Below are 72,089 nucleotides of genomic sequence, written 5' to 3'. Positions count from 1 at the left end.
ATTTCAGAGAGCTTTTTCTCAATTTCTCTTTCATACCTAAACTTAATTTAAAATTTTTGCTATTTATGTTTTCAACTCCTGCCCACCACCTCAAATACTCTTTCTTACAGTTGTATATTCATGCTTTATAAATAGTTTTTTATGTCTCAGAGGATATTAATTATGGGTTTTGATTTTTACCAATATTTTGTTAACATCTATTTTTTCCACGTTTTACTTTTCTCTTGTTTTTGTCTCTGTTGTGTGAGACCTCCCCTAAGTATTTGGTGATTTTTAGATAGCCTATTTTTATGTATTTAAGATGCAGTAAAGTAGCAGATTTCAGCAACAGGCTTTGTTGATCTGTGTGCCTCACTGTAGGGTTAATAGGTTGTAACTGAACTTTTTTTTTTGCAGATACCACCAAAATCTAATGTTTTTTGTTTTTACCCATTGACTATTCAATTTCTCCAAGAATGATTTTCTCACTGAACAGCCTCAGGCTAGGTTGGTCCCTGTTCATGTTCAAAGTGTTTGCAGCCAGCTCAATTATTTTGGGGATGTCTGCATTTGACTTTGTGCAAACTGTTAATATCAAATTGAAAAAAAGATGCCAAAAGTGACATGACTCTCTTCACTGAGGATAACGAAGATAACCAACATAAGATATGCAATATATAGTTGGACTTTAATTCCTTTCTTCCCTCTTTCTACTACTTACCTGGCAAAACAGGGCTATGGTCATACTACCAGTTTTGGTTTTTCCTGTCCTGTGGAATTATTATCAGATTAGTGAGTACATATCTTTTAGTCCTCCTGTATGACAGTGAACCAATAACTTACCTGTTTGATTAGAAACAAAATTGGGCAGTTAAAATATGTTTTTTAAGCTGCTTTATTGAGGTATAATTGGCATATAAAAAACTGTACATATTTAATGTTTCCAACTGTTTAAGTTCATACGTAAGTATACATTTGTGAAAGGACCACCCAAACCAATATCATAAACATATTCATTACCTGAAATATCTCACCTAAATTCCCTGGAGGAGGGCATGGCAACCCTCTCCAGTATTCTTACCTAGAGAATCCCATGGGCAGAGGCGCCTAGCAGCTGCAGTCCTTGGGCTCACAGAAGAGGAGGACACGACTGGAGCACCTTAGCACACAACCATACATTTGTGAAAGAACCACCAAAATCAACATCGCAAACATATTCATTGCCTACAACAGCTCACTCTGCCCTCTATATTCATCATTATTAATTTTATAAGAACACAATATAGTACTACTTTCAGTGAATTTTTAAATATACTCTACAGTATTGTTTACTGTAGGCATTATATATATATATTTTTTTTTTCTTTTTTTTACTGTAGGCATTATAGTTTACAGTGGACCTCTAGGACTTAGTTCATCTTACATAACTGAAACTTGTACTCCTTGAATAATACCTCCCTATTTCCCCCTCTACCCAGCACCTCCTCTGCATTTATTGGTTTGACTATTTAGATTTCTCATGTAAGTGGGATCACCTAGTATTTATCCACCTGTGCCTGGCTAATTTCACTTAGCATATGTCTTCTAGGTTCATCCATATTGTTGCAAATGGCAAAAATTCCTTCTTTTTTAAAGGTGAATAATATTCCTTAAGTTTATATGCCACATTTTCTTCATCATCTTGTTCATCAAGAAACATTTAGGCTGCATCCATTTCTTGGCCCTTGGGAGGAATGCTGCAGTGAACATGGAGGTGCAGATATCTTTTAGAGATCCTGATTTCACTCCTTTTGGTATAAACCCGGGAATGGAATTGCTGGACCACATGACACGTCTATTTTTAATTTTTCTGAGGAGTCTTCATAATGTTTTTCATAGTGGTTGCGTTAATTTACATCTCAACTGACAGTGTACAAGCGTCCCTTTCCTTCACAACCTGCCAAACTTGTTCTCTTTTGTCTTTTTCCTATTGGCCATTCGAATGGCCAGGCGAGAGAGCTCGCTGCATTTCCCTGATGTTAGTAACACTGGGCATCTTTTTCGTATGCCTGTTAATTGTATACTTTCTTTGTGGAAATAACTGTTCATCTCCTGTGCCAATTTTTAAACTGGATTGTTTTTTAATTGAGTTGTATAGTTTAAGAATTATTTTTAATACTAACCCATTATAAGATATATATTTTGCAAATATTTTCTCCCATTCTGTAGGTTGCCATTTCATTTTGTTGCTCCTTTGCTTTGCAGAAGTTTTTAGTGTGATACAAGTCCCGCTTTTTAATTTTTGCTGCTGTTTCCTATGCTTTTGGTGACATAGCCAAGAAATGAATTCCAAGACCAACCTCAAGAAGCTTGCCTTTATGTTTTTTTTTCTAGTAGTTTTCTGATTACAGATCTTCTGTTCATCTCTTTAGTCCATTTTGTATTGATTTTTGTGTACAATACCAGTTTCATCCTTTCACATGTGGAGATCCAATTTTTCTAGCATCATTTATTGAAGAGATTATACCTTCCTTTGATGCCAAAATCCATGACTATGCCTAAAATATCTTACGATCTTTGAAAGTCATACATTAACGTTCATATTTTAATATTTTTGAAACCCACTTATGTTCTATATGCTATATTTGTTTATATTTTTAAAAATTCTAAGATGGTTATATACATTTCTCTTCTGCTAAAGTTAAATTTTCTTTGAAAAAAATCAGAAGTGTTGTTTGAGTATTAAAAATTCCCAGCCCCTGACATTTTTAAAGCCAAGTGAGAAAAATAATTTTTACTGATTTTTAAAAAAATATTAAAAATCAATGCTTTCTTGAAAAATCAAAGGTAATCTACATAATATTCTTTCCAGCAGGTTTCAAAAATGTTACTCTAGATAGATCATCTTAAGTCCATAATTTTTAATAGGCGTAATATCTGATATCTTCTCACAGATGTTCCTCAATAAATGCTGAACCATTTGTCTTTTTCAGAATAATCATTGGATAACAAGAAATTTAACAGACAAATTTTCTCTGTGGAACTCTGGAAAACTTGAGACTGTTCAAGGATATTTGAATACTGATTCTAGTCATCTCTACCATCCCAGACATGGCCTTGTTAGTATTGAATTTGGTTCCTAAATTAGGGGAGCCTGATGTAGAATTTTTTATGTATAAACAACCTAACTGATTAAAGTGAGTTCTTTCTCAATGGCAATGTAATCCCAATTGTAAAAGGGTTTGATATCATCCTTAACTCTACCGTGACCCTCTGTAAATGGAAAGCCTTAGAAAGGAATGCAGGGAACCAGAACTGGGGAAAAGACATCAAATGACATGTGTCTGTATTACTTAGAAGTGTCATTTTTTTAAACATTTTTTTAGCTTTTGCATAGAGTGTTTTTTCTTTAATTTTCAGTATGAAATTAGTGTTTAAAATATTTGTGGATCTTTGTTTCACAAGTTGGTGAATATTGCATGTATGTATCAAAATAATATGTATTCTTTATCCATCGCACGCAAGACAGCAGTTCTTAAAGTGTGGTGAAAATTGTTTCCTGTATCATTAAGATGTTACCTGCACTTTTCACTCTTTTTCATATGAATGCACAGTGAACATTTCCAGAAGCTTGTGATATGTGGTGATGACATAATTAATCTGATAGCTATGGAATATTAGCTATATTCCATAGTTCTGATGGAATATAACTTTTGTTTTAACAATTTCTTAGTTTTAATTTCTAATATAATAAGTATCAGGAGATAAAAACCTGCATAAATGAAAGCTCTTTGGGGTCTTCACTTAATCTGCAACGTACTATTAAATTTTTGGAGTCCTTAAGTAGCAGCTCTCTGGCCAACCCAGGCTTTATAGCTATGTTATGTGGGAGGGACAGGGAGCAGTGTGCTTACCCCAACTCATCTGGATCTAGAATTGTTGAATAGTTTTTGAATTCTCTTATTCTTTTGTGTTATAGTGCATATTGCGTATATATGTTTATATATGTATGAACATTTTGAACTGTGCATCATGTGAGATATTTAATCAAGATTACAATTACAGCTATATTAAATGTTTGACATTTGTGTGGGATTTAATAATAATTTTTGGTATGCAAATTACACATGAAGAGAGAAGAGATATAGGGAACCTACTGGATTAATTTTACAATCTTTCGAATTTGTTTCCCAATAGGCAGTATTTCTGAGGAGCTCTTTGATGTAAATACCTATTAAAATTCACAGATGAAGATATCCTTTCTATAAGCCCCCAAATGGAAAAAAATGCAATACAATTATATTAGTAAAAACTAAATTGTAGATATATGATATTCAATCTTAGATATCAACTAGATATCAAATTATATAAATTCAATTTCTCTTTTAAGATGAAACTTTAATTACTTCAGGATATACTTGAAATGTTAATAACAAACACAAATAGAAATAATATGCCACTTCAGGTTTTTCTACTAATGTTTTACTCTTGTCAGTCTCCAGATATGAAGTAGGTGATTGGATCTGGAACAGTTAGAGCCCTCACAAGGGTTAAGAGATTAAAAATGTCATAAATGGACAAATCTACATATTTTTATAAATAAAACAGCAATGAGCACTTATTATGTAGCAGGCTTTGGTTTGAGTACTATGTTGTGAATTAAGTATAATATATATACTTATTTAATTCTCTATATTTAAGGTTAAACATATATACTTATTTAATTCTCTATATTTAAGGTTAAACATATATACTTATTTAATTCTCTATAATTAAGATTTAATTCTATATACTTAAGGTTAAATTTTCCCCAAGTTTACAGATGATGGATATTTGTAGAGAGTTAAGAAATGTGACCACAGTTGGTAGGATTGAAGTCAGGCACTCTACCTCCAGTGTCAGTATATTAAACATGCTATGTTGCTTCTTCATTCTAATGACATCAAATATATCTATTTACGAGACTTAGCAGTTGAACTTTCCCCTTCTTTTATTAAGGACTGTAGTCATGATTGCACATATACATTTTTGGATTTAACTGGGTTCAGGATGTGTTCCTTTGAAAGGCTCATTCTGAAACAAAATAGAAGTCCTTTTCCATCATGCCACTTAGAGAAAATGATTTCTACATGAGATAAATGTGCACCACCTCCGCACAGCTGCTTCTCCCTTTCTTCCAGCACATGGGGCATGTGACAGAGGCCAAGGAAAGGAAGAGAGGAGAGCACATCAGCCAGTGGGTGCCTTAATCTTTCTTGTGGCCCCAGCAACTAGATGACATCACTAGTGCTCCTCATTTTCTAAAAGAAAAACCTAAGTTGACAACCTTATGTGTATATAGATACACACACACACATATATACACACACACGTAAAGTATATGTGAGGGTGTATGTATATTTGCAACTACATTCACTGAGCTAATTAGCCTATGGGCCATGACAAAATTTCAAAAAAAATTCAAACTTTCCTTAACGTTCATTGCTAGTCGTTCATTGTGTTGTTGTCATTTAGGTGCTAAGCCATGCCCAACTCTTAGAATCCTGCAGATTGCCTCTTTACATTCAGTTGAGTTCTGGAGAATTAGTTAGATATATGTCCACAGTGTTTAATAGGTGCAACTTTGTTAAATCATGATATCAGAATTTATAAAGATTCAGAAGCAGATGAAGACTGAGCTTGCTTGAAAGTATGCAGAATTTAGTGGCAGGGACACACAGGTTGCATACTTCTGCTGATAATCTGTATATTAACATTTTTAACTTTTAGTAACTTAAAAACTGTGAATAAGTTAATTCATTTTGTTTCTTGTGTTTTTAAACATAAGAAATTTAGTTATATCTTTAGAGGTTTAAAATTGTGTAAAGGTATTGTCACTTAATTGAGTTTTTCAGTTCAGTTCAGTCACTCAGTCGTGTCCGACTCTTTGCGACCCCATTAACCGCAGCACACCAGGCCTCCCTGTCCATCACCAGCTCCCGGAGTCCACCCAAACCCATGTCCGTTGAGTCGGTGATGCCATCCAACCATCTCATCCTCTGTTGTCCCCTTCTCCTTCTGCCCTCAATCTTTCCCAGCATCAGGGTCTTTTCAAATGAGTCAGCTCTTCGCATCAGGTGGCCAAAGTTTTAAGGTTATCTAATTTTTTTTCAAAGATGATTGTATTTTTGCATAAGTGGAGAGTTGAGACTCTTGAATAAGTATATAAAACTTTCATTTCTGAAACTTCTAAAGAAATAACCCCTTTTAACACATCGTTTGAGATAATGAATATGCATGAATGTTGACTTCAAGGTGACAGAATTCATAATCCATATGATTTTGATTGCTATTGAGAACAAATGTTATTTATAGAAACCTTGGATGCTCATATTGTATATAATTCTTGTTCTTTTCCATCAATTTATGGAATTTAATTTTTATATATTTCTAGAAACCTATAGCCCACTGATATTAATATTTTCTTTGAGACTTTTAATTTTCAAGACTTTTACCACCAACAATATGAGGATTTTAAATTTTGAGCTGGTTAAAATTTGAAAATATTTTCCTGATTTTTTCCTCTGAAACACCTTCCTCAAACAGTAATTTTGAAAGTAATCTCTTCTGGTTATTCTAATCTTTTTATATTTTTGTTTTTTGTGTTTTATTTTTCATTTTATCTGATAATGACTTTTGTATATGACATATAAACTGATCCCTTTTCCCCTAAATATTCTCAAATTATTCTAATGCCATTTTAAAAATAGCTAATTCTTCTCCACTGCTTTAGGGTGCTATTGACTAAAAAAGATTCACAGTGTGAGGGTTGCAAGTTGTTTTATTTTGGGCAAAATGAGGACTACAGCCCTGGAGACAGCACCTCAGATAGCTGTGAGAAACTGTTCCAAAGAGGTAGTTGAAGTGAAAGTCGCTCATTCATATCCCACTCTTTGCAACCCCATGGACTATGCAGTCCATGGAATTCTCCAGGCCCAGAATACTGGAGTGGGTAGCCGTTCCTTCTCCAGGGGATCTTCCCAGCCCAGGATTTGAACCCAGGCCTCCTGCCATGCGGGTGGATTCTTTACCAACTGAGCTAGTAGGGACTCAAAGAGGCGGTGTGGGGGGAAGGTCACGTGTGTGGTTCTGGTGAAGGGGAGCCCATTGCAGTCAAGCACTCATTTCGCAAAAGGTTTTCTGTTAATCTCGAGGAGCTGATGTCACCATGAAGGGGTTTAGTGATTTTCTAGATATGAGGAGATACAAGGGATGGGATCATGAAGTCAGTTCCTGAAAATAGCTATCTGAGACCATTCCACCAGTTTCCCTGGAGCACAAAGTGCCTCATTCCCGACCCTGACCTCCCTTCAGGGTGTGGCGAAGGGCAGCAGCTCCGGGTTCAGTTCCGACAGAGCCAGACGGCAAAGGCCCTTGGCAAGCGCCAGTTTGCATCTGAGCGTGCCAGTTTCGTCGTACGTGTCACTTCACATGTACGTGGCTTCTCTCGTTGGATCCACTGATTTTTTATTTACCTCTTTCCTCGAGTACCATGTGCGGCACTACTCTGTTTTAAGACTTAACTTACAGTGTATTGTGCTATCTAGAATAGTCTTCCCTCACTATTCTTTCTTTTTTTAATTAATTATTTTAATTGGAGACTAATTACTTTACAATATTGTAGTGGTTTTGCCATACATTGACATGAATCAGCCATGGGTGTACATGTGTTCCCCATCCTGAACCCCGCTCCCACCTCCCTCCTCATCCCATCCCCCAGGGTCATCCCAGTGCACCAGCCCCGAGCACCTTGCATCATGCAACCAACCTGTGATGGCGATCTGTTTCACATGTGATAATGTACATGTTTCAGTGCTATTCTCTCAAATCATCCCACCCTCGCCTTCTCCCAGAGTCCAAAAGTCTGTTCTGTACATCTGTGTCTCTTTTGCTGTCTTGCATGTAGGGTCAATTATTACCATCTTTCTAAATTCCATATATATGCATTAATATACTGTATTTGTGTTTTTCTTTCTGACTTACTTCACTCTGCATAATAGGCTCCAGTTTCATCCACCTCATTGGAACTGATTCAAATGCATTCTTTTTAATGGCTGAGTAATATTCCATTATGTATATGTACCACAGCTTTCTCATCCATTCATCTGCTGATGGACATCTAGGTTGCATCCATGTCCTAGCTATTATATTTTATATATGTATGTGTATACATTTATATCCACATTGTATATATGAATATGTATTTCATATATATATGTGTATACATATGTATACCTATATATAAACTTTAGAATGAACGTATCAAATAGACAATACATCACGTGGAGGGAGGGACTACGTCGTGACTTGTTTCAAAGCTGCACTGCCAGACACGCACCCTGCTTTCCTTCACAGCAGCTTAGTTATGGGAGATGAGGGTGCTGCTACTCTTTAAGGCAGTGGTCCCCAGCCTTTTAGGCACCAAGGACTGGTTTCACGGAAAACCATTTTTTTTCACAGACTGGGAGTTGGGGGATGGTTTCAGGATGATTACTGCACGTTAAATTTATGTGCACTTTATTTCTATTGTTATTACATTGTGATATATAAAGAATTTACACAACTCACCATAATGCAGAATCAGTGGGAGCCCTTAGCTTGTTTTCCTGCAACTAGAATGGCCCATCTGGGGAGCAGCTATAAAGACAGCTGAAGTTTTGTTCACCTGCCAATCTACCGCTCACTTCCTGCTGCACTGCCGGCTTCCCAGGTCCCTAGCAAGCACAGACTGGTACTGGTCCCTGATGGCCTGGGTGGGGGCGGGGCTGGGGGCTTGAGGACGCCTGCTTTAAGGGATACACAGTCCTGGAAGTTGAGGCTTGGGCTGGGCCGTAAAAGGGTGGTAGATACTCCTTTCTGCTTACTAATGAAGAAATACACTCAGCAGTCAAGATGGATGAGTGGAGCTGTGCCCGTGTTGCCTGCCGTTAACAGTAGCTGCCACAGCCCATTCCTCATCAACAAAAATCCTCTCAGCACTTCCGATTCCACCGAGATATTGCCACTCCAGAGGGCTTGGCCCACTTCTTCCTCGGCCTGACCGAGGAGAAGCTCAGGGCGCCCAGTATCTCCTGAAGATGCAAAACCAATGCAAAGGCCACCCCTACTTTTTAGGACAGGCAGAAGCCACCCCCCAGTAAGTGAGGTAAAGCCCTGGACATGATGGAAGCCACAGTGGCCCTGGAAGAACATGAACCAGGCAGTTTGGGACGTGCATGCCCTGGGCTCCTCCTGCATAGACCCCGTTTCTGTGACTTATTGGACAGCCCTGTCCTAGATGAGCAGGTGAAACTCACCAAGAAGATGGTGATCCCGTGACTGCCCTGCGCAGGCTAGCGGCCCCAATTGGGGTGGGGCGAGGATCTCTTCCAAAGGCTCACCCTCAAGCAAGGCTAGAGCCTCCGGAGCCTAAGCAGCTTTGCGGGGCTGCTCCGCATCCCTTATAACCAGGGGTTTCTGCCTGGGCCTCTCTGCAGGCTCTAGGCAGCTTTTCTAACACCCAGGAGCCCTGCCTAAGCTGTGGACCAAAGGGAAGCAATGAAGCTTTTTGCAAAAAAAAGAAAAAGGTAAGAATAGGGCTCTCTGCAATCTGTGTGCTTCACAGGTGAGGCTCATCAAAAGAGCTCCAGAGTATGGTTATTATAATATTCTCCTATTTGGGTTCTTTGAGGTTAGGATAAACCACAGAGTCAATAACTTAGTGTTTTGGAGGGTGTTGAGTGGACATAAGGACAGAGACTTATTTTGGGACATTAAAAAGTGTATTTGGCATTTCCAGCTTTCTTCCAAATTAAAGTGCAAATCATGTTCTGATTTATTCTTTCTCCCTCTCAATCTCTGCCTAATCTCCTCAAGGTTTTGAGAGTCAGTGCTGTTTTTTGAAAGATGTTTTCTTCTCTCTATAAAAAGGAATTTATCCCTATTTTCAGCAAATATCACATGGCTAATAAGGTTTCTGGTGGAAAAATACAGAAAGCTAGGATTTTAAATTTACCCTCAAATTGATTTATCTTTAAAACAAATTTTGGAGAAAACTGGAAAACTGATAATGAAAGGTAATCATGATATAATTTACCTTATCTTTGTTGTTATGTGACAGTGTCTATATTATTTATCATCTGTATCACTAAGGCATTTACTCAGCCTGGTTCTCAGCGTCTCAAACACCATGCCCTTGTTCTCAGCAGGCTGTTCAGTCTCTCAGTCAGAATGACAGCAATTCTCCAGTCTCTGTGTAACTCGGATCATTTGAACTCTTATAACAAGCATAATTTGTTTCATAGACCCTGTGTTCACAGCCATTTCTAATTAACTTTATTGAATTAAAACTTGAAGTCTTCAGATACTCTCACAGTTTAGCTGTATCTGCATTATTGGAGCTGTGACTTCTCTTTACATTTTGCTTTAACTGTTGAATGCTCACATTTTATTTTCAAATTTCTGATTCTCCAGAGTTCCAGCCCTGGTGGTTGAGGCTTATGAATGAAAAATACGGAAGATGAAAGCATTGTAAGAGTTTGCATTCTCCACATGTTGACGCTGTAGTGTCCTCTCTAACAAATCTGCTGCACTTTTTCATCTTCTTCGTGAATTTCTAATTTCTTCATTCCTGATTTTCTTCTACAATTCCACGCAAGACCTGCATTCTGGAGAATTCCTTGAAGGATTAGGGCATTGTTTCTTTCTGGGTGCCAGACACACTAGCCATCCCCAGACCCTGCAAACTAATACCCTTTAATATATTTATTTCATGCTTTAACTATCCAGAGTGGGTTTTGTTTTTTTGCTCTCAAGAATTCTACTACATCATTGAATATATGGTAGATATTGTTTAATTAGGTGAAAATTTAAACCTAATTAGGTGAAAGTTTAGGTGTTACACATAGAGACTAAAATTGGGTTAAGTATGATGTTGGCCAAATGTAGGATGGGAAATAACTTATTTGACATCTTTCACCTGTAAGTGATTTATTTGTTTGAGACAGAATTTATGAAAACTTAAGCTCAAATTAATAGTTTTAGTGTAATGACTGAGCCTGTGACGTGGGCTTTACCTTTATTAAGAATTATTTGAGTTCACTTTCTTTCTGCTGTGTAGAATCCTGCTGTCTCTGATGTCATTTCTTTTGTGATGTGCTCAGTCATGTTCAATTCTTTGCAACCCCAAAGACTATATTCCACCAGGTTCCCCTCTCCATAGAATTTTCTAGGCAAGAATACGGGAGTGGGTTGCCATTTCCTACTCAAGCGGATCTTCCTGACCCAGGGATCGAACCTGCATCTCTTGCATCTCCTGAATTGGCAGACAGATTTTTTTTTACCACTAGCACCACCTGGGAAGCCCTGCTTCTTTCAATATAATTATTTTAATATAAAAATTGACTTATTCTCTGCATAGTTCTTCTTACTAACCAAATATATAAGCACACAAAGTAGTGCAGCACATAGCCAGTCCTGTATAAGCCTTTGTCGATTTTCTAGGTGGAAATAGCACATCATTAGGTTAAGTTTATGGGCTTCCAAGGAGGCTCAGTTGTAAAGCATCTGCCTGCTAGTGTAGCTGGCAAAATAATGCTCAAAATTCTCCAAGCCAGGCTTCAGCAGTATGTGAACCGTGAACTTCCAGATGTTCAAGCTGGTTTTAGAAAAGGCAGAGGAACCAGAGATCAAATTGCCAACATCCACTGGATCATCAAAAAAGCACAAGAGTTCCAGAAAAACATCTATTTCTGCTTTATTGACTATGCCAAAACCTTTGACTGTGTGGATCACAATAAACTGTGGAAAATTCTGAAGGAGATGGGAATACCAGACCACCTGAACTGCCTCTTGAGAAATCTGTGTGCAGGTCAGGAAGCAACAGTTAGAACTGGACATGGAACAATAGACTGGTTCCAGATAGAACAAGGAGTACCTCAAGGCTGTATATTGTCACCCTGCTTATTTAACTTCTATGCAGAACACATCATGAGAAAAGCTGGGCTGGAAGAAGCACAAGCTGGAATCAAGATTGCTGGGAGGAAAAAAACAGAAAAGATTGCTGGGAGAAACATCAGTACCCTCAGGTATGCAGATGACACCACCGTTATGGCAGAAAGGAAAGAAGAACCAAAGAGCCTCTTGATGAAAGTGAAAGAGGAGAGTGAAAAAGTTGGCTTAAAGCTCAACATTCAGAAGACTAAGATCATGGCATCCGATCCCATCACTTCATGGCAAATAAGATGGGGAAACAGTGGAAACAGTGTCAGACTTTATTTTTTTGGGCTCCAAAATCACTGCAGATGGTGATTGCAGCCATGAAATTAAAAGACACTTATTCCTTGGAAGGAAAGTTATGACCAACCTAGACAGCATATTAAAAAGCAGAGACATTACTTTGTCAGCAAAGGTACATCTAGTAAAGGCTATGGTTTTTTCGGTAGTCATGTATGGATGTGAGAGTTGCACTATAAAGAAAGCTGAGCACTGAAGGATTCATGTTTTTGAACTGTGGTGTTAGAGAAGACTCTTGAGAGTCCCTTGGACTGCAAGGAGATCCAACCAGTCCATCCTAAAGGAAATTGGTCCTGAATATTCACTGGAAGGACTGATGTTGAAGCTGAAACTCCAATACTTTGCCACCTGATGCAAAGAGCTGACTCATTTGAAAAGACCCTGGTGCTGGGAAAGATTGAGGACAGGAGGAGAAGGAGACGACAGAGGATAAGATGGTTGAATGGCATCACAGACTCAATGTACGTGAGTTTGAGTGAACTCCAGGAGTTGGTGATGGACAGGGAGGCCTGGCGTGCTGCAGTTATGGGATTGCAAAGACTTGGACATGACTGAGCGACTGAACTGAACTGAACTGATACAATTTTTTGGCATATATGTGTTCATAGTATTTTCTTATGAGTTCTGGTTTTATTTGAGACCTGTTTTGCTTTTTTGGTGAGTCTAGACAAAGGTTTGTTTCCCTTGTATTTTTTTTTTCCAAAAATCAGCTGTTCAATTGGTCATTTTGATTTTTTTAAGTCCCTATCATTTATTTCCACGCTGATCTTTCTGATTTTCCTCCTTTTAGCTTTTTGCTTAGTTTGTGCTGCTTCTTATAGTTTCTCCAGGTGTACAGTTGTGGTATTTATTGCAGATCTTTCTCGTTTCTTAATGTAGGTTAAACTTTCCTTTTAGAGCTGCTTTTGCTGAATCCAGTAAGTTTTGGAATGCTGTATTTCCTTTTTCATTTGTCTCAAGATATTTTTTTATTTCTCACTTGATTTCGTTAACACATTGGTTGTTTAGTAGCATGTTGTTTAATCTTCACATAGTTGTGAACTTTCTTCTTGTAATTTATTTCTAGCTTCATAACACTGGATAATTGGTCTCTGAAGAGTCTTGCAGTCAGCTTGTTTATATGTGCTAAAATAAAAGCCTGTTCCTTGGGATACAAATATTAGCATATGAAAATAGCCTCTTGCCGGGGTCCAGCCCCGGCGGAGTCCAGGGGTTCCCTTTGGATGAGCGGCGTTGGCGAAGAAAAGGAAGTGAGTCGGGTCTTGGTTAAGTGCAGAATCAAGACTACTTTATTCTTTCACATCAGTGCTTATATACCCTAAAACCAATAATCCTTCAAAGAGGTTTAAGGAGGGGGGAATGATAAGATTGTACCAGATGCATAATCATGGGTTACATCATAAATAACTTTCCAGAACAATCAATACCTACACAAAACTTTTAAACAATTCAACAGCAGCAGCTAATCAACTATGAAAAGCCATCTACAAACCTTATCTTGGGAAGCTCAGCCCCGGGCAGACTTTGTGGCTTCATCAGTTCAGTTCAGTTCAGTTCAGTCACGTCACTCAGTCATGTCCAACTCTTTGCGACCCCATGAAACGCAGCACGCCAGGCCTCCCTGTCCATCACAAACTCCCGGAGTTTACTCAAACTCATGCCCATCGAGTCATTGATGCCATACAGCCATCTCATCTTCTGTCATCCCCTTCTCCTGCCCCCAATCTCTCCAGCATCAGGGTCTTCTCCAATGAGTCAACTGTTCGCATGAGGTGGCCAAAGTATTGGAGTTTCAGCTTCAGCATCAGTCCTTCCAATGAACACCCAGGACTGATCTCCTTTAGGATGGACTGGTCAGATCTCCTTGCAGTCCAAGGGACTCTCAAGAGTCTTCTCTAACACCACAGTTCAAAAGCATCAATTTTTCAGCACTCAGCTTTCTTCACAGTCCAACTCTCACATCCATACGTGACCACTGGAAAAACCATAGCCTTGACCAGACGGACCTTTGTTGGCAAAGTAACGTCTCTGTTTTTTAATATGCAATCTAGGTTGGTCATAACTTTCCTTCCAAGGAGTGAGCATCTTTTAATTTCATGGCTGCAGTCACCATCTGCAGTGATTTTGGAGCCCCCAAAAATAGTCTGACACTGTTTCCACTGTCTTCCCATCTATTTCCCATGAGGTGATGGGACCAGATGCCATGATCTTAGTTTTCTGAATGTGGAGCTTTAAGCCAACTTTTTCACTCTCCTCTTTCACTTTCATCAAGAGGTTTTTTAGTTCCTCTTCGCTTTCTGCTATAAGGGTGGTGTCGTCTGCATATCTGAGGGTATTGATATTTCTCCCGGCGATCTTAATTCCAACTTGTGCTTCTTCCAGCCCAGCGTTTCTCATGATGTACTCTGCATAGAAGTTAAATAAGCAGGTTGACAATATACAGCCTTGACATACTCCTTTTCCTATTTGGGACCAGTCTGTTGTTCCATGTCCAGTTCTAACTGTTGCTTCCTGACCTGCATACAGGTTTCTCAAGAGGTAGGTCAGATGGTCTGGTATTCCCATCTCCTTCAGAATTTTCCACAGTTTATTGTGATCCACACAGTCAACAGCTTTGGCCTAGTCAATAAAGCAGAAATAGATGTTTTTCTGGAACTCTCTTGCTTTTTCTATGATCCAGCGGATGTGGCTTCATAGGTAGCATGATATTTGATTTTTGACCTCTCCCCCCTACATCAGCAAAGGTAAAATTTACATTATGATTATTTTGTTATCCAGCTAAATCCCTCCTTATACTTCTTCTGTTATTTACTCTTATCTCTGTGTCTTCTTCTAGTAAGCTCCCAGGCACATTATGACAGGGGCCAGGGAGGCATGACAGCAAGCTCTGGTATGTAATCCTAGGGGTCAGAGGTCTCATGAATTCCCTCCTGACCACACCCTAAGGAATCTTCTCAATCTCCTTTTGCTTATGGGATAGATAGGCCTTTTGTGCTAGAAGGGTTTTTGTGCAATCATGAGCATTCCAGATTCTAAATTCCCAATCATAATTCCAAAAGATCCAGAAGAGTCAGGATGTTCTGTGTAATATTTTCCTTACCTCTGGCTGGTTTACTGGGGCCCATGTGCCCCCAGGGACTGTGTTGCTGCCATGCAAAGATTTCAAGGAGGGATTTTAGGTAAGAGTCAGACTAGTTTTTAGGGAACATAGAAGAACGCCAAGCATCAGAAGATGAAAGGACGAAGGCCTGGGAGTGGATGGTGGGGCGGTCCCGAGAAACCCCCGGAGGTCCGGACGCCTTTGCGTGCCAGCTCCTTGGACCCAGACCTTGTCACAGGCGGGGTTTCTCTCAGTGGCTCCCGACAGCCTCTTTTTTTAAAAGAGTCATTGTGTTTTAGTTGCTGCCTCTGCTCTAAAGGTATAACCACTGTGCGTCCACACTAACTTTTTAAGATCTTCCTCTGAGTTTGCAATAGCCTTGTGGATATTAGGCATGCAAACCCCACTGGTTTTCTAAGCTGGATGTTTTGGGAGTCCATCTCTTAGGTGAAAATGTTAAAAGGTGGGGTGTCAAATATGGGGTCAAACCCTTTGGTGCTCAAGAAGATCCAGGGAGTTTTGAATGTCCCCCCTGTTAAATAAATCCCTGGTGGGATTTATTGAGAGATTGTGTCTCAGCCTCTCTTCCCTATTTTGATGTGGATATTTTCTTGTTTGGCTGATATGTAGGAGCCACTCAGCTAGTTTTTGTTTTTCTTTCAGAATGAACTTTCCTATTTCTAGCTGGAGATTTGATGTCTGTATAGAAGGACATATGTTCATTGTCACCTTGAACTGGAAGCACCCCCCCATATTCATCTTTTTAATCATACTATTTCAAATATCCTCTAGTTTACCAGTGTTCTTGAAATTTTAAATCTATTAGTATAGTAAACTCCAGGAGTTGGTGATGGACAGGGAGGCCTGGCGTGCTGCAGTCCATGGGGTTGCAAAGAGTTGGACATGACTGAGCGATTGCACTGAACTGAACTGATAGTGTTTATAAAACCTGTGATAGAGAATTATTGACACATACAGTACTATAGCTACCATCTTTGTTGTAGACATTATACTTCTGTCAAACCCTCTTGGTAAAATTCTGACTTTTTAGTAGTTACTGGAGCTTGTAGTTAAATAAAACTCTTGTTTTTCATTTACATGAAATGTTGACAGACTCCCCATTCTGAAATTTTGAAGATGATTTGTAGTCAGGTCTGAGAAATTAGATGTATCTGTTTCAAATTTTCATTTATTCTACCACCTGAAAATACTTACTAAAATTAACTATATGCAAGGCAGTGTTCTTGGCATCATTGAGGATAAATAGAAAAATGGTTCAGAGGCAGACCCTGCCAAGAAAGACCTTGTAGTCTTGGAAAGAAGACGAACCACAGAGTATCCTCTACCAGCCTGCCCAGCCCTGACTGGTCCCTCCAACTGGCTCCTTTCCTGCCCCACCAGACAGCTCCGGGCAGCAGCAGGGCATTCCCAGAGTGGCTTTCATTCCAGGGAAGTATTCTCACCAATTCTATAGCTGACCTTGGCACCCCACTAAAGAGTCTTCTGCTCTGGGGAGCCAGTCCTACACACCAACATGCCCACAACAGTCACTGTTCTCACAGACAGCTGGGTGGGGAATCAGACCTGCCTGCTAGATCATTAATAGTAGTCATGTCTGAACCACACAGCCAGCTGGGCCAGGGGTGAACTCTGTCTACCAGGGTGTCTGCAGCAGCTGTGTCTCAACCCCAAGAGGCCCGACAGCCTATATAAGGGGATACCACTGGGGCGCCTGGGTCTGATGACCAGGGGAAGTGTAATACTGGGTCCCATGGAACTCCTATATAAGAACACTCTTCTAAGATGTAGCTGATATACCTAATATATAGAAACAAACACAGAGAGACAAAATGTGACAAAAGAATACCTTCCAAACAAAATAAAACCTTAGAAAAAAAACTAAGTGAAATGGAGATAAGCAATTTGCTAGATAAAGGGTTCAAATAGTCATAAAAATACCACCAATCTCAGGGGAAAAATGGATAAACTCAGTGAAAACATCAACAAAGAGATAGAAAATATAGAAAAAAGCCAGTCAGAATGGGATAATACAATAACTGAAAAAAACAATACACTAAAGATAATAAAAAGCAGATTAGAGAATACAGGAAAATGGATCAGTGACCTGGATGACAAGGAGAGGAAATCAAATAGTGAAAAGAAAAGAAAAAAAAAAAAAAGAGTTAAACAAATAAGGATAGTTGAAGGGGCCTGTGGAACAACATCAAAGGTACTGACATTTGCATTATAGAGCTCTCAGAAGGAGAAACAAGAGAGAAAATAACAGGTAAACTACTTGAAGAAATAATTGTTCTAAACTTCCCTAATCTGGTGGAGGAAGTGGACATCCAAGCTGAGGAAGTATAGACCATCTCAAACAAGAGGAACCCAAGATCCACACCAAGGTGTGTTGTGATTAAATATTCAAAGTTAAAAGCACCAGGAGGATGTCATGCATAGGGGACCCGCATAGGACCGTCAGCTGACTCTTAGCAGAAACTTTCAGGTCAGAAGGGAGTGACGTGATATATTCAAAGTACTGAAAGGAAAAACCTACAACCAAGAACATTCCACCCCGCAAGGCTATTGTGTGCATGCTAAATCGCTCAGTCGTGTCCAGCTCTTTGCGACCCCATGGACTGTAGCCTGCCATGATCTCTGTCTACGGGGATTCTCCAGGCAAGAATACTGGAGTGGGTTGTCATGCGCTCCTCCAGGGGGTCTTTCTGACTCAGGGATTGAACCCGTGTCTCTTATGTCTCCTGCATTGGCAAACATCTTCTTTACCACTAGTACCACCTTGGACGCCTCAAAGGAGAAATGAAGTGTTTCCCAGACAAGCAAAGGCTAAAGGAGTTGATCATCACTAAACTGGCCTTAAAATAAATCTTAAAGGGATTTATTTAGATGGGAAACAAAAAGCTATAAGTAGAAATGAGAAAGCTATTAAAAAAAAACCTCCCTATTAAAAGCAAACATATAGTAAAGATACCCTAATGCCCAAACCAGATAAAGACACTATTAAAAAAAAAAAGAAGAAGAAATTTACAGGCCAGTATCTCTGATGAAAATAGATGCAAAGATCTCCAACAAAATATTAGCAAACAGAATTCAACATTACATTAAAAGGATCATACACCATCATCAAGTGGGATTATTTCAGGGGTGCAAAAATGGTTCAACATCCACAAATCAGTGTGATATACAACATTAACAAAATTAAGAATATTTCAGTAGATGTAGGAAAAGTTTTTGACAGAATTCAACATCCACTTATGATAAAAACTCTCAATAAAGTGGATATAGAGGGAACATATCTCAGTGAATAAGGCCATGTATAATAAACTCACAGCCAATATTTTACTCAGTGGTGAAAAGCTGAAAGCAGCTTCTCTAAAATCAGGAGCAAAACAAGGATGTTTACTCTTGCCACTTTTAGTCAACATAGTATTGGAAGTCCTAGCAAGAGCAATCAGACAGGAAAAAGAAAAATTACAAAATGAAAAGAAGCAAAACTGTCACTGTTTGCAAATGATGATACTACATATAGAAAATCCTGAAGATGCTACAAAAAATTGCTAGAACTAATAAATGATTTAGTGAAGTTTCTATTAGATAGAAATCTAGTTAGATAGTTAGATAGAAATCTGGTCAGTTTCTATAGGCTAATAATAAACTATAAGAAAGAGAAATTAAGAAAAAATCCCATTCACAATTTCATCCAGAAGAACAAAATACTAGAAATAAATTTAACCAAGGAGATAGAAGACCTCCTACACTCTAAAATATACAAGAAATTGATGAACAAAACTGATGATGATACAAAAAATGTTAATGACATATTATGCTTATGAATGGAACAATTAATATTGCTAACATGTCCATACTACCCAAAGCATTTTACTGATTCAACGTGATTTATATCAAATACCAATAACATTTTTCACAGAACTGGATCAAATAATACCAGGCTTTGTATGAAACTGCAAAAGACCCCAAACAACCAAAGCAGTCTTAAGAAAGAACAAAGCTAGAGTTACCATGCTACTAATTTCACAAATATACTACAAAGCTGTAGTAATCAAGACCATAAAGAAAGATGAGTGCTGAAGGATTGATGTCTTCAAATGGTGCTGGCAAAGACTCTTGAGAGTTCCTTAGATTGCAAGGAGATCAAACCAGTCAATCCTAAAGGAAATCAACCCTGAACATTCTTTGGAAGGACTGATGTTGAAGCTGAAGCTACAATACTTTGGCCAGCTGATGCAAAGAACCAAAGCTTTGGAAAAGACCCTGATGCTCAGGATGAGATGGTTAGATAGCATCACTGATGTATTGGGCATGCATTTGAGCAAACTCGGGGAGATCATGAAGGACAGGGAAGACTGGCATGCTGCAGTCCATGGGGTCACAGAGTCAGACACAACTGAGCGCCTGAACAGCATGGCAACCAGAACTGGTTCTGGCACAGTAGACACACACACGGATCATAAGGAGCCCAGAAACAAACCCATATTTACATTTTCAGTTAATTTATGACAAAGCACTGAAGGGGATATGCCGGGGTCCAGCCTCGGCAGGATCCAGGGGTACCCTTGGGATGAACGGCGTCGGCAAGAGGAGACACTTGAGGCCAGCCTCTGTGAAGCCAAGTCTGTCGTTTACTTTTTGAGGACAGTTTATATCCCCTCACTCAGAATGTGTCCCAGGTAGGAGATGCTTACTCATGCTCACAAGGGTTAGTTTAACGTTACATCAGTTTGTCCTTTAGGAAGAGCAAGATGTTTTCTACATTTTATTTCTGTAATAGGTCTTTGCACATTATCTTCTGGCCTTGGGGCCTATTAACATTTTATGCAAGTCAGGTGAATGAAAACCTATTTTCCGTTTCTGTTGCAGAAAAGGTGCAGTCTCGTAGGGCAACAGTACAGCATGTCACATCGTAGCAGGAGCATAACCTTGTTAACACAAAGGTTAATCCTTCTGCAAGTTGTCAGTTGAATTTACCTAAGAAGTTTACCCCACGCAGACCCCACTGGCTTCCGTGAGGCAGCCCCTGCATATCACTCCTGGCTAACAATTAACAACCGTCTCATTGTTACCACACGAGGGCTAAGCTCTTATTTTTCTAGATCTTTAACTATATTAACAACGGTCTCCATAACACAACCTTGGCACATTAAGAGCAAAAACACAGCAAGCAAACATTAACCCAGTGACCACTTTCAGAATAATTTTTCTTGTGTTCTCTAGCAGGGCTTCCTCACCCCCTGAAGGGCTCTGTATCTGTTAGGGCCTTTATATGATCAGGTTTTTTATGCTGTTTTATGATTAGGGTATTATGAGCAGTCATGCATATTAGTACCAAGGGCATGGACGCATTTGCTAAACAAACTAGAATGCCAGCAAAGGAGTTCAAATTGAAACCCTCCTTTCACCCTGGATAACCTCATAAGATACCACCCGGGAGACATACTGATCAAACTTCTCTGAGTTGATTCTTATTTGGAAAGAGATCGGGGAAGGCCTTCTGCCTGTGTCACAGAAATTAGGGAGTAGTCTGTTAAAGCAAGCATCAGAAAGACAGATATCATCTTTAAGGTGAGTGCCTGGGACAGCTTTTTGAAATCCCTGGAATCCTGACCGACTTTGCTTGTCAGGTTTTCTCCTCATGACCTTGTCATGGGTGGGATCTCGTGTGCTGGCTCCCGGCAAGTATGTAGTGGGGAAAAGACAATCTCTTTAATAAACAATGTTGGGAAAACTGGCTAGTCCATGCAAAAGAATGAAAATGGACTACTTTTGTGTACCATATACAAAAAATAAATTCAAAATGTATTAGAGTCAACTGTAAGCCCTGAAATCATAAAAGTCCTGGAAGAAAACAGAGGCAGTGTGCTCTTTGACATCAAACTTCACAGTAACTTTTGATCTGTCTCCTTGAACTGGGAAAACAAAAGGAAAAATAAGTGGGACTTCATCAAACTAGAAAGTCTTTGCCAGAGGAGGAAATCTTCAATAAAATGGAAGTCAACCTACTAAATGGAGAATATATTTACAAATGATATATCTGATCAGGGGTTAATATCCAAAATATATAAAGAACTCATATATTTTAATATAAAAAAACCCCAATCTGATTTTAAAAATGAGCAGAAGACCTGAATAGCCTTTTTTCTGAGGAAGGCATACAGATGACCAACAGATACATGAAAAGAAGTTCAGCATTGCTAATCATCAAGGAAATGTCAATTTAAACTGCAATGAGATATCACCTCACACCTGTTAGAATGGTTATTTTCAAAAATATAGGACAAAACTTATTGGTGAGGAGGTGGAGAAAAGAAGTCCCTCAGGCACTATTGGTGGAATTGTAAATTGGTATAGCTGTTATGGAAAGCATATGGAGATTCTTCAGAAAATGAAAGATAGAACTTTGTTCAATCTAGCAATTCTACTTCTGGATATTTGAATAAAATGAAAACACTAAATCAAAAAACATGCACTCTATGATCATTGCAACATTTTTATAATAGCCAAGACATGGAAGCAACTTAAATGTCCACTGATGGATGAATTGGGCATATTTATACGATGAAACATTAACCATAAAAAAAGAAATCTTGTCATTTGTGACAACACTGATGGACCTAGAAGCTATTATACTAAGTGAAATAAGTGAGACTAGAAATATAAGGACCATGTGGTTTCACTTATATGTAGAATCTGAAAACAAAAGCAGAAATGAGCACACAGATATAGAGGACAAGCTGGTAGCTGTGAGAAAGGAGGGCCAGAGAGGGTCAGGAGGTAAGTAGGCACAGCTTCCAGCTATAAACAAGTCATAGGGGCAGAATGTAAAGCAGAGGGAATGTAGTCAGTAACATTCCAGTGACTTTGTAAGGTGAGTGATGGGTACTAGATCATCTTGGTGATAAACTGGCAATGTGTATGAGGAACAAACTAATATGTAACACACCTGAAACTAACATAATCTTCTATGTCACTATACATCCAATGAAGAGAAATTAAAAAATGAAAAATTTAAAAATAAAAATGTGACTTGTAAATAGAAGACAAATAGCTGTCATGTCCAATAGAACATGCTGACTTCCATGGTTGTTGTTCAGTCACTCACTCGTGTCCGACTCCTTGCGACCCCATGGATGGCAGCACGCCAGGCCTCCCTGTCCATCACCATCTCCCGGAGCTTGCTCAAACTCATGTCCATTGAGTCGGTGATGCCATCAACCATCTCGTCCTCTGCCATCCCCTTCTTTTCCTGCCTTCAGTCTTTCCCAGCACCAGGGTCTTCTCCAATGAATGAGCTCTACACATCAGGTGGCCAAAGTATTGGAGCTTCAGCATTAGTTTTTCCAATGAATATTAGGATCGATTTCCTTTAAGATTGACTAGTTTGATCTCCTTCAAGTCCAAGGGACTCTCAGGAGTCTTCAACACCACAGTCCAAAAGCATCAATTCTTCAGGGCTCAGCCTTCTTTATGGTCCAACTCTCACAAGCTTTGACTATATGGACCTTTGTTGGCAAAATAATGTCTCAGCTTTTTAATATGATGTCTAGGTTTGTCATAGTTTTTCTTCCAAGCAGTAAATGTCTTTTAATTTTATGGCTGAAGTCACCATCTACAGTGATTTTGGAACCCCCAAAAATAAAACCTGTCACTGTTTCCATTGTTTCCCCATCTATTTGCCATGAAGTGATGAGACTGGATGCCATGAGCTTCATTTTTTGAATGTTGTGTTTTAAGCCGACTTTTCCACTCTCCTCTTTCACTTTCATCAAGAGGCTCTTTAGTTCCTCTTTGCTTTCTGCCATAAGTGTGGTGTCATCTGCATATCTGAGGTTGTTGTTATTTCTCCTGGCAGTCTTGATTCCAGCTTGTGCATCATCCAGCCTGGCATTTCACATGATATACTCTGCATTGAGGTTAAATATGCATGATGGCAATATACAGCCTTGACATACTCATTTCCCAATTTGGAACTGGTCCATTGTTCCATGTCTAACAGTTGCTTCTTGGCCTGCATACAGGTTTTGCAGGAGGCAGGTAAAGTGGTCTGGTAGTCCCATCTCTTAAAGAGATTTTCCACAGTTTGTTGTGATCCACACAGTTAAAGGCTTTGTTGTAGTCAGTGAAACAGAAATAGATGTGGGTTTTTGTTTTTTGGGTTTTTTTGCTTGTTCTCTTGCTCTTTCTATGATCCAACAGGTCAGGGGCACTGACTACAACAGTCCTGAGCTGTGGCTTGCTGGCATAAGTCCTTTTGGAGGAGGGTGCCACTGTGGCCATTAACCCACCGTAGCTTGGTCTCAGGCCAAACTACAGGAAGGGAGCACAGCCCCACCCGTCAACAGAAAAGTGGATTAAAGATTTACTGAGCATGGCCTTGTCAATCAGAGCAGTACTCAGTATTCCACATAGCTAGTCTCTTCCATCAGGAATCTTCCACAAACCTCTTATTCTTATCCGTCAAAGGGCAGACAGAATGAAAACCACAATCCAGAGAACCAGACTGATCGTATGGACGGCAGCCTTGCCTAACTCAGTGACACTATGAGCCATGCCATGGAGGACCACCCGGGAAGGACAGGTCAGGTGGGAGCTCTGACGAAACGTGGCCCACTGAGGAGAGAAAGGCAGACCACCTTAGCATTCTTGCCTTGAGACTCCCATGAATAGTATGAAAAGGCTAACTTCTCTAATAGTGTTTTATTTTGACACTGAGAGAATGGAGAAAATAACATCGACTGAATAAAAATTGGAAAAGACTTTTGAGGCAAATGCAGTTTTGGCATTAAAAGATGACAGGCCTGTTTGGATGGGCAGAAAAATATGAAAATGTGCTAGAGTGGAGACAAATATATAAATAACTGTGGGAAAACAGATGTGCTTAGATCATAACTGAATAAAGGGTGATGCTTGAGATTATGTAAAGTCTAAATATTTTTAGTTTTTTGCTTCAACATTCAGCTTGAAAAGTTTCATTATGATGTTTTAACTTCTTAACAGTGAGATTTCACTGCTTCCTGCCCTGTGAGGCTAATAGATATGCAGGTCTGTTTGTTTGTTTGTTTAATTGCCCACAAATTTATGAATGGCAGGAACTGAAATCTGCCATTAATGTAATGATATTTGGTGCCTCCGCATCCCTCACCCAGTGTCCCATTTGCTGTTCACTACATTGAAAGATTGCATCCTGCAAAATAATTTATATTTTACATTCTCTGGAAGCTACAACTGGCAAAAGGCATTGAGTGATAAATCCATGTAAAATTTTTTTACATTCACAAATGTACATTGCTGTTTTTCAGTCACTAAGTTGTGTCCAACTCTTTGTGACCCCATGAACTGCAGAACGCCAGGGTCTCCTGTCCTTCACTATCTCCCAGAGTTTGCTCAAACTCAAGTGCATTGAGTCAGTGATGCCATCCAACCACTTCATCCTCTGTCACCTCCTTCTCATCCTGCCATCAGTCTTCCCCAGCATCAAGGTCTGTTCCAATTAGTTGGCTCTTCTCATCAGGTGGCCAAAATATTGGAGCTTTAGCACAGTTATTCCAATGAATATTCAGGGTTGATTTCCTTTAGGATTGACTGGTTTGATCTCCTTGCTGTCTAGGGACTCTCAAGAGTCTTCTCCTGCACCACAATTCAAAAGCATCAATTCTTTGGCACTCAGCTTTCTTTATAGTCCAACTCTCACATCCATACATGACCACTGGAAAAACCATAGCCTTGACTAGACAGACCCTTGTTGACAAAGTAATATCTCTGCTTTTTAATATGCTATCTAGGTTGGTCATAACTTTCCTTCCAAGGAGTAAGTGTCTTTTAATTTCATGGCTGCAATCACCATCTGCAGTGATTTTGGAGCCCAAGGAAATAAAATCTATCCCTGTCTCCACTTTTCCCCATCTATTTTCCATTGAGTGTTTGGACCAGATGCCATGATCTTCATTATTTGAACGTTGAGTTTTAAGCCAGTTTTTCACTCTCCTCTTTCACCCTCATCAAGAAGCTGTTTAGTTCCTCTTCACTTTCTTCCATTAGAGTGTATCATCTGCATATCTGAGGTTGTTGATATTTCCTCCAGCAATTTTGATTCCAGTTGTGAGTCATCAGCCTAGCCTCTTGTGTGATGTAGTCTACATATAAGTTAAATAAGCAGGTTGACAATATCCAGCCTTTAAGTACTCCTTTCCCAATTTGGAGCCAGTCTGTTTTACCATGTCTGGTTCTAGCTATTGCTTAGGCAGGTCAGGTGGTCTGGTATTCCCATCTCTTTAATAATTTTCCACAGTTTTTTAGTGATCCATACAGTCAAAAGCTGTAGAGTAGTCAATGAAGCAGATGTTTTTTTGGAGTTCCATTGCTTTTTCTATGATTCAACAGGTGTTGGCAATTTAATCTTTGATTCCTCTGCCTTTTCTGAATCCCGCTGTGTATCTGGAATTTCTCAGTTCACGTACTGTTGAAGCCTAGCTTAAAGGATTTTGAGCATGACCTTGCTAGCACGTGAAATGAGCACAGTTGTACAGTAGTTTGATCATTCTTTGTCATTACCTTTCTTTGGGATTGGAATGAATACTGAGCTTTTCCAGTCCTGTGCCCATTGCTGAGTTTTCCACATTTGCTGGCATATTGAGTGCAGCACTTTAACAGCATCATCTTTTAGGATTTGAAATAGCTCAGCTGGAACTCCATCACCTCCACTAGCTTTGTTTGGAATACCTAGTGAATGTACAAGTAAACCCTATTTTATTGGGATAAATGATTCTCTAACCCATTTATAATGGGTACTTCAATGTACATATCAAGAATAAAATTGTTTTACTTCCCACAATAGTCATAAGACATTGTAGTATTGTATTTATTTGAGAGTCAATCACCATATGTCTTCTTTTTCCCTTCAGTTTTTTTCTTTCCTTTTCTTTTATCTTATTTTTTTTCCCCCTGCCATTATAAATACATTACAGGTACAGTCTCATTATGTCATCCCAGGCTCACTTGATAGATCCAAGAGATATTTCAGCTTATAAAATAACAGTGTTTAAGTAATATTCTAAGTGGCTGTACTCTGACAACTCCCAAGTTCTTTTTTTTTTTTGGAGTGTAGTTGTTTACATTGCTGTATTAGCTACTTCCGTACAACAGCATAAGTCAGCAATATGTACGCACACATCACACCCCTTCTTATCATTAATGCATGGTTTTTATCTGTTATATTTTATTCCTAGTATTCATTTTTGAAAATGTACATTAACTATAATATAAAGAAGTACAGTAATGCTTTTATACATTTGACTCATGTAATAGATGCATAGTTCATTAACAATGGCTATTAAAATGACTGTAGGGTAAGGAGAGAATATACTCATTTCCTGTAGGCTGAAAACATTTTTATACTTATTTGTTGGATTTGACATTTGTTTCAGAAATAATAACATTAAAATCTAAGAGAAAAACTAGCAGTTTGTCAGTTGCTTATGTGGGTTATTTATATGGATTATGCATTTATTATTTTATTCTTTTATGATCTATGAAATAGCACAGAACAAAACTGAACCTTTTTTTTTTTTGCAAATATGTCTCATAATTTTTTCCAAAGTGTGTCAGACAAGAATGTGTCTGATTCTTTGTGACCCCAAGGATTGTAGTCCACCAGGCTCCTCTGTCCATAGAATTTTCCAGGCAGAAATACTGGAGTGGCTTGCTATTTCCAACTCCAGTGGATCTTCCTGACCCAGGGATCGAACCTGTGGATCTTAGGTCTTCTGCATTGGCAGGCAGATTCTTTACCTCTGTGCCACCTGGAAAGCTCCTCACATTCATTTAGTACATATAAACAAAATTTTCAGAAGTGATGGTACATTTTGGTTATGTATAATCTGCATGTCTTTGCATGTTTTTTTTTTCTTTTTTTTTGGTTAATGGCACCTTTATTGCTATTATTTTCCTTCATCTGAGATGGAAAAGATTTGCTCTTTAAAATTCGTTAATTATGCTCCTTAGTAGTAATTCCAATAAATATTTGCTGGGATAGGAGCTCAAACTCTTAAGTGGAAAATTCATATTTTTTTCAGATTATGATACTAAATCACAGGGGTCCCAGGAATGTAGTAATATGCTATTTTCCAAGAGATCTTTTGTTTGTAAGAGCCTGTTCTTCTTCAATGGATATATTAATTTTTCAAATTCCTCAATATATACTGGAGTTTTGTTTTTAAGAGTTCTCTGTTCTTTACTTCCATTTGTTTCTTTTTGGTCAGTAATTTATTTATTTGATTTTCTGTTTCCCATATATTTGGTGGCCCTTAGTTCATTCATATTAAAGAATAGAAGACGGGTGACTGTTACCATTTCCCTCTGCTCTTTTACAGCTGATTCTCTGCTAGCTCTCTCCCAGCGATAGGACTTGGTATGAGCTCAGGTATGAACAGTGCTTGTTATCTTTAGGATGAGTAGATGGGGAAACCACTCTTTGGATGCTAAAAAGGGGAGATCTTGAGATCTTTACTCTGTAGCAGTGAAGGCAATTCCAGCATCATTAGAAACCTTATGCTCATACTGTTAATTAAATTCTTTAAGAGCTATTTGGATGCCTGGGAGTATAATGTTGGGCTTCCGTGCTCAGTGTGTGGGGAGAAAAGGAAGAGGTTAGGGTGAGTTGGTGTGGAGTCCTAGACCACATTAATATCTCAGTAGACAGACTTTCAATTAGCTTTCTTTAAACATTCTTCCTACTCGCGCCTGGCATCACAGACACCGCTGTCTGTGATCCAGGTACATCCCTTTTCTCCATTATAAACTATTCATATATACTGGGCTGCCTTTTGCTGGATTTTTTTGTTTGTTTGTTTCTTCATTTCCTATAATTTTCTTAGAGATTTAGGAGAAAGGAGAGATAAGTTTTTACTTTTAGTTGTTTTGAACTGAAAGACACCCTTTGAATCACTTGCTTTAAGAAATCAGTCTCAGTTATATAGAGAATAGATTGTAGGGAGGAGAGCTTTGTGCCAGGAATATAAGTGAGCAGGTTCAGAAATAAGATAGTGCCAGTAGAAAGGAGATGGAGAGAGAGAAGTAAGAGGTAAAAAGAAGACAGAATTCATAACATTTGGTGACTAGTTCATCATTGGTAGTTGTGAATACACAAGAAGAAATAATTTCTTCCTTTTTCATGACCAATAAGCATAATTTTAATATAAAAGCAATATGTAGAACTCCAGGCCACATGTCTTTTCAGAATTGCTATCTAATTGTATAATTAGGTTCTAGTAATTAAAATTTGATCTACTGACTTTAATTGATGTGTTTTTTAAAACTCTAATATGGAACCACAAGGTCTGGATTTACATGTGAACGATACATGTAATTGTTCACTGAGCAATTCACTGAAGAGTTGGAAACCATAATTCTTCATTATTCCTTGTCTTTTACTGTCACTCCCTAAAATAATATTTGAGCTCAGCCTTTTAGCTCTGATTAACCAAATGTTTATGCTCTTGATTCTGGAAGAACTACCTCACTCTTATAAGAATAATAGATTTATTCACCTGTTTTTGGTGTATTATTTTTGATGTATTATTCTCTGGGCCTTGCTTATATAATTTTTATAATATTTCTGCAGCATAATAAAATACTTCCTGGCCACTGAAGACCTGACATTGCCATCTTCTTATAGATCTTTGTGATTGCTATTATTTGCTCTATGAATTCCAAGTCATTTTTATTACATTGAATTTTTTTAAATTTTAATTTCACTTTCTCTATATCTTTTTTTCATCATGTTCAAATGCACTAAATTAGGACCCTTAACAAATTTCACATAATACTATTTCTCTAAGGCCTAATAATATTTGAAAGCCTAAATCCAAAGAAAATAACTAAATTCACTGTAACATTTTAACTCACTGTAGCATTGAGCATGGTTAAATACTACACACCTCATAGAAATGTCCTCTCTCTTAATTTCTTTATCATCATACCCTGTTGTCTGTCCTGCTAGTGTCTAGGCAGTTCTATTCTGTCCTTTGCGGAGTATAGCATCTGAAGGCTTCCTTCCATTTTTGACACTTTTCTCTTTTCATACAGTATATTTTTAGTGGGTTAAATCATGCACTCATGGCTTCAATTCCTGAATGAAAACCTGTGAGCTAAAGCTGTCTCCTGATAGCACCTCCCAAACGTCTTCACTCTGATGCATCATTAGCACCTCAAAACCAGTCTGGTAAGGGATGGACTTCCTTTCTCAGTTTATCTTCTGACTGCATTTTTGTATGGGCAAAAAATAAGCTGGTATTAAAAAGACTATAGTGTGTATTAATTATAAATTAGATACCAACTGATTTCAGAGTGTGAATTTTGTCCTATTAAGTATTTTGACAGAAGGATATTTATTCTTTCCCATGCTGAATATTCATGTCCATTGATGCTATGTCAAATCTGATTGCTACTGAATTATGGTAAGGGAAATATTAACAGAGTGGAATTTTAAAATGTTGGGTAGTATCGTAAAGCACAAAAACCTGGTACATGTGTATAAGCTGACAAAAAAAAAATCAATGGAATAAATAGGAATGCATAACAGATGGACTCGTTTGGAACACAGTTGAAAAGATTGGAAGTAGTCATAAAGAAAAAAGTCATTACTTTCCTTAATTTTATTTAAAAAAAAAAAAGTCACACATGTTCCCTTATGGGCAGATCTGGATAATTGTTTTTCAAGCTAGTTTCATTTTAACCATTTTATATGAGGGTGCTGTGTGTGTAGATATGGAAGATGTTTGTTGTTCAAGCATTTCAAAAATTTATAAAATAATAATTTATTCCATTCTTATGCCTAACCCAACTCTAAACTAATCACTTTAAAATTTTGGAATATATTCTTCTAGATTTTTAAATTTAAGAATATCCTTTATAGTGTATATGCAATATTTTTTTTTACCAAAAGATCAATCATAGTTTTGCATACTTTTGCAAAGTAACTTTTCCTCTACTTTCTATATTAAAGATATTTTCCATCCTCCCTCCCTATCTCCTGCTTCAATCTCCTGTCTTATATGTAAATGGCTATCAATCTTTGTAATTTTGAGAAAACTCCATTTTACTTGTGAACAAATATTTATTAGCCAATATATCATTGATGAATGGTTAGAATGTCTCCATTTATTTTATTGTGAATATTAAGGCAGTTTTGCAGTTAGCACCATGGTACATATATCTTTGAAATCTTTTGCAGTTATTTAGAACATCTATAGAATAAATTCCAAGAAAACAAAACTGCTTGCTTAACTAATACCTACATTTAAATTTTTTTTCACTTGGTACCAAATTTTCCTCCTGATTAATATTAATTTGCTGTTTCACTGAGAGTATATGAAAAGTGCTACTTTCTGGAGCATTTGATAACAATGGATAATTTAAACTTTTGAATCTTCTATAATCTGATTCTGTTCTTTAATAGACTGAATATGATTGTTTTTACTCCCACTAATATTTTCTTTTAAATGAATTGTATGTTCATTGTTTTGCCTGTGTGTTTTTTTAATTGACTCATATATTGGCAGAAGATCTTTCCTTACTGTAAATAAGTACTATCTGTGTCTTCTTTTATGTTGCAACTTATTTCCCCTTTGTCTTAATTTGTGTTCTATTTGTGTTTTGTAAAACAGAAATTTTTACTCTTCCAAAATTTCTTGTTTTTTTTGTGTGTGTCTAAAGGTCTGTTTGTGAGTGACTTCAAATTATATTTTAATTTTTCTAAATGGACATATCATATAGCAATATTTTCAATTTCCTGTTATAGTCTACCTAAATATTTGTGCCTTAAGCAATAAATGATCTCATAAGCCCAATAATGATCTCACTGAAGAATTTTAGAGATAGATAGTATAAGAGTTACATCATATCATTAAAGACCTATTTTCTTTCTAGTATCTGAGTTGCCATCCTTAGACTATTGACTTGTTGACTCATTAAGATTGCTGCAATATTTCTAGGCATCGTATCTTATTCCAAAAAGGAAGAAGTAAGCTGAAAAATAGTCAGTCACATTTGCCCTTGTTAACAGAACAGCAGATAATTTACCAGAAGCCCTAAAAGACTTCTAGCTATGCTTCATTGACAAGATCTGATTTACAGGGGGACTCCTAGATACAAAAAAGTCGAGAAAACAATTCATTTTAGAATTGACATAGGTCTATAATATAGAATAATATTCTGCTTGTTGTGCTTTTAAAGATATATCCAAAAGCGTTTTATATTACTTTTATAATTGCATGCTCCTGCTTCTGCTAGAGCAAATAGAAAATTTAACATTTTGTATTTTTCTCTCTTCTCTTTCTTTTTTATACACAATCCACATGTAATTATTTTCAATTTTACCAAAAGTGATCGTAATTCTGCATACTGCTGCCAAGTAACTTGATTTCCCTTTACCTCCTACGATGCACTTATTTTCTTTCTTGTCTATCCATTTGTTGTTGCTGCTCAGTGGCTCACTCATGTCTGACTCTTTGCGACCCCATGAACCGCAGCACACCAAGCTTCCCTGCCCTTCACCAACTCCTGGAGCTTGCTCAAATTCATGTCCGTTGAGTCGGTGATGCCATCCAACCATCTCATCCTCTGTCATCCCCTTCTCCTCCTGCCTGCAGTCTTCCCAGCATCAGGGTCTTTTCCAATGAGTCAGCTCTTTTCAACACATGGCCAAAGTATTGGAACTTCAGCATCAGGCCTTCTAGTGAATATTCAGGATTGATCTCCTTTAAGATTGACTGGTTTGATCTCCTTGTAGTCCAAGGGATTCTCTATTGTCTTCTCCAACACCACATTTCAAAAACATCACTTCTTTAGCACTCAACCTTCTTTATGGTCCAACTCTTACATCCATACATGACTACTGCTAAAACCATATAGCTTTGACTATATGGACCTTTGTTGGCAAAGTAATGTATGCTTTTTAATATCCTGTCTAGGTTGGTCATAGCTTTTCTTCCAAGGAGCAAGTGTCTTTTAATTTTGTGGCTGCAGTTGCTGTCTGCAGTGATTTTGGAGTCCAGGAAAATAAAATCTGTCACTGTTTTCATTGTTTTCCCATCTATTTGCCATGAACTGATGGGACCAAATGCCATGCTCTTAGTTTTTTGGATTGTTGAGTTTTAAACCAGCTTTTTCACTCTCCTCTTTCACTTTCATCAAGAGGCTCTTTAGTTCCTCTCTGCTTTTTGCCATCAGGGTGGTGTCATCTGCATATCTGAGGTTGTTGATATTCTCCTGGCAATCTTGATTCCAGCTGTGCTTCCTCCAGCCTAGCCTAGTTTCTCATGATATACTCTGCATGTAAGTTAAATAAGCAGGGTGACAATATATAGCCTTGACGTACTCCTTTCCCAATTTGGAACCTGTCCATTGTCCCATTTGTGGTTCTGTTGGTCCTTGATCTGCATAAAGGTATCTCAGAAGCCAGGTCAGGTGGTCTGGTATTCTCATCTCTTTAAGAATTTTCCAAAGGAAAAAAAAACAAAAAAAAAAAAAAAGAATTTTCCACAGTTTTTTGTGATCCACACAGTCAAAGGCTTTAGTGTAGTCAGTGAACCAGAAGTAGATATTTTTCTGGAACTCTCTTGCTTTTTCTGTGATCCAACGGATGTTGGCAATTTGATCTCTGTTTCCTCTGCCTTTTCTAAATCCAGCTTGCACATCTGGAAGGTCTTGGTTTACATACTGTTGAAGCCTGTCTTGCAGGATTTTGAGCATTACCTTGCTAGCATGTGAAATGAGTACAATTGTGTGGTCATTTGAACATTCTTTGGCATTGCCTTTCTTTGGGACTGGAATAAAAACTGACATTTTCCAGTCCTGTGTCTAACCACATATCTATGTATTCTATTTTAATCTAAATTACAATCTAATTTTAAGAAAAGAGAATACTATGTGATGTGTGAAACATAATTTATTAATTTATTCATCATCATTGAGCATTTCACATATTTATTAATAGTCTTTTATGTCAACTATGATGAAATTGGAAAATACCCTGATGCTGGGATGGATTGGGGGCAGGAGGAGAAGGGGACGACAGAGGATGAGATGGCTGGATGGCATCACTGACTCAATGGACATGAGTTTGAGTAAACTCCGGGAGTTGGTGATGGGCAGGGAGGCCTGGCATGCTGCAATTGATGGGGTCACAAAGAGTCGGACACGACTGACCGACTGAACTGAACTGAACTGATGATGAAAAGACTTGTAGACATGAAGTAGAAAAAAAGTCGTTTTTCTACTTCTCACTTTCTATAACTTCAATGTATGGAGATTGTACCTGGTCATGTACAAATTACACAATTGAAACTCTTGGTTTTCTATTGAGGCTTTCTGTGGAAGTTCTTTAAAATGCTCTAAAGAATTCTACAACTGTATAGGTGTTACTGTTGTTTAGTCACCAAATTGTGTCTAACTATTTGTGACCCCATGGACTATAGCCCGCCAGGCTTCTCTGTCCATGGGATTTCTCAGGCAAGAATACTGGAGAGGGTTGCCATTACTCCTTCAAGTTTCTTCCCAACCCAGGGATCGAACCTGCATCTGCTGCATTGGTAGGGGCAGTCTTTACCACTGAGTCACCAGGGACAGATGATACCACTATTGTCATCATGATTTTGCAGTCAGTCGGTACTTTGGAAATATGGGTTAAAGATGGTAGGCTGAGGATCTGCATAAGGATCCCCAAGGGACATGAGTGGGCTTGTGATATAAAGGGCTTAGACTGCCAGGAAGTTTATAAAGAAAATCAGAGCCAAATTACTGAAATTTTGAATGCTAAATTTGGGATCTGGACTTAAAAATAAATCTTTTGTTACTTTGTCAACACTGAATATGAAATCGTTTGCAGTAATAGGTGAGCATTTATATTACTGGAAATACTGGTAACAAAGAGTACAGTGGCCCAGGAATTCTTCTAGGAATTGTGTCTTCAATGATTATAAATGAGGCCTCTGCATTGGTACTTTAAAAAATCTTTCCACACTGAACATTCAGCCTGAATTGAAAATGACCAATACAGGATACAGTTGATTCTCTATATTTTACATTGTATTTCCCTTACTTTTGCTCCTCTTCCTGTCACCATTCTTTATAAAATATTAATTACAGTTTTTTAATTCCTGTCATTGTATCATCTTAAACCTATTTTAAATGGTGGGCTGTTCTTCTTCATGATCAGAACTACTCACCCTTGCTTGACGACCTGGAATCAGCAATTCTGGAAGTGTTTGACTCCATGTGTGTGCCATGGCTTTGCCTATATATTATCTGTGAAGATGATCATGGTGCAACATACGAATGACCACAGTGAAGAGATTTCCTGCGTGATTCTGAATAATTTTAGTTCTCTTAAGTGAGAAATAGCAAATCAGATTTTAGGATCTCTTTTTAATTATATGCTTAATCTTTAGGGATGCCTATAATTCGTTATTTGATAATACACTGTTACTCAATTTTCTTGGAAAAATAAGATTATGTACATTCACTGAATTGATCAAAATTGTGAAATTGTATTTGGTTTGGTGATCAAAAATAGTAATTACTGAACATTTATGTTGTGTATACCACAACCCTAATAGTCTGTTTCTTGCTTGATAGGAAGAATAACATCAAATTTCACCCTTCCACATACAAAAGTAGCACATTTTCTTTTCCAGATTATGGGATGAACAGAGTGAATATTCAGTAGACATTTGTGCTTCTATAAATCTGGTGTAGCTTAGCAGAGTGGATACTGTGAAGTGTTGCCGCCACCTGCAGTTTGAAAGACATTAAAAGTGTGTATTACCTGTATGTATATAAATGGATTTTGAAGAACTTACTTAAGTAAGAATTGTTTAATTTCTCCATTAGTCTTTCTACGTATTTTCAACTGCTAGCTTTCAACGTTACTTAAAAATGTAGTATATTTTACATTACAAACTACTTGTGAATACAGTAAGGTGCCAGAATGATTCCTGAGATTTATTTGTTGATTATTTGATTATGCTAAAATTAATTTTTAAAAAGCAATTAAATGGTAGACTAAAATAGCCTTTATGATATATTGGGGCTTCCCTGGTGGCTCAGATGGTAAAGAATCTACCTTTATAATGCAAGAGATCTGGGTTTGATTTCTGGGTCAGGAAGATTCCCTAGAGAAGGAAATGGCAACCCACTCCAGTATTCTTGCCTAATTCCATAGAAGGGGAGCCTGGCAGACTCCAGTTCATGGGGTCACAAAGAATCAGACTCAAGTGAGTGATTTTCACTTCACTTCATTGTGATGTATTGATACTAGGAAATATTTTCTACCTCTTACGTTTGACAAAGTTTGTTTTAAAAATTCCTCCATAGAATTTAAACTTTTTCTCAAAGAGATTTTTTTTTTTCAGGTTTACCCTTTACCCCCTTAATCTACTACTTAGAATAGTAACCAGAGGCATCCACAAAAATGACGTCAGAGATACGTTGTTAATGGATAAAAGATTTTATGTTGTTGTTTATATGTTGTTTTCCAAATAGAGATAGCACATGGTGTTGATGAGAATATTATTTGTTCAGGTCCTAATGGGATGAGGATACTTCTGTCCTAGGTTTCTGAATCCTCATCCTGTGTATTTTAAAATTTCTCGTCTTGTCATTTCTTGTCCATTCATATTCTCATTATAGAAGGTAGAGAGAAGGCTAACAAATCTGTAAAATTTGGCAAGTTACTTAAATTTCCTGAGCATCGTTCTCTTCCTCTGTGCTTTTGAGTTTATAATAATCACTTTTCTGAGTTGCGTTGAAATTAGATGAGAGTCATATGTGACGAATCTAGCACAATGTGTGAAACATGCCCATTAATATTAGCTTTTATAAGTTCATGAGACAAATTGTTTCATCGTGTTTCGTTTCAGGCAAAATGCTGTACTTTCATATGTGAAATCTCTTATTTCTACTGTAACTGAACTTTAAAACCAAATATTTATAATTAAATGGAAAATGCCCAGAAAATGAATTTTCAATTATTTTGATAATAATATATATTAGCAGATGATCATAAAATAGTGGCTCAGTCAGCAAGACATAATCTGATTTTGCTCCTTTTCTTAATGAGATTTTAATTCTTTTTTTTCTCAAAAAGAAATCATGGATTCCTTATGCTATTTAAATCTGTGACACCTGAATTTAACACCTGATAGCTGGATGAACTATCACACATGTCACCATGGACATGTTCACTTGTTTTTATGGCAAAAGTATAAGAAATAGGCAAAATTTATTTGCATTTAGAAAATTTTTATTTAAAAAAAAAAAAGCCCTTTTCTTTTCAAGTTAATCTGCAGGTTCCAAAACAAAATCTTAGGATAAAGGACAGGATCATCATTTATATAAAAGAAAAATTGCTGAACTTGAGAACTAAAATTATTATAAATAAGAATTTCTTCCCTCTAATTTTAATAATTCAAAATCATGACAGAACTGTAGAATATAAGAGTAAATTGTGAAGTATTAAAATTTTATGTAAACTTGAGAACTCAAATTATTATAAACAAGAATTTCTTTCCACTAATTTTCACAATTAAAGATTATAACAGAACTGAAAAATACCAGAGTAAATTGTGAAGTATTAAAATGTTATGTTGTTTCCTAGGTTATTCTTATTCTGATTAAAAAAATACACCAAATCTAAAATAAACATATATAAACCTCTAATTAAGGTTCCAGTGACTCGGAGTTTCAGTGAACACTGCATGCTGTCTGGGCTACACTCTCATTCTTCAGATTATCTATCAAAATTCGTAGGGAAATAGAGATGATTTGTCTGATGACTTTTCATTTCTTTCCTGCAGGATATTATGAATAGGGAAGAATATTCAGGGTTTTTATTTGTTTTGTTTTTCCCCATATCTGTTGGTTCACTCAGACTCAGCTTCTGAGTTCAATCTACCACCTAGATAATTCTTCACAGCCCTTAGACGATGCTTTAGTCAAGAATAGACATAGAACATACATCTAGGAGAAGAAGCTATTCTTTAAATGATGATCTAGTGCTACAGTTTGGAGGAGAGCTGAGTGGCAAAGTATGGCCTGATCATCCAAGAAAGCTGTGAACCTACTATGTGCATCCTGACCTGCTGGGTGCTTTTCGAGTTTTGCTCTCCGTGCTGAGAATGCCACTTCTCATTTCTGCGCCTCCGTGCTGTATTCTTGGCTTGGAATGTTCTCCCAACCAATACTCTTCCTTGCTTTGACCACGCCTGCCTGGAGGACACACACTCATCTCGGGAGTTGTTATGTACTCTCTAGGCATTCTGACCGCCCACCCTAAATGTATTTAATTATTTCTATTTTTGTGTCTTCACGTATATTCTTTGAGCATAGCACATGTGAAACTGGAGAAGGAAATGGCTACCCACTCCAGTATACTTGCCTGGAAAATTCCATGGACAGAGGAGCCTGGTGGGCTACAGTCCATTGGGTTGCAAGAATCAGATGCATCTGAGCACATGAAGCTACATTGCACCTGTCTTGATGAGTGGTGTGGCCACAATAGAAACTGGGGTTTTATGCTTGAGTTCTTAATATTCCTTACATCCCACATGCAATCAAATTCCAGGGTTTATCAATTTCTCTTCCATGCCTTGCTTAACAAGACTCTATGTGATCAGCCCTTGGCCACTTTTCCTGCTGCAGCTCAAACCTCCCCCGCCCCCACCTTTAATTTATCATACTTCAGCTGCTCTGACTTCCGGCGTTTCTCAACTTGTCCAGCAGCCGCTTGACTCAGAGCCCCTGCACTTGCTTTTCCATCTACCTGGAACTCTTTCCCCAAATATTCATACGAATTTCTGCCTCATTTCCTTTTGCTGTTCAAATGTAACAGGAGTTTCATTTCTATTTCTTTTATCTTGAATTATTTTTACGGTTTTGGAAATATAAAGTTTTCACCCTCTCAGGAAATAACTGATTGCTCATTATAGCAAACGATGATAATCGGTACCAGGGCAGGAATGCCTCAGAGATATTGTGGATCAGTTCCCTACCCCGGCAATAATGCAGTAAAGTGTGTTACACTAGTTTTTTGGATTCCCAGTGCACATAAAGTATGTTTACACTGTATCACAGTCTAATAAACATGCGACAGCATTGTGTCTGGTACAGCAATGTATATACCTTGATATAAAATGCATTATTGCTTAATGAAAAAGGCTAACCATCACGTGAGCCTTCAGTGAGCTGTAATCTTTTGCTGGTGGAGGGTCTTGCCTCAATGTCAAATGTTACGGACTTATCAGGGTAGTGGTTGCTGAAGGCTGCGGTGGCTGTAGCAATTTCTTAAAATAAGGCAACAATGAAGTTTGCCACATCAGTTGGCTTTTGTGTAGCATGCCATGCTATCTGATAACATTTTACCCAGAGTAGAACTGCTTTCAAAATTGGAGTCAGTCTTCTCAACTCTACTGCTGCTGCTCCTTCATTGATTAAGTTGGTGTAATATTCTAAACGCCTTGTTGTCATTTCAACAGTATTCATAGCATCTTCACCAAGAGTAGATTCCATCTCAAGAAGCCATTTTCTTTGCTCATCCATGAGAAGCATCATTATGCTCCTCATCTCTTAAAGTCTTATTATGAGATTGGATCAGTGCAATCACATCTCTATTTCTGGCTCTCTTGCTATTTTCATTACATCTGTAGTTAATTATTCCACCGAAATCTTGAGCCTCTCCAAGTCATCCATGAGGGTGGGAATTAACTTCATCTAAATTCCTACTAATGTTGATATTTTGACCACTTCCCATGAATCATACATGTTCTTAATGATTTCTAGAATGGTGAATGCTTTGCAGAAGATTTTCAATTTACTTTGCCCAGATCCTTACACTATCTGTGGCAACTGTAGCCTTCCAAAATGTGTTTCTTAGAGCATAGAACTTGAAAATTGAAATGCTTCCTTGATCCATTGGCTGCATAATGGATGTTGTGTGTTAGCAGGCCTGAAAACATTAATTTGATTGTTTATCTCCATCTGAGCTCTTGGGAGGTGGACCTTTTTTTTTTTTTTTCTGAGTAGTATGTCTCAGCACTGAGCTTAAAATATTTAGTAAACCATGTTGTAAACAGATGTTCTATCATCTAGGCTTTGTTGTTCCAATCACAGAGCACAGGGTGAGTTGATTTAGCATAAGTCTTAAGAGACATAGAAATTTTCAGAACGTTAACTGAGTGTTGGCTTCAACTTAAAGCCACCAGTTGCCTTAGTGTCTAACAAGAGTCAGCCTGTCCCCTGAAGCTCTGAGCCAGGCATTGACTCCCCCTCTCTAGTTGTGAAAGTCCTAGATGGCATCTTCTTCCAATAGAGGCTGTTTTCATCAACACTGAAAACCTACTGTTTAGTGTACCACCTTCACTAATGCTTGTAGCTAGACCTTTTGGATAACTTGTTGCGGCTTCTCCATCAGCAGGCACTGCTTCACCTTGAGAAGGAAGACAGTTTCGTCCTTTGAACTTCATGAACCAACTTCTGTTGGCTTTAGACTTTTCTTCTGCATCTCCCTCATGTCTCTCAGCCTTCACAGAATTAAAAAGAGTTAAGGCCTTTGCTTTGGCCTAAAGGAATGTTATGGGTGGTTTAATCTTTTAGCCAGAGCCCTAAAACTTTCTCCATATCAGCAATATGGCTGTTTTGCTTTCTTATCATTCATGTGTTTACTGGAGCAGCACTTTTAATTTCCTTGAAGAACTTTTCCTTTGCATTCACATTTTCACTAACTGGTGTTAGCTGCCTAGCTTTCAACTACCTTGACTTTCCACATGCCTTCCTCACTAAGCTTAATCACTTCTAGCTTTTGATTTAAAGTGAGAGATGTGCAACCCTTCCTTTCACTCAAACACTTAGATACCACTGAAGTGTAATTAATTAGCATAATTTCAATATTGTTGTGTCTCATGGCAAAGGGAGGCCTGAAGACAGGGTGAGATATGGGAGAAGAGTCCATCGGCAGGTCAGTCAGAACACAACGGCATTTATTGATTAAATTTGTCATCTCGTATGGACCCTCTTTGTGGGGCCCCAAACAACTACCAGAGTAACATCGAAGATCACTAGTCACAGATCATCACAGCAAATATAATAATGATGAAAAGTTTGGAATATTATGAGAATGAACAAATGTTGACACAGAGACATAAACTGAGCCAATGCTATCGGAAAAATGACACCAAGGGCCTTGTTCAACACAAAGTTGCCACTAACCTTGAATTTGTAAAATATGCAATAAAGTGAAGTGTAATAGAATGAGGTATGCCTGTGTTAAACTTGTTTAGTCAGTGAGTGATTGATTGTGAAAGTGCACACATTTCTGAAAGAATGTCAGCAACATCCCCTGCAATCAAATGTTAAAAATCAGGCTGAAAATCAGATAATCAGTGGCAGCTTCGATCCAGTGAACAGATTTCTGAGAATCAGCCAGTCAGGAGCAGTCTGACTCTGGTAAACATGTTTCCATAACTGAAGTCAACAATTCCAGCTTATAAACACCACACTTTTCCCAAACCTATAAGCTTTCTTCTTTGCTTATAAACTATCTTATAAGCTCAGTCCTCCCTTGCCTATTCAGCATGCAATATATTCAGCTGTGCCTGCATGAGGCTTTTGTTGCCCACTGGTTTATCTTCTCTCTGTATTAGTGTATAGGCTCAAAGAGGGCACAGACGTTGCTGCTTTGCTCACTCTGTGACTTACTGCTGACACAGGACCGAGCATGCAGTATGAAGTTCACAAATATTTGCTGACTACATCTTCAGAGTAGAAATAATGGCCACTTAGCATAATATTCCCGCTGCCTAATACAGTGCCTACTACACAGAAGTAATCCCATAAAATATTATTTAGATGATTGAATGAATGAATTCATTGTCCATGTAAGTTTTAAAATATTTGTTAAGGGTATCTTTGGAGTAAATGAGAGATTACTCAGATCTCTGTGGGTCCATTTAGTTCTCAAAAATTCATCTCTCTATTCAAAAATATTCCTGATGAAAAGGTGCTCACCTGCCTATTTGACATTGCCTTTTGGAAGCCTTAGAGACATTACAGGTTTAATGTGCTTAAAACCGAACCCGTGTACTTTTTCTGTCACCAAACCAACTCTTCTTCTAATGTTCTCTCTGTTACTATAGGCCAGAAATCCCCCGCTCTCCCTTGAACCTCTGTTTTTCAACCCAGCATCAAGTAAGGATGATTTTGCGTCCCAAATATATCCTGAATCTGCTGACTTCTCCCCCTTCACACGAGTGCCACATCAATCCAAGCTACCATTAGCTGTCATCTGAACTACTTTAGTAACACTGATTGGTCCACGAGCGTCTTCTCCAGGCCTCTCACCAATCTAATCTTTCATCACTCTACACTCTCCTTATAAACCCTCATCAGTTGCTTTGCTGATAGGACACAGTCTGAAATTTTCAACATATCCTCCAGACCCCATTTGTTCTCTTCTTGTACCACCTTTCCCTTCATTGTCTGAACTTTAGTCATTGGCCTTTTTCAAGTCACTTGAGATTGTCATGCCCTCCACCTCCTCCATAAGAGAACTTTTGCAATTTTTGCAACATTCTTCCTCTTGTTCTGACTTATCCTTCACATATTAAATCCACCATCATTCCCTGACCAAGTCATATACCCCTACCTTACTTAGAATCTTGTCTGTCTCCTGTGAACTCTTCTCATGTTGGAAATCTAAGTTTTGTTTGTGTCATTATTGGATTAATAGCCATCTCTTTAAACTATAATCTTCCTAAGAGGGGGACTCTATTTTTGGCATTTGGAGGGAGTAAATAAGCATTTATTAAATTAATGAAAGAAAGAACAGATGAATCAGTGAATGAGTGAATCAATGAATGCGAGGCACTTGAACTTGATCAAGACTTTCCAATTATATTCAGAGTAAACAGAGTTGGAACCCGTGTTCTGAAGCTTAACGGGCCGATGAAAGGCAGTGATGTACAAAGGAAAAACCTCATTTTAGAGCTGCATTCTTTTCATTTAAATTTTCACAGCAAAGGGAGGGTCTCCTTGGTCTTTCATGGACTGAAGTTTGGTGGTAAAGGGAAATGTGGTACATAGAAGACACTTAAAGATCAATTTCATCTTTAAAATTCAATGAAGGAGAGAAAGGATGAGTCCTAATTTGTTGGAGTACGCCAAATTCAGGTAAATACTATAGCAGGTTTTTATTTAATAGGGTCAGCTTTTTTGTCATTGGGGAGTCTCCCTTAGATGTAGGTATTGTGTCTCTTTTCACTAGTTTTAGGATTCATTTACATATTTTTTGAAAAAAAAAACTAAAACAATTTTTTATATTAAAAGGCAGTACTTACAGACTGTGTTTTCTTTTTTCCATTCTTCTCTCTCTCCTGTGAAAGTCTCAACCACTACTGTGGTGACATCAGTTACAAATTTCTTTTCACTTTGGAAATCAGAGTAGAGGACAAGAAGCAGCTATGAAAGCATGATCATCTTTCTGGAGAACTTTTGGGACAGGGAGGGCAGGGTAGAGAGCAGGGAAGGTAGGTTCACAGGCAGTCTTCCACATTCTGCCTGATTTTCCTTTGTTTTCACTTTGTTTTGTTACCTACCCCACCAGTAATTCAGAGCAAGCATAGTGTCTGGCATGAATAAACCCACAGAAAATGGTGGCCATCTTCTCCTTTTATTGGTGACTAAGCATCAGCTTAAAGACTGCCATTTCCATTGTTGTTGTTTATTCACTAAGTTGTGTCCAAATCTTTTTGCGACCCCTTGGACTCTAGCCTGTCAGGCTCCTCTGTCCAGTGGATTCTCCAAGCAAGAATATTGGGGTGGGTCGCCACGCCCTCCTCCAGGGGATCTTCCCAACCCAGAGATCAAACGCCTGTGTCTTATGTCTCCTGCATTAGCAGGTGGTTCTTTACCATTGGTGCCACCTGGGAAAGGAAGTGGATCCCATTTCCTTCTCCAGAGGATCTTCCTGACCCAAGGATCAAACCCATGTCTCCTACTTGGCAGGCCGATTCTTTACCACTGAGCCACCAGGGAAAACTCTTAGTTAAAATAGATAAAGGATAATTGGAGAAAATGCGGTGCTTCTCCACCATCACCAGAGCCCTACAAGGCAGCAGAAGGGAAGTCTGAGGAGGTTCAGAAAGGTGCGTGCCAAGCTCACAGATGTGTGCCTAGCACACAGCAGAGCTATACTCGGCTGACACCTATCACAGCCCGCAGGACTTCTGTTCCCTGCGTGACCATGGCCACGCTGCTCCAACATGAAGGTCACACCGGTTCTGCTGAAGGGGTGAATGCCAGGACTGGCAGAAGGCTGTGTGTGATCTGAAGCGTGCTTATTCTTTGGTGGTTACTGATAAAATTCTTCTTGCTCACAAGTTGGGCACTGATGCTTGCTCGAGGCAAATACCTAGTTCCTGTATGCCCTTTGGGTTCAGGAGGGAGACTCAGGAAAGGTGCAGAGTAGCAGCATGGGGTCACAAGCGCTGGACACGACTGAACGACTGGACGGCAACAACAAGAATGAAGAGTGCTAAAGGGAACTGATCCCGAGAATGGGAGGGACGCTTTCTTTCCATCTTACACAACCTAAAGCTCCTAATCCGGAACCCAGAACTAAAGAGGTCATGTGTGGGCTATTTAGGGAACTTAACTACTGTATACAATGTTATTTCTAGACGACAGATTCCAAACAACTAACTTAGTAACAGATGCTTGGAACACATTCTCCTTACTAAGTGGAGTGTTATCTAGAGTTTCCCTAAACACCTTTATATTTAGATAGAAATTTGGATCATACTTCTATAATTCTAATAAAGGACAGAAATTGTAGGTACCTACCAGAAGCAGAAGATATTAAGAAGAGGTGGCAAGAATACACAGAAGAACTGTACAAAAAAGATCTTCACAACCCAGATAATCACGATGGTGTGATCACTCACCTAGAGCCAGACATCCTGGAATGTGAAGTCAAGTGGGTCTTAGGAAGCATCGCTACGAACAAAGCTAGTGGAGGTGATGGAATTCCAGTTGAACTATTTCAAATCCTGAAAGATGACGCTGTGAAAGTGCCACACTCAATATGTCAGCAAATTTGGAAAACTCAGCAGTGGCCACAGGACTGGAAAAGATCAGTTTTCATTCCAATCCCAAAGAAAGGCAATGCCAAAGAATGCTCAAACTACTGCAGAATTGCACTCATCTCACATGCTAGTAAAGTAATGCTCAAAATTCTCCAAGCCAGGCTTCAGCAAAACATGAACTTCCAGATGTTCAAGCTGGTTTTAGAAAAGGCAGAGGAACCAGAGATCAAATTGCCAACATCCACTGGATCATCAAAAAAGCACAAGAGTTCCAGAAAAACATCTATTTCTGCCTTATTGACTATACCAAAGCCTTTGACTGTGTGGATCACAATAAACTGTGGAAAATTCCTAAAAAGGTGGGAATACCAGACCACCTGACTTGCCTCCTGAGAAACCTGTATGCAAGTCAGGAAGCAACAGTTAGAACTGGTCATGGAACAACAGACTGGTTCCCAAACAGGGAAAGGAGTACGTCAAGGTTGTATGTTGTCACCCTGCTTATTTAACTTATATGCAGAGTCCATCATGAGAAACGCTGGGCTGGATGAGCACAAGATGGAATCATGATTGCCAGGAGAAATATCAATAACCTCAGATATGCAGATGACAGCACCCTTATGGCAGAAAGTGAAGAGGAACTAAAGAGCCTCTTGATGAAAGTGAAAGACGAGAGTGAAAAAGCTGGCTTAAAGCTCAACATTCAGAAAACTAAGATCATGGCAGACAGATGGGGAAACAGTGGAAACAGTGTCATACTTTATTTTCTTGGGCTCCAAAATCACTGCAGATGGTGACTGCAGCCATGAAATTAAAAGACGCTTACTCTTGGAAGGAAAGTTATGACCAACCTAGACAGCATATTAAAAAGCAGAGACATTACTTTGCCAACAAACGTCCATGTAGTCAAGGCTACGGTTTTTCCAGTGGTCATGTATGGATGTGAGAGTTGGACTATAAAGAAATCTGAGCACTGAAGAATTGATGCTTTTGAACTGTGGTGTTAGAGAAGACTCTTGAGAGTCCCTTGGACTGCAAGGAGATCCAACCAGTCCATCCTAAAGGAGATCAGTCCTGGGTGTTCAATGGAAGGACTGATGCTGAAGCTGAAACTCCAATACTTTGGCCACCTCATGCAGAGAGCTGACTCATTTGAAAAGACCCTGATGCTGGGAAAGATTGAGGACAGGAGGAGAAGGGGACGACAGAGGATGAGATGGTTGGATGGCATCACCGACTCGATGGGCATGGGTTTGGGTAAACTCCGGGAGTTTGTGATGGACAGGGAGGCCTGGCGTGCTGCAATTCATGGGGTCGCAAAGAGTCGGACACGACTGAGCGACTGAACTGAACTGAACTGAAAGTAGAGTTTACATGATATTTTGTTAGAACAAAATTGTTCCTCATTTTGAGAAAGGGAGAAGGATTGTTACATTCATAAAAAGAAATTTCCCCTTTTTTATGGGCTTTGGAAATGTGTGGACAACTATACTAGAAGTCTGGAAGACTCTGAAAACATCAAAATGGAAGGTATTAATTGAACTGGATGTGCTTCCTGACTTCTGTATTTGCCTCATGTATTAAGGCTTTGTTAGTTTTTGTTTGCTTGTTCTTAAGGCCTGGGGCTGTTTATTTTTCAGAGCCTTAGATTCCTTTTTTGACTGAGATTTTACTGCAAATAGATAAAGTTCCTGCTCTGTACCACTGCTTTTACTAGCTTAGAAGTTTATTAATATGCTTATTTAAATCCCTAGCACGTGCATGTATGTAAAGCATACTTTGATTTGTAAATATTACCTTTTTTATGGAGTCTAACTGTGCCTTTTGCCACTAGAACAAATTGATTTCATCTGCTGTCTCATCTTTAAACCTATTATTTACCCAACTTTTAGCTTTTTCAGTATAATGTAAAAATGTCTCACTACTACAAGATTAATAAACAAAGCAGAAAAGACTGCTTATGAAAAAATACTTTAGAAACCCAGTCCTTTTGATTAGTAACCAGCCCTACTACCAGAAACACTTCAAAGCTCTCTCTAAACATTGAATTTTCATCAGTGATGCTGCAAGCCTTAGCTCTCATCTTTCATGCTTACCATGCAATAACTTCAAAAGGATAAAAAGAAAGAATGGTAATCTCTCAAAGCACCACTGTCTAGGGTCAGTCATCTTGTCTTTAGTTATCATGCATTCACAAGCAGATAATTGCTTCATTACATTATGCTTTAATAAATATAGTAATTAACATTTTGTTACAAAAAAAGAGAAAAAGCCAATAGTCAAACCATTCAGAAATGAAATCCAGAGCCCAGGGGATTTCTAGAAGAAAATGAAAAAGAATTAGACAGCGTCAAATATAGACCTCTTCAAAGGGAAAGAGATCATTTAAACTTGCCTTTTACTTACTGAAATACATTCTGCATATTTTATTGCTTTTGTCATCTTGCTTGTTATAATCCAGCCAGTGAATGTTCAAAGAACATAAAATCCTACAAATAAATAAATGGAATATGAGTGAACTGACAAAAAACCAACAATTAAGATCAAGAGTCTTATATGGAAGCTTTGATTATATAAGGCAATTATGTTTCCCAGTGGTGTTCCAGGAGCATGTGATTTATCAGGAGGAGAAAAATCAGAAAGTTTTAAGCTTCATGACACTCACATGTCTAATTAGCAGAGTTTAAGTAACTTGGAAACCTTATCTGAATCAGCATGATGTCACCAGGCAAAATTTGGGGTGTTTAAGACTTTTTAGAATTAGATTTTTGGATAGTCTGGGTCAGCATGAGAAGCTGTAACAGACACGGACCTTTAAACAAGAGTAAGACACATCATCATGGACCATGTGGTTGGTAACTCAGCGTTCATCTGAGAAAGTACTGAAAACTGTACCAGAGGGAGCTTGGCGGATCATGCAGTGGTAGTCTCAAACAAAAGACCAAATCACTTGTGAATACTTGTGAATTTTGCTGTTTGGATTAGGGAATACCCTCCCACCAGCAACTTGCTAAAGATTTCTGACCACAAGGTAATAAAATGGAGACAGCATTTACAAATTAAAAACATAATTCTTGGTGACAAATTGTTTTAAAAGCTAAGGGCTAAGGGTGAGTGATAGTCACTCAGTTATGTCTGACTCTTTGTGACCCCGTGGACTGTAGCCTGCCAGGCTCCTTTGTCCATGGAATTCAGGCAAGAATACTGGAGTGGGCTGCCATTTCCTCCTTCAATATTGGCCAAGAGCAAAGTGCAAATATTTTATAATATTATGGTAAAATTATGGTAAAAAGGAAAAGCAATGGATGGATTGCTGTCTGATAGTCTCAGTGATTATGTTTATCTTTCAGACCCTGGAGTGAAAAAGTTATCTTTTCAGATGATTGGGGTGTTACTTCAATCAGTGCTATAGTCACAGGGAATTGTTGACATTTTTGCCATCAGCTTGTTCTTAATACATAAAATACATATGTAGGGCAGATTAAAGGCTTCCCTGGTGGCTCAGTGTGGTAAAGAACCCACCTGCCAAGCAGGAGACACAAGTTTGATTCCTTGGTCAGGAAGATCCCCTGGAGAAGAAAATGCCAACCCACTCCAGTATTCTTGCCTGGGAAATCCCATGGACAGAGGAGCCTGGTGGGCTACAGCCCATGTGGATGCAAAAGAGTTGGACGTAATTTAGCAACTAAATAGAAGCAGCAGCTGGGCAGATGAAAGGTAATACATTGTTATATAAACAGTAAATAAGGGGACTAACCAGAAGGCCAAATTCAGGTTTTGGGAAAAGGGCGGGGGTATGTCTATTGCATGTGTTTGGTGTCAAATGCAGAATGGCCAGAAGATAGAAGGGAGTAGGAACTGACAAATTAAAAAGCCTTGCTAAACAGATAAGGAGAATGGAAAAATGAAAAAGGATGTGGTGACAGAAAAGATTGACTGGACTTGATTACATTTATAGATGAAAATGGAAATTAAGAGTAAGAGGCAACTTAGTATAAAAGCCTAGCACTCTGTGTATCGATATTAACTCTACCTCTAACCATGATAGGGAATCAATGTTAAAATAATTTCTCTAAAGCTGCTGTCAGAAAAAATGCTACTATATTTATTTTTAATTAAACTCTAAGTATCTATGAGTGCCATCACCAAGAATTATTTTTAGTTAATATAACTCCCAAGTGTCTCTAGAAGAGCCTAAGTGAATAGGACCACATTTTTTCCCCACAGTAGCACATATTAACCGTAAGATTTAGGATCCTAAAGCCTTGAGAATAACATGAGAGGAAGAATGAAGGCTTACTTTAAAATTTCATGAACTTTTGTGAGTGCAAAAGCTGAGAAAGGTACGCAATGAGGGGAAAATTAGAAGGAAAGTGGGGAACAGGGAAAATCAGGTCAGGGTTTGGCACAAGTATTACTTGGCTTCTGTTCTGTCATCACCAATCAGAAGAAAATGTTTTTGATGAAATTGTTAAACTGAGAAGAAAAGACAAAGACATCATATCTTTGTAATAACAAAAACTGCTACATATTAACTCATCTCTGTTTACTCGTGTAAACATGAGTGTACTTATTGGAAGGGCAAGAAAACTGTACTTTTCACATTTTGAATATCACCTGACTCCTTGGTAAGCAATTAAATGGCCCTGAACCTTACCCGGGATAAATAATGTGATTATTTGTGTTTACATATTTTTCACTGGAAGTGAAAATAAGAGAAAAGTTCAGTTGAAAGAGAAGGCTAACTCAAATATTGAGAAATGAAGAGTAGGATGTAGATAGGGAATCCATCCTTGAGAAGAGGGGCTTTGAGGGCCACTGGAGGAAGGCTACCTAATATAAACACAGGCTGTTACATCCTGACTTCTAAACACTGGTGGCCACAAACTAGCCTTCCGTGTATAAAACTGGCTCTGTGGGGTACAAACTAGGTAAAACAGGATGGTTCTATAATAGTTGACAAGTGAAAAGGAAAGAAATAAACCACCTCAATCTTTAAAACCACACTTACAAAGAGAAAGCAAGCACCGATCATGGCTGCTTTGACTGTCACATCGAGATCTGCAGGAACGTGAATCCCAAAGTTGTCGGCATTGGTGAAAACATCGTTCACAAAGCCTGACCAGTACTTGGAAATCTTTCCAATTGTAAGCTTTTCATTAATGGTCTTCACCTTTGAAAAGAAAATAAGAGGCTGTAAATTTGAAGGTGAAACCTATGATTTTACATTTCCCCATGTTTACTTCACGAGATATAAGAATAATTTTATTAAATGACAGTTCAATGGCACTCATTCCTTTATATAATCTTAGGTTTGTAAATTTAACTTTCCAGTTTGTTATTCAGGAATTTTGCTTCTCTGACATTTTTTTAACCATCATCATCTCGTTTTTTCTCCTTTCTGTATGCAGACTGAGAATTTAACTGCAATAAGTCATTAAGGTCAGACTGCCACAAGATGGCAGCAGGGACATAGTTTCAATTACATAGTCTAACCATAATGATAACCCTTCTACCTGAGGTCCACATTTTAAATTTGAATTCTTCATGCAAAAAAAAAAAAAAAAGAAAGAAAAATATTTTTGAGAAAGATTTTAGAGGAAATTTTTTAGATCAAATTAATTTCTATGTATAATTTCTTTTATTGCTAAGATTTTATAATTACTAATTTGCTTAAATATTATCAGTTCAGTTCAGTCGCTCAGTTGTGTCTGACTCTTTGTGACCCCATGGACTGCAGCATGCCAGGCCTCCCTGTCCATCACAAACTCCCGGAGTTTACTCAAACTCATGTCCACTGAGTGGGTGATGCCATCCAACTATCTCATCCTCTGTCATCCCCTTCTCCTCCCACCTTCAATCTTTCCCAGCATCAGGGTCTTTTCCAGTGAGTCAGTTCTTTGCATCAGGTGGCCAAAGTATGGGAGTTTCAGCTTTAGCATCAGTCCTTCGAATGAACACCCAGGACTGATCTCCTTTAGGATGGACTGTTTGGATCTCCTTGCAGTCCAAGGGACTCTCAAGAGTCTTCTCCAACACCACAGTTCAAAGGCGTCAATTCTTTGGTACTCAGCTTTCTTTATAGTCCAACTCTCACATCCAAACATGACCACTGGAAAAACCATAGCCTTGACTAGATGGACCTTTGTTGCCAAAGTAATGTCTCTACTTTTTAATATGCTGTCTAGGTTGGCCATAACTTTTATTTCCAAGGAGTAAGTGTCTTTTAATTTCATGGCTGCAGTCACCATCTGCAGTAATTTTGGAACTCCCCCAAAATAGTCAGCCACTGTTTCCCCATCTATTTGTCATGAAGTGATGGGACTGGATGCCATGATCTTAGTTTTCTGAATGTTGAGCTTTAAGCCAACTTTTTCACTCTCCTTTTTCACTTTCATCAAGAGGCTCTTTAGTTCTTTGCTTTCTGCCATAAGTGTGGTGTCATCTGCTTATCTGAGGTTATTTATATTTCTCCCAGCAATCTCAATTCCAGCTTGTGCTTCCTTCAGCCCAGCATTTCTCATGATGTACTCTGCATATAAGTTAAATAAGCAGGGTGACAATATATAGCCTTGACATACTCCTTTCCTGATTTGGAACCAGTCTGTTGTTCCATGTTCAGTTCTAACTGTTGCTTCTTGACCTGCATACAGATTTCTTAGGAGGCAGGTCAGGTGGTCTGGTATTCCCATCTCTTTAAGATATTATCAGTCATTGCTAATTTCATTTTTATGTTATATTCAGACACTTACTGGAGAAGGCAATGGCAACCCACTCCAGTACTCTTGCCTGGAAAATCAAATGGACAGAGGAGCCTGGTAGACTGCAGTCCATGGGATCGCAAAAAGTCAGACACGACTGAGTGACTTCACTTTCACTTTTCACTTTCATGCACTGGAGAAGGAAATGGCAACCCACTCCAGTGTTCTTGACTGGAGAATCCCATGGACAGAGGAGCCTGACAGGCTATGGTCAATGGGTTTGCTGAAGAGCAGGACATGACTTAGCAACTAAAAAACAATACCATAAATATTAAAACTCTTAAGTACTCCTGAATTATAGGGCTTATTTTTATTCTTTACTCTTAGGAAAGTTATGCCAAGAATTTTTGGAGTGCGGTGGACTTACGACAGCCCATTTTGTAAAATGTACATTGTATTCTAGGTGAGTCATGTTCCCTGAAATCCTGTAAACTTAATGTCCTATGTGAGATATACATGAATGAATAGAGTGAATAAACAAAAGAGAAATACATACTTTAGACTATTTCCTCTAAGATTTATTTCTAGGAAAAATTGCTAAGGAAAAGGGAAAGAGGGGAGCAGAGGATGAGATGGTTAGATGGCTTCATCGACTCAATGGATGTGAATTTGAGCAAAGTCTGAGAGATCGGGAAGGATACGGAAGCCTGGCATGCTGCAGTCCATGGGGTCGCAAAGCGTCGGACACCACCTAGTGACTGAACAAAGCTGTTAAGATAGTTCATGTTCTTACACATTGAATTTGCAAGTACTTACTGTCTTCTGATTTACACACATATGTTTATATGAGAATTGATTGTTTTACAAAACGAAGTTAGCAAGTCTTACTTACATAGCTTTTAAATTAATGGTATTTTAATGGAGTGTGCTCTTGAGATCAGAATTGGGACATGTTACCACCAGGGATATAGGAAAGAAGATGTAATCTCAGCGATTCTAAACTAAATATATTTGCTTTATACCATAGGTGCTATAATTCCACATACATCAAATTTTTGTAGTATGTACTAAAAAAAAATTCCTGAACTTTCTGTCTCTGGAATTATGAGTTATTATTGGCATGTACAATATTACTTATTCCATTATTTCACAAATATATTATTTTCTGAATTTACTTCAGAAATATTTCATGATTTGAACATTTAAAAAATTGAATTATGTTGCAAAAAATCAGGACCTAAGTGAAACAGTCCTTCATTTGTCAATCGTACCTCAAAATCCACATCGCCAAAACAGCCACATGTTGCACAAGGACCAACAATTTTCAAAATATCTTCTTTGTTTGCATTTTGGATTGTGAATTTAGGCAGAAAGGGGTCCCACTTCTGTGCAACATAACCAACTATAGAACCAGGAGGGGCTTGGATTTCTAACTGTAGGAAGAGATAATAATAAAATAAGATTTCCTAAGTTACTGTATTTTAATTTTACTATAATGTCTGCTTACTTCTAAACAGTATATAAAAGAGTCTAAATATCTGCTTCTATGGGTTTTTAAGATAATTTTTAGAAACAAAGAAAGTCGCTGTATAGATACATGTTCCTCATGATTCACTAAAGGTCCATATCTATCCCCTCTTGGTTGTTGTCACAACACACATCTGTTTTAAGCCTCACTTCTTGATTCTTATAATTTTTTTTCCTCTTCAGTTTGTCAACTTCAGCTTCTCTGTGCTAACAAATGCTTCTTGGAGAGTTACGATTGTTACACACCAGTTTGATTTCTGTTTCATTTTGTCCAAAGCATTAAAAGAATATCATTTGCATTTTCAGAGCTGACTAGTATATTGCCCCATTATCATTCATCCCCCTAATTTCTTAATTGTCCATAATACTGTATTTCAACATATTTATTTAGTCAATTCAAATACTTTGTATTAATAAAATAAGCTGGAATTGGGTGAAAATGATGAATATTGTTTGCTTTTAAATCAAGCCAACTCTCCATCACCTGACCTCCTTTTGTCTTTTCCTTGTTAAGTTCATAGTTTTATGTGCATGTCTGTAGCGTTTTTGGATAGACAAAGGTATTCTCAACAAGACTTTTTAGAATTACATAGATTTGTTCTAGGATCACCTCTAAAGTAATTGATTTGATTTCAACCAAATTTAAAAATATACTAATCAGCATTAGGATGCATCTTATGTTTAATTTATGTGACATGGGGTTACTTTGAAATAAAATATTAATTGTCAGAAATGTTATAATGGGTGTATATTCTGGGTTATACTGACTTTAGCATCTTGGGGCATATTAGATCTTGAATATTCCCAGTAGAAGGATAAAAATTCTTGGGCTGCAAGAATTTGAATACCTTATCAATCCAATCACTTGACCAGATAATTGCCTATAAAGAGTTGCAGAATTAGCTTCAACATATATTGTTAGAAACTTCTCTACTTAAGGAGAGTTCCATATTAATATTTACTTCCCATTGTGCTAAGTAGAATATTTATACATAGGCCCTCAATAAAGAAACTTGGGCTTGAAAAAAGATACCTGGATCAAATCCCTCTTATGATATATTCTAAATGTGTGATCATAGGTGAGAAACCTCTAAGCCTCAGTTTCCTCCATTGCAAAATGTAGAGAGTGAAATCTATTTCTTCTCACTTAGAGGTTCCTGATATCAAAGATATCAAAGTAAGTATATATTCCACATAAACTTACCTGCATCATGTCCATGAAAGTTATTACTATAGATTCACTAAAAGGTGATGAAAATCTATTATATATTAAAATATAATAATCAAATGATTCCCTCTAGAAGAATAACTCAGTCTTTGCTGAACCTTGAAGCTTGTCATAAATGGGTAAATGGAACGTGAGATTCTGTTCTAAAAATAATACTGACCCAAGAGATTCCTTTAGGAGAGTTTAGTATCACTCAGCACTCTCTGAACTTTGTGCCAATGAGAAGATGAAGAGTAGATCTGCTTAAGATATTACCTAGCTAATACAGAGATTCAGGAGGATGTGTCTCATTCACATGATGCATGAGCTGTCTTTCCAAATTAACACCACGGAAGCCACTATAGTTTTTCATTGGAAATGAAAATAAGTTGTTCTGATCTTAAAGGAGCAACATTCTAATTCAACCAGTTGAAAGGTTAATGGCCTGGTATCGCCAGCTGAATGTCATTTATTAAAGAAATAATTGCTAATCTTTCCAACTGTGGAAAATAAAAGCACACCCAGGTCAGTGACTAACCTCTTGTAGGTAGCAAGGGCACCAGCAGCTGTTACACCTCAAGGGCCTGTTGACTGTAATCACCTCTTGACCTGAGTTATCGGTGATCTTCAGAATGCATGATCGCAGTGTGGAACAGAAAGTACGGTTGAAGCAGATGCTTTCCTCCACTGCAAAGTATATTCTTTGTCCCAAGCTGTTTTTAATCTCATATTTGTTGGCGGTCTCAGTGCCTAGTATCACTAATGGAGCAAAAAAAAATTTATCAAAATCATGCTACTGCTTAGGATCAGACCTTTCTATGAGTAAAAATCATAGTGTTATTAAACAAAGCAGCTTGACTGATTAGTTATTAAGTATATAGTATCTTCTTCAGATGAATCTATTTCTGTACTCTAAATGTTGAGGATTTAGCCATAGAAATCAAAGTAGACTCTGTGAACAGAGCTGTGCAATTGATAAATTTTGATTCCTGTTATAAGACCTACTTGGACACTTGTAGTACTTTTCAACTAGGGAAGCAATGCTCTAAAGAAGAATCATACTCAAATTATTCTGTCATTGTTATGGAATTTACTGGGACAACTCACAGTGATGCTAATGCTTCTGGTCTAAAAGTCTATCTGGTACTATATCTACAGCTTCATGCTATCCATTTATTTCAGTTTTGACATACCTGAGGCGTCATATAGAAGATTAAGGACGAACATACTTAAGTAATTTGAGTATTCATCATTATAAATTTGTGCCCTGTTAAATGATTTGGTTTTTGATGAATTACTGACAGTATGATAAAACAGTAGAACTTTATTTTGATGTTTTTTTGTTGGTCTCAGCCTCAATTTCCATGTCTGAAATTGTTAAGAAAATTTAAATTATTAGCAGCCATGGAAATGACTAAATAGCTTTTATTACTTCAAGATTAAGAATAATGTTGCATCCCTCGGAGAAGGAAACGGCAGCGCACTCCGGCGCTCCTGCCTGGAAAAGGCCGGGACAGAGGCCCCGGCGGCCGCAGTCCCGGGTCACGTGGCTGAGACGTGCGCGCGGGGTGGAGGGGGATGGCTGTAGCAGTGAAGGGGTAGAGCTGAAAACAATAGTGTCACATTCCTAATGGCAATATCATCAACGATTTGGGGAGTTTATACTTTTAGGCTTATCTATAGCACACTAATAATTTTACTTTCAATGGGAGAGAGGTCCAAGAGGGAGGGGACATATGTATACCTATGGCTGATTCATGTTGGCGTTTGACAGAAAACAACACAATTCTGTAAAGCAATTATCCTCAATTAAAAAATAAAAAAAGAGAAACCTTTCCCAGAAAAAAATGGACCTAGTGCTCTTTTTTATTTAATTCTATCCTAAATATTCTAAATATTTAACTTTATTGTTTATAAACTACTTAGTTTTACAATTTTAATAATTACAGAATGTACTTACTTCCAAGAAGTTCCACCTGCTGGTGTATAATTATCAGGTCTAACTGTTAAAAGATGACATGAAGGAAATAAAAAATATTACATCACAGGTCTTTGAAAACCTTTGCAGCAATTACTATTAACCTGTTTACTGGACTACATGAAATTAGGTGTTTTTCATGTTCTCTGTGAGGAAAATGGTGGAAAACAACTCACATTTTATAATGAAGGAAAAAAAAAAGCTAACATGGTTTTTACTCAAGTAAAAATTACAAGGACCTTGAAAATTTCAAAGCAAAATTGCTCTGAATAAGAATAGGAACTGTGGTTAGCTCTGAGTTTTTCCTGTGGTAATAAGATAGCTCTTGGAAATTATACCAACACCCTTGAGAATATTTTTAAACCGTCTCTGAATAAGAATGCCTATAAAGTTTTAAGCTTCTTTCTCACTCTCTTTCTTTAAAAGAAATGAGCCAAAAGGATGCAAACAGTAATGACCTGCATGCCTGGCCTCTCCTCTCAGCCCTAACTCTTCCACTCCATCATGTAGTAACTCATTCCTGACCATGACGGAAAGTCTGTTAAAGCTGAGAAAGGCTATTCTTTAATTTCTTTTCTTTCAACTAAGGGAAAAAAATCCATAAATCCTGTCGACAAAATACCAGTTTAAGAAGAAAAGAGTTAAGCTTCTAAATGCATGACACATTAAAACTTGCCTATGCAATTAGAAATGAAGTTAATTTATAGAGATAAATCAGTCTCAGGTAGTTGAGACATGACTATGTTAAATAGAATACAATACAAATGGTTTTTTAAAGGAAATATTTAAAATATGTTCTTAGAATGAATTTTATGTGTATATTTTAATTTTCATATTCAGCACTTAAAGATTCACTAAGGTAAAATCATGAACACTGAATACAGTACTGATTATTGCCTTTTTGAATGCTTCATTTTCTATTTTGCCTTAAAATTTTCACTTTATTCTTCTTTCACATTAACAAACTCACTGATAACTTCCAAATAAATATAGTAATTGCTAACATTTGGAATTGATTGGGCAATCACAAACCCAAAAAATATGAAATTATCTTATTTCCTTCTTTCTTCTTGTATATCCTGAGGTAGAGGTAAAAACTAGTATCATTTCTTCTTATTATTGATAAAAGTGTACATATGCCCTCCTTTCCAAGATTCACAAACATATTTTTTACAAAAATAATTTATGATATAAGATGTTCTTGACCATATTTAAACAGCTACGACAAAACCTGTAAGAAGTCTTAGAACTGGTCTTTGTCATGTAGTGTTGGTTCTGTTCTCCTCTTTTGAGGAAAGAGGAGGGTTGACAGAAGAGGAGGGACACGCCCGATTGTTCAGCAGCGGATCTGTGTAGGCTCAGACGGTAAAGTGTCTGCCTGCAACGAGGGACGCCGGGTTTGGTCCCTGGGCGGGGATGATCCCCTGGAGAAGGGAAGGGCTACCCGCTTCAGTGTTCTTACCTGGAGAATTCCAGGGACTGTAGCCTGGCGGGCGACATAGTTCATGGGGTATGGAAGAGTTGGACACGACTGAGTGACTAACACCTTTCCACCCCCCCCATGTAGGCATAACTTAGAGATGGAGAAGTAGTTTTGGGGTGCGAAAGTAAGGTTTGAGTTTAGGAACTTTGACTATTTATGTCATGGATCAAGTTTCAGCCCTGAATTTTAGAGACTATTAGTTGAAAAGGGTAATTGTACGCCTCTAACGTCTAATAATAGTGGTTGTTTATTTAATGACTACCTTGAGGTAGTCACTGTGCTAGATATTTGACATAGAGTCTGACTTAGTCCTCACACACATCAGAGAACCGGATATCATTACACGTAACATGTGAGGAGACAATCCCAGAGAAAGTGGTTTTGCTCAAAATCATAGAGCTTGTAAGTGGTTAGGCTGGGATATGAACCCAGGCAGTGATACCATGGATTTCAACTTGCTCTCTACTCCGCTGTACCAGCAAAACGTAACTAACCTTAGGAACTGGGAGAAACAGTTCTTAAGTGACGCTGTGGAACTTCTGAGTACCCTCCCTCCCTGTTTACGCTTATACTCACCCATCCTCTCTGATAACCTCAAATGTGATCTCTCTCTGTGGACAAACCTTCTGGATATGAGGGTCCTGGTTTTGGCTGTTCTTCTAGTTTCCTGTAAGTAGCCTTGGACCACTTATAAACTGTGGTCCAAAAGAGCATTTTCCATCTTTTGCTATTAACTGACCAGGAATTGTTGGAAACTTTAAACAGATTGCATCCTGTATTCAGGTGTTAGGACGAGCAGAACACTGCTACAGTAAGAAAGCTTCAGAGTGGACCCCGAGCAACAGCCTGGGAAACGTGTGCACCACCCACATGCATAATGTATCGGGTTTACAGGCATCAGTGATTCCGTTTAATATATGTATCGAGTTGGCCAAAAAGTTCATTTGGATTTTTCCATAACATGTTACAGAAAAACCCATAAGAAACTTTTGGTCAACCCAGCACTTCAAAATAAATGGAATCTTGCATGTGCCTTTATAAATTTTAACTCAGTACTCTGATCTGTAGGTGACTAAATAAAAGTTATCCTTTGATGCTTATAGGATAAAATATTATTGACTATTATGAATATGTTAATTTAACTTAGAATGAGTAGAGTTCGACCCCTGGGTTGGGAAGATCCCCTGGAGAAGGAAATGGCAACCCATTCCAGTATTCTTGCCTGGAGAATGGACGGAGGAACTTGGCGGGCTACTTTCCATGTGGTCACAAATAGTCAGACATGACTGAAGTGACTTAGGACAATCTATAATACATGAACAACATATATGTATACACATACATATGTAAATATATACATATATTTTTATATGAATGTGTATATAAATATATACACAAGCACACACACACACTTGCCACCTGGGGGTTTATTTTCAATTTGTTAGTGAAAACACAATTATTAATAGTTACTGGATAATCATGATTAAAAGAGTGGGTGATTTTTTAAATATTTACATTGAGATTTTAATTTGGATGCATTTTTATTGAATATTTTCCTGTTTGTTGAAGCATGCACTATTTTCAAATATTCATAATTTTATTGTGGTTTTTAGATAAAAGCTCACAAAATTCTTCATATATATATATATATATATATATATGTTTATGTTTCTCACAAACTGGAAGAATTAAACTTAAAATGCTTATTCGTCCTGTTCTGTATGCACTGCTTTAAAGCAAATGTGTTCTTTTAGTATAAAGACTATAAAATCTATTCCCTTTGAAGGAAAATACCCAGCAATTTGTGACATATTTTTTGTTTTCTGAAAAAGAGTACCAAAGGTATACATTTGGAAAACTGACTTTGTTTTAGAACTGAAGCCTGTGGGCTCATATCTCTATCAAATATGAAAAAAAAAAGTGTGTTCATGTCAAGCATCTGGCCCTAGGTATGTCATCGTTCATGGATGGAAGAAGAATATGTGATGACCATATGTGATCATCACACCCCAGCCCTCTGGCACTGGTGTATCACTTTTATCCTTGGCGAAACCTTGTCTGACAACATTCCCAAACAGCTTGCAGCAGTTAATCAACTCTAGTCAGCTATTACAGCTGATCCTTTTTGCAGATGGAAGATGGTAGGTTAGCTTTTCCAGCTCTTTTACATATCTCCCTGAGCTCTCCAGCCTCTAAAGTACATTTGTCTGCCAGTGGGTTTCTGGAGAAGGCATCTGCAATTATAAACATTTTCCCAGGAACATATGCTGTGTGCAGCTTAAACCCTATCAGGCATAACAGAAATCTCTTGCACCTTAAGGGAATTAACACAGAGATTTGATTTTGATAAAAGAGATAGACTTTATAGTTAGAAAGAGTGCCAAACAAGCTGAAAATTGAAACACATGTGCTGACAACTCAATATTAGTGTAAGTGTATTTCTAATTTTGTGTAGGATAAATATAAAAGCATCAATAATATATACAAATATCAACTGCAACTTATGTGCCATAAAATTCAGATGGTATTTCTTGACTGATTTATTATAAGGCTTGAATCACTGCTTACCCTCCAACAACTATACAGTGACTATACTTAATAATAATATGATATTTCAAGCAAATTGTCCCAGAGATGGCAACAGTATCAGAAGACAGTAATGCTAACTTGATAGCTTGATTTCTCTTGGATTTCCATCCACCTTACCTTTTAAGATTCAGTTGATGATGTTAAGCTCTCAACTCATTGAGAAAGTCTCCCCTGAGTACTTTGATCTTTAGCAACCTTTCTCTTCTCTTTATTGTTTAGTCACTGAGTCTTGTCCAACTGTTTGTGGCCCCACGGACTGTAGCACATGCAGCATCTCTGTCCATGGGGCTTCCCCGGCAATGATACTGGAGCGGGTTGCCATTTCCTTCCACAGGGGATCTTCCCGATCCAGGGGTTGAACCTGCGTCTCTTGTGTCTCCCGCACTGCAGTGGATTCTTTACCCCTTCAGCCACCAGGGAAGCCCTCCCTTCCTTCTCTGGCTCTAGCACCCAGCCTCGCATTTTTTGTCTTTGCCAAAGAGGCTGCAGAATGTTTGGGGGAGAGGAACTAGGTTTTATACCATTTATGTGCCTTGATTATAACAGGCATTCAATTAATATCCTTTAACTAAATAGCTGTAGGTGACTAGACATATTAGACAATTCCTCTAGGATTTAAATTTGCTGACACCTTGAGCAATGAGGAGAAGAAGGATAATGTGCTAAACAGCTCAATCAAAAATGTTTAATCTTCTCTCTGTGTCAGGTAAATAAGGAAAATAGAAGTGGTTATAAAAGAAGGCAAAAGTTTCTTGCCAAGTAATAGAAATAAATAAAAGACAGATTGTATAACGCTTTTCTCACTTCGATAAGTTATTTGCTGAAGTTTTTAGTCTTGACTGGCAGGAAAGAAACCAAGTTTGTATTCGTGTTAAAGGGAAAGAATTTTGTAGAAATAGAGAGATAAGAGCACCTGGCTTAAATACTCTAGACCAGGAGGGAGGTTCCCTGGCGGAGGGGGACCCCGCTGCCATACTTGGTCCCCCGGATTGGAAGGTACGATGCGAAGGCCGTGGTCTGGGTCTGAAGCTCCCTGAAGAAAGCCAGGCAGACCGCTGCTTCTTTGGCTCTGTGCATCTGCAAAAGAATGACAGCCCCAGCCCATAAGCAAATGTAGGCCGTTTTATTTAGTCCGTCTTACCTAACATTCTCCTGCTGCTTAATTCACCTCAGCGTCTCCGCCTCCCACCTCAGTCTCCTAGCCTCTCACCTCAGCGTCTCCTAGCCTCCCACCTCAGCGTCTCCTAGCCTCTCACCTCAGGGCCCCTTCCTTCATTTCCTACATTTGCTGTCACCACCACTTCACCTTGAAGCCAGAGAAAAAGGAATGTAGTTGTGAGAAAAAGCTGGATAATTTGGGCAAAATAAATCATTTTAGAAAATATGTTTTTGAAAGCAAGTGAAACTTCTATTCAAAGATTATAAACTACAAATGGAAAATCAATGACCAAAGAAACTAGGCATTCTCATAAAAGGATGATCTTAGACATAGATTTTGAATCATACTTAATGACTTTTGAATATATTCTCCCTTCCTCAAATATTATGAAGTGCCTCATGATTTCCGAGATTATTTTGTCTCTTCTCATCCGTCATACCGCGATGCATGGATTTAATTCAGTGGTTCTCACACCTCAGCCTGCAGCAGAACCACCTGGCCTGCCTCTGAGTTGCTTCCGTCATGTCCAGCTCTTTGTGACCCCATGGACTATGGCCCGCCAGGCTCCTCTGTCCATGGGTTTCTCCAGGTAAGAATACTGGAGTGGGTTGCCATTTCCTTCTCCAGGGGATCTTCTCAACTCAGGGATCGAACCCACATCTCTTGTCTTCTGCATTGGCAGATGGGTTCTTTATCTCTAGTGCCACCTGGGAAGACCAAAAACCACCTTGGAGGCCTTAGTAAAACACACATTTCTGGGCTCACTCCAGACTTTCTGATTCAGTGGATGGAGTGGGGATGGAGCTTGAGAATTTGCAGTTCTAATAAGTTCCTAGGTAAACTAATGCTGCTGGACTGACAATATATACTTTGGGAACTAATGAGAATATTTGAAACTAATTTATGAGATTCTTAAGGGCAGTGTAATATCTAAATTTAGCTGTGATTTCTCAATAAGCATCCAAAATCTTTTTGATTTACTACAAAGTGTAAATCCCTTTGTAGCTCATCCAACATTATACAAGATAAAATAATTACAAAATTCTAAAATGTTTGGCTTTGATTTTTCAAATAATCACCTGTTTTCTATATTATTGCCAGGTAAAATTGTTACTATTATGATTATCTCTTAGGTAGATATCTATTAGATTGAAATTTGGAAACTTACTATTTATCCTGCATTAGTCTGAAGCCCATGTGATATTATGCATATGACCTATAAATGGTACATGCAAAATTCTTCTTTTTCACTAAGAATATACTTTATTACCTTTCTACTATTATTTTTCCCTTTTCTTCCCACATGACCACCTTTGACTATTTTCCTCATTAGATACCATTAATTTTTTCAAGACTATCTGTGTTTTCATTTCTCATCTTTATTAAGTCAAATTGTCAGACATCTCACATTTGCATTCATTACGTTTACATGTTGCTGTTTTAGATTGCGTGTATGTGTACAGCAAGGTTAATGATAGGTGTTTTCAAATATCAGAGGAGCCATTATGAAGAAAAGTAACTTGGTGGATGAGACTGTTGGATGGTATCATCGACACAATGAACATACATTAGAGCAAATTCTGGGAGATGGTGAAGGACAGGGAAGCCTGTCATGCTTCAGTCCATGGAGTCACAAAGACTCAGACAAGACTCAGCTACTGAACAATGATGAACAACAAACTTAGACTATTTTGAAGACCTATGAATGGGAAGGACAAGGAAAACTGGTTCTGGATTAATAGGACGAGATATTTATGAAAGCTGCACAAACATGTGGATGAGCATTCCTTGTGCTTATACTAAAGTCGGAGTAACAGCTTTATAATTCACAGGAGATTTAAATGGTCTCTCTTAAGCACTGACACCTAAGTCCATGTAATTCGTGTGTGTGTGTTGAAGGGAAGTATTATTCTGAATCTTTCAAACCTCTAAAGAGCAAATTTGAAGAAAGGACTGATTTTCTTTTGAATAGTATTCATTCCTCTTCATTCATTGTTTCCCAAACATATCCTGTATGAGCACTCGAGAGGGATTAAACAAACAAACAAAAAAAATGGTGAACGAATCTAGGCTCCAAGCTGTGGTCCTTTGGACACTAACATAGACTGTTACTAGGAACAACTGGCTCATTAAGGTCATGTGTACATTTGATGTTAGTGAGGGACATTAATTGCCAGATGGTCCAATTATTATTTAACCATGAGGTTGTGGGAGTAGACAAAATGGATCTCTAAGATTATACTAGTCTGACATTTAGAATTTGGACATGCTTTAGGGGTATGACTGAATGGAAACAAACTTGTCGTTTGGCCCCATGAAAATAGAGCCCCATACTGACAGAGTTATAGCAATTTGCTTCCCCAAAGGCCCCATCCTGAACTCCTCAGGTTTGGGACAGACACAAAGGATATAGGCTTCAGAATCCCTCCTGCTCTAGGGAAAGGGGCCTGAATGAGAACCCCTCCTCAAGAGTGAGTCGCTGGGAAAACTGAGAGGAAGACTGTGTCAGATTGGGGAGAGGCGTGAATGCCACCCTAGTAACAGCACCTGGGAAACAATAAAAGGGGCCACGCATCCTTTCACTGGCAGGAGTGCCCAAAGCACTGTTGTTGTTGAGTTTCAGAGGAACAGAGACAAAACTGTGATCTGGGGAACACTAGTTTAAAATGATAAAATTCAGAATAGTGCTTCACCTTGGAGATGGGGGTGTGTGGCTATTGAATAGTAAAGAGCCTTTATGAGCTGCCAGAAATATTTTATGTCTTGATCTTGGGTAGTGGCTACACAAGTGTATCCTGATTTTAAAAATCACAGGTTAAGTTTGGTGCCTTTTATGGACTTAACTGTACCACATTATCCTTCAATTGGTAAAAAAAAAAAAAAGTGGGATTAATTTCTAATAATAACTGATAAAAGTTTATTAGATTCTCTTTGTCAATTTTATTGTTAAAAAGATTAGCGAATTACTCCAATTTTATATTGTAAGTTATTTTGCTGTGACAGAATGTGGTGGGTTACTGAATGTCTGGCAACTCGTTCTACATTACTCACATAGGTCTTTAGATTTCATGGCATTAATGCACTGTGGCCCAGATTACATCCAAAGTCTTTACTAGGAAGTAGAGACTCAGTCAGACACTGCTGAGAACACCACTCTGAGATCACTTGCTTGCTCTTCTAGGATTTTGGCTTACATGGGAGCAGCAGAGGCTTTGAAGATCTAAACTGAAGCTTCTGTTCCGTTTAGATCATCCTGAGAATGCCTGTTTTTCTCAAACTTTAAGTTTGAGATCAATGTGTTCATAAATTGTGTTTGTTTATACTAAACTAGGGGACTTCAGACCACACAAATATTTCTTCAGTTCTAATGGCATCCAATGTCCAGACTGTCCTTTGATTTAGTGGTGCTGATGGAACTGCCTGCGAAATGTGTGAAATGCCCAACTAGCCTGTATTCCCTGGGAAAATGCTAACTGCCAATACAGATTAATGGGCCAGACGACACCATGACAGTATAAATAATGTCTTTAAATCTATTTGAATAAAACTCCACAAAAATATGATAAAGTGACTTGCCCCCGAAACAAGATTCCTAATTCAAAAGGAAGCTTCATTTTTCAGTTCTTTTAAGTACTAAAGGGTCCTCTCACAGATATTTTACCCACTTTATCTGTTAAATATTTTGACTGGGTTGCAGAAACAGTGTTAGCTGTCTACTTAAAGTTTTACCTCTTAAGTTTAGTCTTGAGCCTTATCATTACTGAACATCACTGCTTTTTTTGGTAGGTTAATCATATTTTGATCATAATATTGCTTTCTAGTCACAAGTTTCTTCAAAGACTACGACCACCAGTTGAAGAAGAAACTCCTTTGAATTTCTCTCTGGCTTTGAATTTCTATCTACTCTTTTAAAAATGTATAACTAGCTTATAAATGTTTCACATCCTCTGCAACTCTTTACCTTACAGGCTTCAGTTGTTGCTGTAACTCTTGCTTGATAAAGTGATGAAATGTTTTGGACTGAGTCTTAGTGTCAGTCTTAAATGAAGGAAAGAATGTGCCAAGATTTTGTCTTCCAATATAAAAGTGAGACACACATATATTAAAATTCATGATTTTGAAGTTTCATGTCTATATTTTACAATTTGCTTGAGCTTTCCCAGTGATACTCAGAGACTAGTGTACAGTGACAAAAAGTGGAAAAAAAAATTACTTCCTTTGTTCCAAGTTAAATAGCATCCTAAGTGTATTTTGACAAAGGAAGCAAATAAGCATACACATTTCTCTAATGTGGATCATTAATTTAATTTAGGATATTTTAAATCGGTGGACTCTGTTAATCCTATTTATAATTAGGTTAAAAGGTTTCCACCAATTATAGTGATCACAATTCTTCATGATAAAACTTCATTAGAGCCTAGAGTTTAATGGCTTCTTCTGATAATGGAAAGAAAACACATTATAATTTCATTTTTATATCATTTCACAAGTGTTTTTAGTGAGATTGCAACTCATTACCTAAAATCAGCACATCCCTTGTCTTCTGAGAAGTTCTTTAAGTGAGACAGCACTAATGAGATTTACATTTTCAGGGATGTGAGGAGAATTTACCAGTCCCCCCTCCCAAAGTGTTTAACTAATCAGTTTGCTTAAATTAGTTTCTGTTTACTTTTTATATATAATTTACCATCAAATAAGTTTTCAAAGATTTTTGCTTCATTGTTCAGAAATATTTGCTTCTAGTCCATTAAATTTACTAGGATCTCCTGAGAACACACATTTAATTCTCTATAATGAATGGCTGTATCACATATTTTAAATAGCAAATAGGAAATTTAAAAATATTGAACTATAACACTTTTAACTTATGTATGAAAAGTTCTCTACCAATCTCTTTAAACTGGAAATATCAACTTGTGTTTGGCATTAAATATTCCCATTCTAAATTCTGTTCTGCAGCTTTTCTCAGTAAGTCATTAGGTTTATATTTTTGATAACAAAAACACTGTTTACATCTTAACTTTTGCATTCTTGTAGGTAGAGTGTTTTTTTTTTTTTTTCATTTATTTAATGTAACATGCTCTTTGGCATTCAAAGTTAAAAACTCCAAAGTTCCAAAGAACTAAATGACAGGTTTTAAAGTATCAATCTCACTGATTGTAACACCTTACAACCTATATTTTCAGTCATAAGGAAAATATTATTAGTTGCCTATATTTACTCTTACCTTTAGAGGCCATGAATACGTCTTAGTCACTTCGTCACAGGCAGCCAGGTTAAAAGAGAGGCTGTTCTTGCCGCAGCAAGTAGAGACACACAGCAGGCGCAGAACTTCAGAGGGTGTCTGTGCTTCTCGGCTTACAAACCCCAGAGGAAGGGAGAGCCGGCTGCTTCCCGAGTGCTGCCTTTTATCATTTTGAACAACAGGGGGAGACAAAGCTATCATCAAAAATAAACACTACTCACAAACCATCATCCCACTTGGTGGCTGAAGGACCAATTGGAAAAGAATAAAAACCCAAGAAGGAAAATTGCAATACTTATTTTTATGGACCTTATTTCCACATAATGTTTAAAAATTATTGCTTGAAATATGTATTTTTTTCCTTCACTGCTATAGCAGAAATATTTTGTTTTTCTAATTTCTAGCAATCTCCTGTAACAGAGTCTGTGATAAAACATTCTATCACATGTAGGTTTCTGAGAGTTCTAAAGATATTTTTTAAAGTTTTAAAATGTTTGAGCAGTCATATTCTTATGTTTTCTCAGGATTTCTTCCCACTCTGTCTCCCTGTAACAAACAAGAAAAAAATTATTTCATGCTATTTATATACATAAATATATATTTAGCTTATTTTTATTTGAATGTTATTAATCAGAGGAATTTGAAAATGCAAACCTTCAATAATCTAAAATTAACTGAAACACAGAGGTAATATTTCACTGCTTTGCATTTAAATTTTTTTCCCAAGGGGAAAAAAAAACTGTAACCTTGACTAGCCAGCTCATATTTCTCAATGCCCACGGAGATTTTGCTCACCAAGTCGTGCCCTTGTTGATATAATTCGCAGAGGTTGAATTAGTTGGATTTACTACTTTATCAGCCACACTGTCTACTTCTAAAAATAGTAAAGTGGCCTGAGAAGGCATGGATAGTGATGAGAAATCATAAAGTCAGCTCACAGGCTGTAGAGCAACAGAAGGGTAGGATCTCCCTATTTGGCAAAGAAGTCTTTCTTTTTGTTGTTGTTTTGAAGTGTTCGAGGTTGAAATGAGTTATTTGAGTTATAATTTTGCATAAAATGTATATAAATATGACTAGTATTTTTAAATTACATTTTATGTTTACTAAATTTCTTAGTGTTTGCCATGGGCATCTGAAAAAACTTTGATCTAAAGCAAGTAAATAGTTATTAAAACTATCAAACATGATATTTTAAATTATAGTCACAAGGGATCAGCTAATTTTGACTTTGAACAGAGCACCAATTTTAAAACAAAGTATAAAGATCTAGTGGAAGTGAGAAATAGATTCAAGGGATTATGTCTGATAGACAGAGTGCCTGAACAACTATGGGTGGAGGTTCGTAACATTGTACAGAGGGCAGGGATCAAGACCATCCCCAAGAAAAAGAAACGCAAAAAGGCAAAATGGCTGGCTGAGTAGGCCTTGCAAATAGCTGAGAAAAGAACAGAAGTGAAAGGCAAGGGAAAAAAGGAAAGATATACCCATTTGAATGCAAAGTTTCAAAGAATAGCAAAGAGATAAGAAAGCCTTCCTCAGTGATTAATGCAAAGAAATAGAGGAAAACAATAGAATGGGAAAGACTGGAGATCTCTTCAAGAAAATTAGAGATACCAAAGGAACATTTCATGCAAAGATGGGCACAATAAAGGACAGAAATGGTATAGACCTAACAGAAGCAGAAGATATTAAGAAGAGGTGGAAAGAATACACAGAAGAACTGTACAAAAAAGATCTTCATGATGCAGATAATCACCATGGTGTGATCACTCACCTAGAGCCAGACATCCTGGAATGTGAAGTCAAGTGGGCCTTAGGAAGCATCATTATGAACAAAGCTAGTGGAGATGATGGAATTCCAGCTGAGCTATTTCAAATCCTAAAAGATGATGCTGTGAAAGTGCTGCACTCAATATGCCAGCAAATTTGGAAAACTCAGCAGTGGCCACAGGACTGGAAAGGTCAGTTTTCATTCCAATCCCAAAGAAAAGCAATGCCAAAGAATGCTCAAACTACTGCAGAATTGCACTCATCTCACACGCTAGTAAAGTAATGCTCAAAATTCTCCAAGCCAGGCTTCAACAGTACATGAACTATGAACTTCCAGATGTTCAAGCTGGATTTAGAAAAGGAAAAAGAACCAGAGATCATATTGCCATCATCCATTGAGTCATCAAAAAAGCAAGAGAGTTCCAGAAAAACATCTACTTCTGCCTTATTGACTATACCAAAGCCTTTGACTGTGTGGATCACAATAAACTGTGGAAAATTCTTCAAGAGGTGAGAATACCAGATGACCTGACCTGCCTCTTGAGAAATCTGTATGCAGGTCAAGAAGCAACAGTTAGAACTGGACATGGAGCAACAGACTGGTTCCAAATAGGGAAAGGTGTACGTCAAGGCTGTATGTTGTCACCCTGCTTATTTAACTCATATGTAGAGTACATCATGAGAAACGCTGGGCTGGAGGAAGCATAAGCTGGAATCAAGATTGCTGGGAGAAATATCAATAACCTCAGATATGCAGATGACACCACACTTATGGCAGAAATTGAAGAACTAAAGAGCCTCTTGATGAAAGTGAAAGACGAGAGTGAAAAAGTTGGCTTAAAGCTCAACATTCAGAAAACTGAGACCATGGCATTTGGTCCTTTCACCTCATGGCAAATAGATGGGGAAACTGTGACAGACTTTATTTTGGGGCTCCAAAATCACTGCCGATGGTGACTGCAGCTGTGAAATTAAAAGACACTTGTTCCTTGGAAGAAAAGTTATGACCAACCTAGACAGCATATTAAAAAGTAGAGACATTACGTTGCCAACAAAGGTCCGTCTAATCAAAGCTTCGGTTTTTCCAGTAGTCATGTATGGATGTGAGAGTTGGACTATAAAGAAAGCTGAGCGCCAAAGAATTGATGCTTTTGAACTATGGTGTTGGAGAAGATTCTTGAGAGTCCCTTGGACTGCAAGGAGATCCAACCAGCCCATCCTAAAGGAAATCAGTCCTGAATATTCATTGGAAGGACTGATGCTGAGGCTGAAACTCCAATACTTTGGCCACCTGATGCAAAGAGCTGACTCATTTGAGAAGACCTTGATGCTGGGAAAGATTGAAGGTGGAAGGAGAAGTGGGCAGCAAAGAATGAGATGGTTGGATGGCATCACCAACTCACTGGACGTGGGTTTGAGTAAACTCTGGGAGTTGGTGATGGACAGGAAGGCCTGGCGTGCTGCAGTCCATGGGGTCACAAAGATTCGGACACAACTGAGAGACTGAAATGAACTGAAAAAAATCTAAGTGAATTAACCATCTACTTTGGCGTGTATACGGCCAACCATCTGTGCATTTGGACTTGGCCATTTGACTTATTGAACGTTACAGTATTTGACCTGCAGCAAAGATTTCAGGTGGTAAAGGGTCTGCCTGCAGCTCAGGGGGCATCCAGTCGGTCCCTTGGTCAAGAAGATCCCCTGGAGGAGGGGATGGTTACCCACTCTTGTTTTCTTGCCTGGAGAATCTTATGGAGAGAAGACGCTGGCAGACTGTAGTTCGTGGTGTTGCAAAGAGTCTCACACAGTGAGCAACTAACAGTTCCCCTCTCAGTTTCAAATGCTTTCCAGGCCCCCAGCTGATGAAGTGAAGGCGCTGCCCATTTCTTCCCTTACGCTTTCTTCCCTTGTCCTGTCAAAAACAGCACAGACTTGTTTTTTCTTTTTGAGGCTTAGCAGATACCAACTTGAAGTCTCCCCTTCCCTCCATTCCTTTCTGTTTCCCAGCCTTTCTCAAGGAGAGGCTCAGAAACCCTCATTAAACTCAGAGGTTTCACGTGTCCTGTCTCCGAGTGCCCCCGCGGTCAGGAGGTGCGGCTCCTCGAGCTGGCCTCGCCTCCAGCCCTCCTGCTGGCCGTCCCGTCACTCTCACTCCGCCTCCCTAACACCTGCCACCTTTAGGAAGAAGCAGTGCCACTCAGTACTCAAAGTGGTCCCACCATCCTCCTACCTCTGTGCTATGAAGCCCCGGACCTTTTCCTTAAAAAAAGCTGCAGTATTTCAGTCTGCTCCCTTGATTCCATGAAATATAGACAATACAAGTTGGGCAGGTCCAATGGACATAACTCAGGGCTTGATGATAACATAGTGGGTACAAAAAAGGAGATGTGAAAATGGATATCGGAAAACTCAGGGTCCATGGGCCTGCCCTCTCCTGGGAAACTCCCTACCGGCCTCTCTCTTGAGCCTCAGCTCTGCTGTTGTGCTACTTGGGTGTGCTCATCCTCTCTTGGGTGTCCTGCCTTGCCTGTCTCTGTCCCCGCCACCACCCCTCCCCCAAAACTCTACATCCCCTATCTTCAGTTTCAGCCAAAAGGAAATGAAAAAAATTCCATCATTAGTCTTGGCACAATCTTGCTCTTGGCCTTTTTATAGGATCTATCACAGCTGGTAGGAAGGTCTGTCATTCAGTGTTACAGCATTGTTCAGAACTTCCCCATTATTTATTTAGCTGTTAGATATTTGACTTAAATTTTCATGACTAAAAAGCTCACCAAAAAAGACTCTCTTGGGACAAAGGAAGAGACTGCCAATTTATTTAAGCCTATATAGTGACAAAAGAAATGCTACTTGTTATAAAGCAACACAAAGTCAGCAACACGCTCCAGATGACATCCTTTGGGAGAAGAATGTGGAGCAGATTAAGATGGAAGCCTCCAGGTCTGAGGCAAGACCAAGACCAAGGAGTGGGATAGACTGGCTTTGAGACTGTTTCATTAGCTTGATGGTCATTTTGCCTGTGGTTTTACATTTGTTCCTAGGTATTATGTACAAACATTTATTGTTGTTTAGTCACTAAGTTGTGTCCGACGCTTTTGAGACCCCACTGACTGTATCCCACCAGGTTCCTCTGTCCTTGGGATTTCCCAGGCAAGAACACTGGAGTGGGTTGCCATTCCCTTCTCTAGGGTATCTTCCTGACCCAAGGATCAAACCCAGGCCTCCTGCATTGGCAGTCAAATTCTTTACCACTGAGCCGCTAGAGAAGCAAATACATACAAAATACATAAACATATATATATATACACACACATATATAACTAAATATACATATATTTGAAATGAAAGAGAATTACTTGTTTTTCTTTATTCATATGAATGTTAATTTAGGTATAATTCTAAAACACATTTTAGTCACTTAAAATTATGTTTTTAAAACTTTATGACAATACATAGCTTCACATTGTTTTCAGCCTCTGCATATCATTACATTTTACGAGCATAATTAATATAATTTCTGCTCATTGTCATTTTAATAGACATTTAGTTGTTTCCATTATATAAGACAGTGGTTCTTACGTATATATACAGCAGTTCTTTTGAAGATACATGTATCCAGAAATGAAAATGCTGGCTAATGGGATATGAAGATCTTCCTCTTTACTAAGTATCACTGAATTGATCTCTAATAGTCTTATACAAATTTACTTTCCCAACAGTGAGGGATAAGAGTTCCCATTTCCACATGTCCCTGTCAACACCGGCTTGGTCATCATAGCAGGGAATATCTAGGGGACTCCTAAGTATTAATTTGTGAAAAGGAATCATCTATACATCTTAATTACTTTATACTGTAAGAAATGTAAACACGATTGTGTGTATTTATGTTTTCTGC

At 38.1% G+C, this 72,089-nt stretch overlaps 1 protein-coding gene across 1 annotated transcript; it reads right to left on the bottom strand.

Annotated features, from left to right (window-relative positions):
• Positions 1 to 46,741: 46,741 nt before the first annotated feature.
• Positions 46,742 to 66,484, bottom strand: PLSCR5 (phospholipid scramblase family member 5). Its single transcript, XM_043474164.1, has 8 exons — positions 66,407 to 66,484; positions 60,934 to 61,097; positions 55,931 to 55,973; positions 54,509 to 54,729; positions 52,508 to 52,669; positions 49,547 to 49,708; positions 46,942 to 47,024; positions 46,742 to 46,854 (listed from the first exon to the last, which is right to left on the bottom strand). The coding sequence occupies exons 1-7, from the start codon at positions 66,417 to 66,419 to the stop codon at positions 46,986 to 46,988; spliced, it is 804 nt and encodes a 267-aa protein (XP_043330099.1). The 5' UTR covers positions 66,420 to 66,484; the 3' UTR covers positions 46,742 to 46,854; positions 46,942 to 46,985.
• Between the last annotated feature and the right edge of the window lie 5,605 nt (positions 66,485 to 72,089).

Source organism: Cervus canadensis, chromosome 7 (genome assembly GCF_019320065.1).
Source record: "Cervus canadensis isolate Bull #8, Minnesota chromosome 7, ASM1932006v1, whole genome shotgun sequence".
Taxonomy (NCBI): Eukaryota; Metazoa; Chordata; class Mammalia; order Artiodactyla; family Cervidae; genus Cervus; species Cervus canadensis.
This window is presented reverse-complemented; position numbering and strand designations above follow the sequence as displayed.

Coding starts and splice junctions, on each gene's coding strand:
- PLSCR5 (XM_043474164.1), bottom strand. Junction 54,730..55,930: donor GCAGGTGGAACTTCTTGGAA/GTAAGTACATTC, acceptor TTGCTCCATTAG/TGATACTAGGCACTGAGACC. Junction 49,709..52,507: donor TTGGCGATGTGGATTTTGAG/GTACGATTGACA, acceptor TTCTTTTCAAAG/GTGAAGACCATTAATGAAAA.